General features: G+C 38.2%; 1 protein-coding gene across 1 annotated transcript; it reads right to left on the minus strand.

Annotated features, from left to right (window-relative positions):
• Nucleotides 1–14,100: 14,100 nt before the first annotated feature.
• Nucleotides 14,101–57,120, minus strand: LOC120516140 (serum paraoxonase/arylesterase 2-like). Its single transcript, XM_039737599.1, has 9 exons — nucleotides 56,928–57,120; nucleotides 55,584–55,654; nucleotides 55,319–55,374; nucleotides 42,932–43,100; nucleotides 30,519–30,651; nucleotides 29,246–29,446; nucleotides 26,291–26,372; nucleotides 14,901–15,029; nucleotides 14,101–14,763 (listed from the first exon to the last, which is right to left on the minus strand). Exons 1-9 carry the CDS (start codon nucleotides 57,002–57,004, stop codon nucleotides 14,602–14,604), a joined length of 1,080 nt encoding a protein of 359 aa, XP_039593533.1. The 5' UTR covers nucleotides 57,005–57,120; the 3' UTR covers nucleotides 14,101–14,601.
• Between the last annotated feature and the right edge of the window lie 14,969 nt (nucleotides 57,121–72,089).

Below are 72,089 nucleotides of genomic sequence, written 5' to 3' on the forward strand. Positions count from 1 at the left end.
TCACTGAGACTTGGATTTTAAATGGTGACTCTTCATGTTTTACTGACTTAGTTCCATCAGGTTATTCATTTTTAAACTCTCCTTGTTTGACTCGTCGTTTTCATTACCACTGTTTTTAAAAGTATGTTCATGTGTCGGAGCCTTACAAGGGGTCCGTTTAGCAGCTTTGAACTTCAACTTTTCGAAGTGTGCAGCTCCCCTTCTCTGCTGTTTGCCATGGTTTATAGACCTCCTGTAATTATTATTTTTTTTATTTTATTAATTTTATTGCAATCATTCCATACAAATCAATCAATTTTTACAAAAAGTAGGATTAAGAACAAGTCGACCCCGAGAGAGAGAGCAAGGCCAGTGGAGTAAAACTTAAGGCTTGTAAACATACCTAAATTGATGAGTTTGATAAGCCAACAGAGATGAATGGAGAGGAGAAAGAAATATAGAAATAATTGCTTCCTCTGTACTTTAAGAGCTTATTCTAAAATATTACTAATTATATCCTGCCATGTTTTGAAAAGAATCTGTACAAATCCTCTAACTGAGTATTTGATTTTTTCCAATTTCAAATAGTATAAAACATCGGTTTCCCACTGACTTAAAAGAGGAGAGTTTGGATTCTTCCAGTTTAGCAAAATATGTCTGCGTGCCAAAAGTGTAGTGAAGGCAATCACCATTTGTTTGTCCTTCTCCACTTTACACCCATCTGGAAGAACCTCAAACACAGCTGTTAATGGGTTAGGAGGGATTGTGACACCAAGGCTGTCTGAAAGGTAATTAAAAATGTTGGTCCAGAATGATATTAATTTGGTGGAGGACCAAAACATGTGACCCAGTGAGGCTGGGACTTGATTGCAGCGTTCGCTGGTTGGATCATGCCCTGGAAACATTTTGGAGAGTTTTAGGCGAGACAGATGTGCTCAATATATAATTTTGAGTTGAATAATTGTATGCTTTGCGCATATGGAGCTCGAGTGAATTCTCTGCATTGCTATTTTCCATTCCTTTTCTGATATATCAACTGAGAGATCTTTTTCCCAGTGTCCTCTTGGATCTTTGAAAAGGAGGGATTGTAAAATGATTTTATATATTGCAGAGATGGTGTCTAAGTCCTTGAAATTGAGCAATATTTTTTCCAGCATGGACGAGGGTGCAAGATGAGGAAAATCGGGCAGGTTCTGTTTAACAAAGTTCCTAATTTGAAGATAGTGAAAGAAATGTGTAGCTGGAATGTTAAATTTGGAATGTAATTGTTCATAGGATGCAAAGACGTTGTCTAAGATCTCTAAGCAAGTTAATCCAAAATTTTTTCCAGATATTAAAAACTGTACGTTTGCGAAGGTTGAAAGAGGTGGTTCTCTTGCAGAGGTGCCACAGATAGAAGCTTCTCCATCTTAAAATGCTTTCTACATTGGTTCCATATTCTGAGTGAGTGAAGCATAACTTGCATTTATTGGGGCACAGAGCAGGGAATATAAAGAAGTACTGCAGGATTTTACTTCTATTGCGGACCAGGCCTGTGTATTTTCATCTGTTTGTGTCCAGGTTTTTATAACTTGTATGTTTGCTGCCCAGTAATAAAATTGGAAGTTAGGCAGAGCCATGCCATCTTCTGCCTTTTGTCTTTGTAGGGTCGCTCTTTGGATACGTGGATGTTTTGAGTTCCAAATAAATGAGGTTATTGTTGAATCTAATTACTTAAAAAAGATTTATTGATGTATATTGGAATGTTTTGAAATAAAAAGGAGCTTTTAAGATGAAGGGTTGACCATCTATGCAAGTCTTGCTTAATTTTTTCCATGCAGATGGCAAAATTATGTTGACAAAGAGCTTTGAGTTTACTTGTGATGTTTATCCCTAGGTATTTAAACTGTTCTGCAATGATAAAAGGTAGGGTATCTAATCTAATATTATATGCTTGAGAATTCACTGGAAAGAGTACACTTTTATTCAGATTAATTCTGAGACCAGAGATCTTTTGAAATTCTGTGAGTGCTGTTAAGACTGCAGGCACAGAATTTTGTGGGTCTGATATATACAATACAATATCATCTGCATATAGAGAAATTTTTTGTTCCAGTCCTTCTGTAATTAATGATACTTTCATTTCTGAATTCTCTGATCTCCTGGCTGATATCACCCTCTCCCATTACAGAGTATTTATTGTTGGTGATTTCAACATTCACGTTTGTTGTCAATCGAAACCTTTGGTCAATGACTTTTTATCACTATTGGACTCATTTGATTTTATACAGCATATTAATACGCCAACTTTTTCTTTTTGTAAAAACTTGATTGATTTGTATGGATTGCAATAAAATTAATAAAAAATAAAAAAATAAAAAAAATAAATAATACGGCAACTCACTCTCTCGGTCACACCCTTGATGTCGTTCTTACTCGTGATATTTCAGTGAATAATTTTGATTTATGTGATGTTTCTTTCACTGATCACTTTTCTATAATGATGGATCTGAATATTACTGTTGATGTCCCGACGAATAGCTGTCCCCCACGCTGCTCGCGCTTTTTAAATTCTTCCATTATATCTGATTTTAAAACCATTTTTTCTAGTCTTTATGTGCATGACCAAAATAATGATATTGATGATTCTGTCGTAAAATTTAATTCCTCCTGTAAACTGGTTTTAGACATAATTGCTCCGCCCAAGATACGCTATAATAAGGTAAGATCTGCTCCCTGGCTAAATGAAAATGCACGATCACTGCACCGCGCCGGTTGAATTGCTAAACAGCGCTGGAAAAAAGATGGACTGACTGTCTCTAAATAGATTTTCAGGACTTCTCTTTTCAATTTCCAGACTGAAGTTAAGAAATCAAAACAAGACTTTTTTTGCCGATTTAGTATCCCGTCATTCAAAGAATCCTAGGCTGTTATTTAATTCAATTAATGCGGCCATTCGCCCTCATTCTGTGATGGGATTAAATAGCACTATTCATTCATGTGAGCAGTTTCTGTCAGCAAAATTGATACTATCCGCCGTGGTATTGTTCAAACTGAATATAAACTTCCTACTGTTAATCATGACATTGTCCTACAATCCTTTGATCAAGTCTCACTTTCACTGCTAAAAAAAACTGTTGACACCCTTAAACCAGCTTCCAGCCCCCTCGATATTGTTCCACCATGTCACTTAGTGGAAGCCATTGATGTGTTGAGCCCATCCTTACTAACGATTATAAATGATTCTATTAGTTCGGAGGTTGTGTCCTCATTTTTTAAACATGCTACAGTCCGTCCCCATCTAAAAAAGGCAGAAATAGATCCTGGAGTTTTAGCCAATTTCCCAACTGCCATTTCTGGCTAAAATTCTAGAAAGAATTATTGATAATCAATTGGTCGATCACCTTAACTCCAATAATTTATTTGAGATCTACCAGTCTGGCTTTAGGTGCTATCATGGTGTTGAAACGGCACTCCTGAAAGTGTTCAATGACATCTCTCTTGTTACTGACTCAAGTGATGAGGCAGTCCTTCTCCTACTTGACCTGTCCACTGCCTTTGACACCATTGATCATGAAATATTGCTGGTGCGGCTTGAATATCTTGTTGGGCTTAAAGGGGCTGCTCTTAACTGGTTCAGGTCATATTTAACTGGTACACACTTTTCAGTGACTTTTAATTCCTTTTTTTCATCTACTGCTCCTCTTAAATATGATGTTCCTCAGGGATCCATTTTGGGTCCTATTTTATTCTCTATATACCTTCACCCTATTGGAGCGATTTTAGGAAATTTAACATTTCTTTTCACTGCTATGCATATGATACTCAAGGTTTATATTCCTGTCTGCAACTCTGCAACAAATCAACTCCACAACTGTCTGTCTGAACTAAGATCCTGGATGGCAAATAATTTCCTTGATCTAACTCAAAATAAAACGGAGGTGCTTATACTGGGTCCATCAAGTAAAGCCCAAACTGGTCTTGGACTTCTCGGCTCTTTCTCTGCCTTTTCCAAACCTCAAGTCCGCAATCTTGGTGTTACCTTTGATAGTAACCTTTCTTTTGAGAAACAAGTAAATTCTGTAGTCAAGAGTTGCTTTTTCCATCTTCATCTATTAGGTAAGATCAAGTCTTTTTTATCTTCTGATCTTGAGAAAGCTACTCATGCTTTAATTTTTTCTCACCTCGATTACTGCAACTCATCGTATTCTGGGATTAACAAATCCCTGATACACAGGTTACAGCTGGTCCAAAAATGCTGCCGCTCGCCTTCTGGTTGGAGCAAGAAAGTATGACTCTGTTTCTCCAATATTAGTTTCTTTACACTGGCTGCATGTCAGTTTTCAAATTGATTTTAAAATCTTGTTGCTAGTTTTTAAATCTTTACATGGGATTGCTCCTGCCTATTTATCTGAATTGTGTGTTTTACACCAGCCATCTAGAGATCTTCTGCTCAGTTGTCTCTGGTTGTCCCTTGTACCAAGTGTAAAACTAAAGGGGACAGGGCCTTTGCAGCCGCTCCTCCTCACCTGTGGAACTCTTTACCTCATTACATAAAGGAGTCGTCTACAATTGAACTGTTCAAAACAAGATTAAAGACTCCTTTCTATTCACTTGCATTCCATGATCTTCAGTAATACTGATGCTTTCCTCATTGTGATTATATAACATTATTTCTATTTATTATGTATCATAATTTATGTTTAATATATTTTATTACTATTTATGATAATGTTAATTGTTTTTGTTTTTCTTTTATTCTATTATTGTGAAGCACTTTGGCCACAGCATTACTATATTGTTTTAAATGTGCTACAGTATATAAATAAATTGACATTTTTTTTATGTCCACACCCACGGTTTGCCAGTTAAGAGTTTCTAATTAAATTTAATCCACATTTTATTGCATTTGAGAAGTTAACTAGAGACCCAGAGCATAACCAATATAGACACAAGTAAAATGTGTTAAGTCAACACAGACAATGGCTTGGCTAGGATTTCAGCCGAGTCTGTTGGAGATGTGAGGTAAGAGCATTAAGGACTACACCACCACTACCTAATTTGTATTAATGTGTATATATAAGGATAGAAACGTTCTGCACAGAATGCTCTTTGATTCACTTCGTTTATGTTGCTCTTACAGCAGTCATAATGGGGATTTTTAGTGTAAACTGAGTAGAAAAAAAAACAGCACACCAGATTGTATGAAAAAAATAATTTTATTAATGTACAAATCTGACCACGCTTCCTCACAAACAAAAATACCAGTGCCACATTGGATGTGTTATGACATCAATTTAGCTGTTGATTCGCATTAAAACTAAAAATGTGGGGTATTGAGACTAATTTCTGTTAGAATATCTCTGGATATTGCTCACTGCCAAAGCCCAGTGACATAATGACTAGTGTTTCCCTCGGATGGCACTGAGTTGTGGAGCTAGTGAGCATACCTCCTAAAAATGGAAGGACTGGGACCATGCATTTGATGTTGGGTTCATGGGCTGGATTTTGGCAATGGAAAATGGCATGTAGGACTAGAAACATTGATAGGGAAAGAACTGGAACTGGTTTGGTAGTTTTATGTATATATTGGCTATGTAGTGTACCTGTTGTATTTAACACCAGACCCCACAGTCAATGCTGGTTTCTCTTCTACTTTGAACTTCCCTCACAAAAGAGACCCTGGAGGCATGTGGGAAAACTCATAACCTCAGCCTGTGTGATGTGCGTTTGGAGTTTGTTTCTGTAGCAGGTTTCTTCAATGCCAATTTGCATTAAACCAAGAAAAATGTTGCCTGTTTTTGCTGATAAATCTAATGAGCAAAAATACAAGTACTAAAACATATTACACACAATGAAAAAAATGAATTTGACAGTAGTGCAATGACTACAACAGTAGTACAAGTCTGTACTTAAGAAATATAGCAGAGAGCACCATGGCTGTTACTATAACGAGTGTGATACTATGACTTGGATGTCAAATGGGGAGACTTCTGTGCTTACTTGGGTAATAACGACAATTCCTTAATGGGAATATTTGCTGTAATGGAAGTGGTTCAATCAAATACTGAATTTGGAGGATGAAAACTTACAAATTATTGACATTTTAATTTTTTTAACTTAATTTTTGAAATATTTATAATTTTATTTCCCTTTTGGGTAGAATTCAGAAAAAAAAAATTCTGATTTAAAAATAAAACTTCCAAGTCAAACTGATCAAAGTCTTAGGTTGTGAATCTCATTTATGAGAAAAGAGTTGATTATTTTTTTCAAAGGCACTTTATATATGTGTATGTATATTTTATATATAAACAGGGAGTGCTAATGTAAAGTCAGAATTCCTGTGCAATGTTTATGAAATGGTAGTATATAAGATATGAAATAAAGAGTGCTGAAGCAGCTGCTCTACACAAGGATCTTATCCTGCTTCATATGTTTGACTTTCTGTATCCTGTGGAAGTTGGTAGCTTACACACGAGAGGATTAGTGATTAAAATACGGTTTAACATCCGATAGAATGGTAACAAATAAAAAGATCTTCATATCAGTCATGCACCTCAAAGAACTTTACATTAGCAGCGTTAATATCAATATCAAGCTATATTGTATATTTTGTAATGCTGGCTGGGATTGGCTCCAGCAAACCCCCATGACCCTGTGTTAGGATATAGCGGCTTGGAAAATGACTGACTGACTGGCTATAGCGGGCTTATACTTTTTCTTGGCTTCCCTACAGCTTAGCCTGAAACTGCTCATTTGTACATGAAAAGCCAACTCCTATAGCACCTGATGTATTCCTTAAATTAGATTAAACTTTATTAATCCATCCATCCATCCATTATCCAACCCGCTATATCCTTACTACAGGGTCACGGGGGTCTGCTGGAGCCAATCCCAGCCAACACAGGGCGCAAGACAGGAAACAAACCCCAGGCAGGGCACCAGCCCACCGCAGAACTTTATTAATCCCGTGGGGAAATTCAGATGCATACAGCAGCACAAACATTAAAAGGGCATGTATACAAACTCACAGGGCAGATAATGCAGGCAAATAAACCAATAAATCAATCAATAAATAAATAAAAATAAACTTAATGTATACATTAGGTTTTAGCATTAAATTGTCTGATAGCAGTAGGCAGAAAAGATCCGTAGAGGCACTTCTTAGCATACCATAATGGAATGAGCCTATGGCTAAAAGTGCTACAAGACAGTACCTCATGGAGGGGATTTTTCATGACAGCATCCAATTTTGCCATCATCCTCTTTTCCATAACAACTTCCATTGTGTCCAGGGTTAAGTTTATTCAGGCATTGTACTTCTTTTGAGGTCAGGTTGCTTCACCAGGAGACTGCAGCATAGCATAACACACTGACTATTTCCAGCAGCTTGCTCCATACATCAAGTAAGTACACTCTGCTCTGGCCTTTCTTTTACTGTGCCATTGTGTTGTCAGACCAGCCCAGTTTGTTGTTCATGTGAACCCCCAGGTACTCGTACCTTGGGGTATCATTGTGGCTTTTGAAAATTAAACACACAAAAACAATGTGAATTTCTTTGATACCAAGGGTTGCCTGTTTTAATAGCTTATGGGTAACCTCTAAGACTGGGGTGGGGAATGAAATATTAAGCAAAAAAATAGTGTAGGTTAATACCAATGTGGCTTTATGTAAATTGACCAGTAGATTTCAACAGCTTCCTGTCTGATGTGCATTTCTGTGATGCAGACCAAAAGTTTGCATTATGTGAGAGCTGCTAATCTTCTTAAGGATATGTGTCATCGTCTCTGACTGTAAAATAAAAAGGGAGTATGGAAGTGTTGCACCCAAATCCTTCCCCGTGCACCCTTCAAATTGGCTGTAGTGTGGCTCTTTCAGAAACAACCAACCAACAATCTATAACCATTTATCTATTAATTTTTTGAATATGCTTATTTCAATATGTAGTTGCAGTGAACTGGAGATTATTCATGAAAAGGTTTGTCACCTTGTAAAAATAAATGCATTCTGCACAGTCTCTATATTGTGCGTGGATTTTTTGATTTAATTATATTTATATGGTCATTATTAACATTTTATTTGTAAATTTTGATGGTGTAGTTTTATTTATTAGAGATTTTAAGTTTATTTTTTAACAGTTCTGTTTTTCTTAACTATTATTCATTTAAAATTATAGATCTTGTTTTCTTTGTTTTTTTTGTCATGTATGGTACAAAGGAGGTTTCCCTATTCTTTCTTATTCCTTCAACTTTTTGCATTGATCTGAGCTTAGATATTTCACTGGCACAAATTCAACACCACTAATCTCTACCCAGCCACCCCACCCAGTAGATATAACATCTTTTGCAGTTGGCCTGTGACTTTCTATGTACTTTAAAATAAAATAAATTATATGAATAATAATAATGGATTATATTCTATGTTGAACCTAAGGGTTTGGCTCCTTTCTGAACAAAGGACACATGAACCACCACATAAACCTTTACAATTTTTTCTTTATTAATGGAATGCCTGTACAAGTCTTTTAGTATATAGTGTGATTACCTGGGCTATAAAGTATTGCTGCATGCCACTGCAAACCTTTTCAGACTGATAAATGAATAATCTGTAGTAATAAACTGCAGTTAATATTATCTGTACTTAGAAGGGTGGTTCTAGCAATGTTTGTATTAAAAGCAGTGGGCATTGATTTTAGATTACACAAACCAATTGATAGTTAACCTGCAATAAAAAATATGCACTACTACATATTAGAATATAAATAATTCAAAAATAGAAATTAAAATTAATTAAAAAGTTGCACAATGGTACAAAATCAGTTCTTATGCCTCAAATGGATTTTTCCCTGGCCGTTCTGGTTGTCATTCTACAGACATTCATATTATAATGACTGAAATCTAAATTGATTGAGTGTGTTTTGTCATGGACTGGTACCATGTCTAGGATTGGTTAGTGTGTTATGCATGATCGAGCGGGTTTCAGCTTCACCAACCAATCCCTGCTTTGAAATACCTGGGTAGAGATACTGAATAAAAAACAAATGATTCAGAATGATTTTTTTTTGTAGACTACACTGGGCTAACACTCAATTTTGTTATTCACAGCAGTCTAGGAAGCAGCTACTCCGAGTATAACTCACCTTAATATTTTATAATATACAGAAAAGGAAAAATGTTTAATTTAACGTTTTCCAAAAGTAAAAATTGTGTCAGAGTATTAGGCCAAATACCCTTCCTTAACATTGACAACTGCCACAATTTAAAGTGTGATTTATGATCTGCAAACAAAGCAGGTCATAGTTCAGTCAGATGCCCTTTACATTATTTCCTGGGAACACCTACAGTATATCTGGGCTTCATTAAAGTTCGCAACTAATTACTTAATCAGAGGTTAATTCAAGTTGAATTTCACATCTATTCCCTATTTTATTTGAAATCAATGGTTGCTACCTGCTCTTGCACTAAACATATAAACTCTGAATTAACCTACACCAAGAAACCTCTCAAAAAGTTTCACAGTGGGTTGAAGCTTTTCCTACTAGAAGCATTTGACACACCAGACATACAATTATATTCACTCTCTATATGACACCTAATTTGTCTGCTACATTTTTCTTTTTTTGGGTTTTGAACATTACTATATTACAAGGCATGATGCAGCTCTTGGTAGGAAATAGTGGAGGGGCACATAAGAGGTCCGTGTTGAGGCAGCTTTTTTAAATAAAAACCATGTGGCTCATGCTCCGTGTATGTGGGTGTAGGTGTAGGTAGCTGCAAAAAACTGTGAGGCCCCGAAACTGGTTCCTCATTGACACTCCGCAGGTGGTTTGGCAGATCTGCAGTCACAGGAGGTAAAAGGGTTCTGACTGAAACAGAGGAATGGAAGTGAAAGAGCAGGATATATTGGATAGACCATTGCCATAGAGAGGAGAAAGTGTAATGGGGTGAGCGATGGTATCAGCACTTCCAGGGTGATCAACCATGCTGAACAGTTGGAGCATGGAAGATTGTGGGCTCCTAAGGATCCTGCAGACACCAAAAGAAATGTAAGGAAGACTAAATATTGTGAAATAAATGAGAAAAAAATACAGGGTTCAGTATGTTGAACTCTTGAGAGAATTTGTGTGTTGCTCGTTAACTATAAAAAAAATTAATCATCTTATTGAAATCTTACTCTCCTGACCTATTCTGTTAAAACCACAGAAACAGGTCATACCACTTTGTGTACCAAACACCACACATCAAAACCCAAACAGGTCTATTCAACTGATGGAAATATTCTACTATCAAATCATCTGCCTAGCATTGACCGTTACAGAATGCCTATGAGGGGGAATAGTGGCCAAATAAAAGCCTCCAGGACTGTGACTTTTTCTTTAACCTTTTCTGTTATAATTGACTGTGGACCCTTCAGAAGTTTATTTTCTCAAAGGATGCTGCAGACTGGAGTTTGTTTTCCTCTCCTCTGATGTGAACTGGCCATAGATCATCACATTTATGGACTGCCAGTGCTGGGTATGATTTGTTAATCAGTTTCAAACTATGTTGTGTATTAATGTACTCATTATGTAATTGGTAAAGTTTGTATTCACAATTTACCTGAAAACTTGCCACAGTACTCTGCTGCTGCACTCTGTGAACTATACAACATAGTGATCTGTCTCAAGTGTATATGACTTGAGTAGAATACAAACTCCACACAGACAGCACTGAAGACAGGAATTACGGTGTTAATTATCATGAACACATTTCTTTCAGGATTCATGCTACCACAAAGTACATGCAGGTGGTATGTGGTAAATTCAGTTCAGGACTGCAGGATTTCTTTTGTAATTTGTAATACTTCCAATTGTTACAAACTGCATAAACTTTAGGTATTCTACAGTTGTCAGAGTGCCATATAAGGTTGTTTACTTTTTGAAGGTTTTTATGTGTTTTTATTTTCAGTTTCAGTTCAGTCAATGTTTTTCTAAAGGCACACCTAACGCATAGGCAATACAGCACTATTGTTGTCAGGGATACAGAACAGAACTCCATGAATGGCTTTAAGTGCATTATGCTTTTAAGATGTGTTTGGACTAGACAGAACACATCCTCATTGATCAAACTGTTAAGCATATTGAACCTCACTCTTTACTTTTGACTAAATATGATTTACCATCCTCCATAGTATACTGGGCTTGTAGGAGGCAGCTCTAAAACATTTACTAAAACCTTCTGTGAAAAATGTTTTGAAAGTCCAGCATATACTGCTCCAATATTTGAAATTTCATTTACAAGGAAGAATTTAAATCCTAAGAACAAAAGATCCAAATAACTAGGATTGTTTTTGAATTCTTTACGACATTCTACTTTGTCATCTTCTCTGTCTTTTATTTCCAGCCCCGTGCATGGTTAAATCTCTTGGCACAAAGTCTCATCTCAAGAGACATGAAAGTGTCTCTCTGAGAAAAATCACGTCTCATCTCCTTCCAAGATTTTTTTTTTTTAATAATAGAGCAGGGGTCCACAATCACAGTCCTGGAGGGCTGCAGGTTTTTGTTCTAACCTGGTTGCTTAATTAGAAAGCAATTATTGCCAATAATTTAATTTCAGTGCTTATTAGTGCTTTAACTCTGCTATGGAAGGTAATTCTCATATCCTATATTTCTTCCCCCTTTCTAAGGTCTAAGGATATCATCCAAATAATCTGAAGGCTAAAATGGATAAGTAAATCTAGTCCTTTACTTTTTTCTCTTTGCTTTCCTGCCAAGTATTTAATTAAACCCAACAGTGTATGATAAATACACACAGGTGTAAATGGTAACAAGGAGAAATGCTGGTCTCTTTTGTCATTTTCATGTTATTGGTAATTAGGCACAATTAAAAACCAAAAACACAGCTATTTAAGACTAAAATAAGCAATAAGGGTTCAAAATCTTAATGAGCAAGACAAGTAAAGTGAAGCAGAAGTGTTACTTGAGCAATAAGAGCTTCTTATTAAGCAGTTGGGTTGGAGCAAAAACCTGCCGCTACTGCGGCCCTCCAGGACTGTGATTGAGGACCCCTGTAATAGAGGAAGTGAAATGAAGATAGGAGTTGGGGCGAGATCAAAATTAAGCAGATTTAGGTAACAATGCTGAATTTTCCCCCAACTCGAAAGGCTTTAATGTGAAATGTTCTAATGTGAAGCTCATAAATCTCACAACATGAAAACATTCCTTTATGACTAGTTTGCTACCTGACATATCCTTGCTAGTATTATAAATAGGTGTTTTCAACCTAATTGAAAATGGTCAGTATTTTGACAATGAGAAATTAAAATACAGCTATTGCCATATTTCATGAATCCAACAAGTACTGTAAGCTACCATCATGAGAGAAAACATAATTAAGTGTTTTCAAAAGCTAACATTACATTGTGAAATGCTTCAAACTTCCTAGAAATAAAGTGCCACTCAGAATACTCTTTTCAGCTTTAATTTAACACAGCTTTATTGTTGGCACCTTTTTTCCTTGCACTTTAACCAGTTTTTGGAAAACATGAAAATACATTTTCAATTAAGAATGCAGAAATATTTTCTAATGCGGCTGCACATTCCTATGACATTTTCTCTCCAATTTTTCCCCAGTAGTTTTCATAAAAAAATTCCAGGTTTTCTACAGACCCTAAAGCATTTCCTACACCCAAGAGATTTTAAATGCTTCTAAACTCAGTAGGTAAAATTGTATCTTCACTGCTCCACAAAGTTGGTGATGTAATCTGCTGTATGTGAGGCAGACACATCCCCAGAGTTCTTGATAATGTCCACATTATGCAACTAAATATGTTATTGTATTCTGCACACATGACAATGCAGCTGCCTCTACTACAACTACTGTGAATGAATTTCATTTCAAATAACATATCAGTGAAAACTGTAACAAGCTAGACATGGAGAAAAGAACAACAATTTGCAAATTGATATTGGATCGTCTTATCAATCTCAAATAGGAGGGTGACTTATCTGAACATTATATGTGGTGATATGTTTACTTATATTGTCCTCTACCTTGGAATTGATAGAATCTTAATCAGAACTGAAGAGCATGAATCATATCATTATCTTTATCATGGCAAATTAGGCGGAGGTCTTCTCCACAAAGTGGACAGACATTTTTAACCCAATTGTCGTGCTATCTTTGGCTGGGTGCTCATCTACACATCAGGTCTTGTGGAAACTGGAATCTGCTTCTGTACTGTTTACCAATAAATCATGCAACAATGGTGCTGAACTCTTGTGCAAGATAATGACATGTATCTGTAATTTTGCTTTTACTTTCTGTGTTCATTATGCTTTTGTTCTAGTGTGAATAAATTAATATTTCATAGCTGAAGTACTAGTCATCATTTAGCACCTGTCACAACAAATAGTAGGTAAAATGAAAACTCTCTTCAATGTACTTTATTCTTTAATGTACATTAGCGCTACATTAAAACACATATATCCTTGAATCAGGGTGGCACGGTGGCGCAGTGGTAGCGCTGCTGCCTCGCAGTTAGGAGACCCGGGTTCGCTTCCCGGGTCCTCCCTGCGTGGAGTTTGCATGTTCTCCCGTGTCTGCGTGGGTTTCCTCCGGGTGCTCCGGTTTCCTCCCACAATCCAAAGACATGCAGGTTAGGTGGATTGGCGATTCTACATTGACCCTAGTGTGTGCTTGGTGTGTGGGTGCGTTTGTGTGTTTCCTGCGGTGGGTTGGCACCCTGCCCAGGATTGGCTCCAGCAGACCCCCGTGACCCTATTCGGATTCAGCGGGTTATAAAATGGATGGATGGATCCTTGAATCAGTGTTGCATGAGCTGGATACAGTTTTGATATAAAAAAAATAAGCCATTTTTTCCATATAATGTAATCTACCATTACTTGGTCAGAGGTCAGAGATGTGTAAGAAACAGCTAAATGCACAATGTATTCATCATTAAATCTACACTCCAAAGTACAATCCTAGTTTGTTCAATAGTTAATTTCAAAACGAAAAGATTACATTTAACTGGTGTTACCAACAGTTTTAAAATGTACTAATGGAAACCATATGAACTCTTTTTAGAGAAAGGATTTTATTAGTTAAAAAAAAAAAATTTGGAAAAAACTGCTTTATAGAAATTATAAACAACGTTAACAGCTTACAGGCATTCACATATTTATTTAGGGAAATGTGCTTGGTACATTGGGGATTTTAGGTTGTAAATTAAATAGATTATTGAGGTTTGAAAAAAAAAATTCATGTAAAACACTTGTAAATAAATAATTATATACTTTGTAATACTGACTAAACAGGACAAAGTGTAATTTTAAAATGAACAGTGACATGAATGTAAGTGAAGGACATTGTTACTTACAGTTTTACAAATCTTACATAGAAAAGAAGGAACTGCAGGATCAAATTACATTCAGATGCACAAAGGGCAAAAAATGTCTTGCTTCGACTGCATTATTCTTCCATAATAATGTATACTACAATCTCTCAATTCAAAGAAATGGGATATGCAAAAATCTGAAAATTATATAGCCAATGAAGTTAAACTCTGTGATTCTCACTAACTGATAAGCTTTAAAACATGAATACTTACCCACCATCCCCAACCCTTCACATTGAAAAAGTATATTGTGTACTAATCATTTGACTAATGTAAATCACAGCATAGGGCTTTATGAAAGACTGTCCCAATGAGGACTTTTCCATCATAATTCACAGCAACTGATGATCCTTGAAGCACACTGCCATTGTCTGCATACTCCTGGATCACTACTGGCTTCTCAGAATGAATGTTCTTAATTCGCAAGATCTAGATATAAGGATTAGATATTTTAAGGTTTAAATGGTGTATTATAACAGAGCAGCAGCAATTATACAGGAAAAAATGAAATTCACTAACAGTGTTGATGGATATAAATGAACCATAGCACACACAAAACTGCTCACCTCAGAACCTGGAGGATCATCCTTATTATAAAAGGAAAATTTCCAACCATTGGGGTGGCATCCAATCCACAGGTCCCCAGTTTCATGATCTACATGAATATTATCAGGTAAACTGCCAACATTAATTACCTATAAATAAATAAACCAACAAGAAAACAGAGTGTCTTAAAGAGTAGACCACTTAATTTATAAACTTGATAAATACAGCAGAAAACTTAATAGATGCATACCATATATACAGTAAGTCACTGAATAATGTAAATAGTCAGTAAAGTACACCAAGTCATAAGAAGCACAGAATTTACTAAGAAAAGGAACACTTGTATTTGCTTAGTGGTTTCAACTGAAGTTGTATGCAAAACAATGATTATTTGTTCCAGGATTGCAGGACCGTTCATTTCCTAGTGAGCTCCGCCTGCATGCATAAAACATTTTCAGGAAATGGCATGCCTGACTAGAAGACTGGCACCTCTACTGAAGAGCCTGTCATTTTCACAGCACTCTTCTCTATTTTAATATTACCAACTTACAGTATGGTTTAAACTGGACCCTTAGCTATGCAGGTGCTTGTTCTGATGAAAGTGTCTTGGGCTAAAAACTGACATTGTAAAAATTAAATTTGAACAAATGTAATGTGATACTTTCTAAGCATCTGTTGCCATGTGGCAATGAAATGAAATCAATTTGAAATACCTTTACATGCAAAAATTAGTAATGCATGAGCTTAACTGATGTTAAAATATATGGAAAGAGAGTAATTTGCTGAAAGTACTTTAGGTACAATTTTATGTGTTGTGTTCTGTTGTAGTTTACACTCACCTAAAGGATCATTAGGAACACCATACTAATACGGTGTTTGACCCCCTTTCGCCTTCAGAACTGCCTTAATTCTACGTGGCATTGATTCAAGAAGGTGCTGAAAGCAATCTTTAGAAATGTTGGCCCATATTGATAGGATAGCATCTTGCAGTTGATGGAGATTTGTGGGATGCACATCCAGGGCACGAAGCTCCCGTTCCACCACATCCCAAAGATGCTCTATTGGGTTGAGATCTGGTGACTATGAGGGGCCATTTTAGTACAGTGAACTCAATTGTCACGTTCAAGAAACCAATTTGAAATGATTCGAGCTTTGTGACATGGTGCATTATCCTGCTGGAAGTAGCCATCAGAGGATGGGTACATGGTGGTCATGAAGGGATGGACATGGTCAGAAACAATGCTCAGGTAGCCGGTGGCATTTAAACGATGCCCAATTGGCACTAAGGGGCCTAAAGTGTGCCAAGAAAACATCTCCCACACCATTACACCACCAGCCTGCACAGTGGACATGATGGATCCATGTTCTCATTATGTTTACGCCAAATTCTGACTCTACCATTTGAATGTCTCAAAGGAAATCGAGACTCATCAGACCAGGCAACATTTTCCCAGTCTTCAACTGTCCAATTTTGGTGAGCTCGTGCAAATTGTAGCCTCTTTTTCCTATTTGTAGTGGAGATGAGTGGTACCCGGTGGGGTCTTCTGCTGTTGTAGCCCATCCGCCTCAAGGTTGTGCGTGTTGTGGCTTCACAAATGCTTTGCTGCATACCTCGGTTGTAACGAGTGGTTATTTCAGTCAAAGTTGCTCTTCTATCAGCTTGAATCAGTCGGTCCATTCTCCTCTGACCTCTAGCATCAACAAGGCATTTTCGCCCACAGGACTGCCGCATACTGGATGTTTTTCCCTTTTCACACCATTCTTTGTAAACCCTAGAAATGGTTGTGCGTGAAAATCCCAGTAACTCAGCAGATTGTGAAATACTCAGACCGGCCTGTCTGGCAACAACAACCATGCCACGCTCAAAATTGCTTAAATCACCTTTCTTTCCCATTCTGACATTCAGTTTGGAGTTCAGGAGATTGTCTTGACCAGGACCACACCCCTAAATGCATTGAAGCAACTGCCATGTGATTGGTTGATTAGATAATTGCATTAATGAGAAATTGAACAGGTGTTTCTAATAATCCTTTAGGTGAGTGTATTTTAGACTTTGGACAGTTAACCACAAGGCAGTGGGAGGAAGGTGAAACAGATGACAGGTACATTTTGCGAGTTGGGCTTTTGTTTTATTAAGTCTGGTGAACAAAAAGTCTCTTTTGAAAAGCAACTTTCAAGTGGGTGTTAATGCAACAAGCTGGATAAGGAGCTGAACTCTAACACACAAGGTTGAAAGTTGGATCAGGTTCTGCCTCACAGTGTGTGGCCCGGTGCAATGTCATTTATCTAACCTTTGCTCCAATAGTAGAACATGAATGGAAAATGTCTTAGAATGGGATTTTCTACAGAAATACTCATTTTTCTTTTATCAGTAGGCCTAGTAAGTCAGAGAATGCCTTGGAAACAAAAATGTGTCTACAATACAAATCTGCATCTTGAAAAATAAAAAAAATGCAATAAACAACGGTTTTAATTCATAAGGCTGGCTCTTTTTCAATGCTCCATTTTAAATGGAATTCAGACTTGTGTCTTACTCTCCATGTAAAGAGCAATCATAGCCATCTCAGCTTCTTGAAGTTTTGCGGTTTGCCTGTTCAAGCTATTGGCTGCAAGTGCTCATCTTGAAATAAGTTCACTTTATTTTAGCCTTGATACACCACATAAGACAAGTCAGATTTCCGCAATAAATATTTACGTTCATGGGACGTTTTAGCACAGCACGAGTTGTCACCTTAAGATTTCTGTCAGAAAGAGAAGAGCAGTTAGATCTTTTACTGTAATTATTGATAAAGTTTTCACAGATAAAAACTGCAAAGGACTCATAGAAGGAACTAAATATTTATGTTTTCAGTAATGATCTTTAGACTAACAAATTAAAATGTATTATACTGACCTGAACACATCTCAGAAATGCCAAACTGACATCAGGTAACTTCCGCTGTCTAGCTATGTCAGGCCTATACTTTATATTTTTTTTTACCTTTGCTTTAGTTGTTTGGATTTATTCTGTGAAATTTTAAAAAGGAATCAAAAAAAGTGTACAGAACAAGGATAAAATATAATTACTAACTGGCAATGTTCAATACGACTTAGAAATGGGCTACAACATGTAAGCCAATATCAAGTAAGGTGGCAGACACAGACTTCCTCTACAGTATCAACTCCTACAAGTAAGGAGTAAAAAGCAGTCAAAACAAAATTGGTTCTTCAGTAACTCCATATGTATCCCATATGTCAATAATGGACTTTTAATATTTGATGATGTTAACATGCAAATAACACCTCCTTATGATATTGCTGAAGATTATATTGCAAAAATACCTGATACATGAAAATAAGTGTCCAATATATAATCACCTACCTGATTTTAAAATAAAATTCTAAAAGCCATGCATAGGCAAACTTCTACTGAAAGCAGGTCCATAGAGAAGTATTAGTTATTGTGTAATTATTGGTTACTTAAAAGGATTACTTTTTTGTTAACTCAAGTTCATGCTTTTGGCTGACAAACTCTTGTATGCTTATCACTATTGTTGTTTGGGCACTGCTGTGCCTAAAGATTTCATATTTACACAGTGTCTTATGTGCCATGTGCTGCTATAAATATACATGAATTATCAAACTAGTTATTAATGAAGATGTAAAGTAGTTAACAATATACTGTATGTTTAAAAGGACACTATTAATTGCCTGTGCAGGGTACAGTGAAATTTTTACCTGTATGATTTTATATCTGATTCTTACCTATGTTGTTAGAATTCATAGTGAATTTAAATGATACAGGATTAAAAAACTGGATGATCATAGCTTGCAGTGTACTGTATGGCAGCAGTAGTACAGTGATAGGTAGGGTCTGGCGTGCAGTTCCCCCTTTGGCCTGACAGTTAACAGAGACTGACGGTTAATCGAGTGATGAATAATCAAGGTTTTACTGTATATAAATGAATGACCCCTTCCTGCATTTGCACAGGCAACACATCTCTTGGCATTATAAGATGGCTAAGCTTACTCAGACACAAAAACAGCAATGGGTCTTTGTAAATCTCAACAGTTCTGATGAATAGACTGCTAGGCCGTATACAAACAGACTTTAAAAACTGGTTATTTTTGTATGAATTTAGTCACTTGAATAGAAAAAACTATTCTTGGCAGCTGTAGTGCAGCACCTCTCTGCTAACCCACCCACATTTACACGTCAGCTGTTGATCAGCTCAGAAGGATATATGGATTTTGTTATTGTCAAATCAGCCAACACTCACAAGTGAAGTCATTAGCATGGGGTAGTAGATGAAAAGCATGAACAGAAGTTTCTGCACAGATACACTGCTCACATAAGTGGTCTGCTTCTAACTTCCTGAAAATGTTTTGCTTAATAAATGGCCAGCTTTATAGACACAGGTTGGGGACCATGCACTGGTACAGTGGGTTTCCGCACCCATCGTATGACATATCAGCTTGGGATCCTGGTTGGCAACCCTCCAGGCAGACACGCAGTCAAGTCCCACCCTCCGGAAATGACTTTCTATCTGCCGCAGCCATATGTTTTGTGGGCATCCCCTTGCCCTGGTCCAGCCACTCGGGTCCACAACAATGAGGATCCTGCGAGCTGGATCACCCTCAGGGAATTGCGCCACATGGCCATAGTGCCCTCACAATGCAGGTAAAGTGTCTCATTTGGGACTCCATGAGCAACCACTCAATTGACACAAAGTCAAACCAGTGGCACCCAAGGATTTTCTGAAGAGACACAGTATCGAAGTAGTCCAGTTCATAGACATAAAAACATGAATAAAAAGAACACGTTACATGTAGCCTACGATGCTAATAGGACATGTCTTGAATCACTGGCTGTAGTAGAACTTTATTATATGTAATCAGTGTTTTAAAAGAACTACATACAGAAAGAATTACATTTGTACAATAGCAAAAATGGAATAAAAACTGTACAGATAAACATAGCTTTAATTTGTCTTACAACAAAACAAAGCCAAGGATCTAATACCCAACTGCATCCAAGTTAGACATAAAGTTTGTGATAAATATACTAAGGCAACAAGAACATATTTCTTTTATTAAAAGACACTGAAGAGTTGTTGTGTGTGTATGGGGGTGAGTGTTATATGGAGGCTTAACATGTATAATTCAAATATTGTTTGCTTATATGACACATATTGAAAAGTCAGCCATTGTACAACACAGTGTGATGTTTTTCAATATTTTTAAAGCCTGCAAGATATTAAATATGCATGCAATGGTAATAAACACACAATCATTTAACAATGTGTGCAAGTTAAAAGGTTGCAAATATGTATATTCTTTTAGATGATGCTGTTAGAATAGTGCATTTTGCATATCATAATTACAGAGCACATAAAACCTGTTGGTTATACAATAGAGTACTTATTAAGCTAAATACATTGTACTTTTAATGAGGACAAATTGTGTGTGCACATCTTTTAAAAGAGAAATGTGTGGAAACTAAAGGTCTCTAGTAAATTATTTTGGAAACAGTAAATACTTTTATTATGACTGTGGCTCTATGACACTAAAGCCCAATAATACTATGAAAAATATCGTCAGCAATCCTGTTCCACTAATGTGAGCCATTTTAGTTAGGCTGATTTCTCTCATGGGAGGAGCAGTTGTAATGAACAAGGCAGAAAGGATGAAAGGTCCTACATTTAATGATAAACTTCTATATTTCTATGCTATCTGATTATACAGCAGTTTTCCTTTTATGAGTTTATTAGGAAATATTCCACTTCCATTCTCTGTATGGTCTGTGTTCGTTTTTCAGGGATTAAATATTTTTGCTTATTAATGCTGAAAATGCATGTAAAATGTAATTTCTGCTAAAAGAATACTTCCAACTAAAGAACATTTTGAGAGAGTGTAATGTTGCAGCCAGACATAGGAGGATGTGTGTGCATTTAGCATTTAACTGTGCTTATTGCTTGCTTACAGTGCATCCGGAAAGTATTCACAGCGCATCACTTTTTCCACATTTTGTTATGTTACAGCCTTATTCCAAAATGGATTAAATTCATTTTTTTCCTCAGAATTCTGCACACAACACCCCATAATGACAACGTAAAAAAAGTTTACTTGAGATTTTTGCAAATTTATTAAAAATAAAAAAACTGAGAAAGCACATGTACATAAGTATTCACAGCCTTTGCCATGAAGCTCAAAATTGAGCTCAGGTGCATCCCGTTTCCCCTGATCATCCTTGAGATGTTTCTGCAGCTTAATTGGAGTCCACCTGTGGTAAATTCAGTTGATTGGACATGATTTGGAAAGGCACACACCTGTCTATATAAGGTCCCACAGTTGACAGTTCAAGTCAGAGCACAAACCAAGCATGAAGTCAAAGGAATTGTCTGTAGACCTCCGAGATAGGATTGTCTCGAGGCACAAATCTGGGGAAGGTTACAGAAAAATTTCTGCTGCTTTGAAGGTCCCAATGAGCACAGTGGCCTCTGTCATTCGTAAGTAGAAGAAGTTTGAAACCACCAGGACTCTTCCTAGAGCTGGTCGGCCATCTAAACTGAGCAATCGGGGAAGAAGGGCCTTAGTCAGGGAGGTGACCAGGAACCCGATGGTCACTCTGTCAGAGCTCCAGAGGTCCTCTGTGGAGAGAGGAGAACCTTCCAGAAGGACAACCATCTCTGCAGCAATCCACCAATCAGGCCTGTATGGTAGAGTGGCCAAACGGAAGCCACTCCTTTGTAAAAGGCACATGGCAGCCTGCCTGGAGTTTGCCAAAAGGCACCTGAAGGACTCTCAGACCATGAGAAACAAAATTCTCTGGTCTGATGAGACAAAGATTGGACTCTTTGGTGTGAATGCCAGGCGTCACGTTTGGAGGAAACCAGGCACCGCTCACCACCAGGCCAATACCATCCCTACAGTGAAGCATGGTGGTGGCAGCATCATGCTGTGGGGATGTTTTTCAGTGGCAGGAACTGGGAGACTAGTCAGGATAAAGGGAAAGATGACTGCAGCAATGTACAGACACATCCTGGATGAAAACCTGCTCCAGAGCGCTCTTGACCTCAGACTGGGGTGACGATTCATCTTTCAGCAGAACAATGACCCTAAGCACACAGCCAAGATATCAAAGGAGTGGCTTCAGGACAACTCTGTGAATGTCCTTAAGTGGCCCAGCCAGAGCCCAGACTTGAATCCGATTGAACATCTCTGGAGAGATCTTAAAATGACTGTGCACTGACGCTTCCCATACAACCTGATGGAGCTTGAGAGGTGCTGCAAAGAGGAATGGGCGAAACTGGCCAAGGATGGGTGTGCCAAGCTTGTGGCATCTGTGGTCCCTGGCCGGGACGCCCAGGAGGACGAGAGGAGGGCTTGTGCCTCCTCCAGACCGCGAGGGGGCGTCCGTCCTGGTTATGTTGGAGGGCCTCAGGTAGGGGGCTTGGAAGCCCAGCCCTGTAGGGACCCGTGGCCACCGCCAGGCGGCGCCGATGCCGGTTTATCCCGTGTGGTCCTCAGCCGGGGCTGAAGCCCAGCCGGGGCGCCTTGGAGGACCAGAGGAGGGCGTGTGCCTCCTCCAGACCGGAGGGGGCGTCCGTCCTAGTTATGCAGGAGGCCTCGGGTAGGGGGCTTGGAAGCCCAGCCCTGTAGGGACCCGTGGCCACCGCCAGGCGGCGCCCCAGTGCCTATTTATCCCGGGAGCCCGGCACTTCCGCCACACCAGGAAGTGCCTGGGGGAAGACAGGGGACACCCGGACGGCTTCCGGGTGCGCAGCCGGCACTTCTGCCACACAGGGGTGTGGCCAAGTCTAATTGCCGGGAAGCAGCTGGAGCCCATCCGGGTTCCTATAAGAGGGGCCGCCTCCCTCCAATCATTGGTGGATGTCGGGAGGTAGCGAGACAGAGCTGGGGAGAGGATTGGAGGCGGCCAGGAAGAGAAGGCACAAAGACTGTGAGCCCTGGACTTTGGGGGAATCGGTGCAAGAGGCACTGGGGTTGATGCACGAATAATTGTAAATATTGTAAATAAACAGTGTGTTGGGTGAACTTATGATGTCCGTATGTGTGTGTCCGGGCCAACGTTCACACATTATATTCAAAAAGACTTGAGGCTGTAATTGCTGCCTCAAGTAAACTTTTTTCACATTGTCATTATGGAGTGTTGTGTGTAGAATTCTGAGGAAAAAAAGGAATTTAATCCATTTTGGAATAAGGCTGTAACATAACAAAATGTGGAAAAAGTGATGCGCTGTGAATACTTTCCGGATGCACTGTATACTTTTCAATGCTAAAACACAGCTGTTTTGGCCTGTTATAGCAGACATAAAATTATTGGTTCAAACCACATTTATAATGTGTGTATAATGATGCTTTTCTAACACATCACTGGATGAAGTAGCAGTATATGGAGAAATTGTATTGTTTTGCATACATATTATTGAACTCAAAATGTATTTTTACTGAGATTTACATTGTTGATCAAATTATCCTTTGGATATGCTATCATATGAAAAAGTTTAGGAACCCCTCTCAGCCTGCATAATAATTTACTCTACTTTCAAAAAAAAAAAAAAAAAGATAACGGTGGTATGTATTTCATTTCCTAGGAAACATCTGAGTACTGGGGTGTTTTCCGAACAAAGATTTTTTAGTGAAGCAGTATTTAGTTGTACGGAATTAAATCAAATGTGAAAAACTGGCTGTGCAAAAATGTGGGTACCCTTGGAATTTTGCTGATTTGAATGCATGTAACTGCTCAATACTGATTACTTGCAACATCAAATTGGTTGGATTAGCTCGTTAAGCCTTGAACTTCATAGACAGGTGTGTCCAATCATGAGATAAGGTATTTAAAGGTGGTCAATTGCAAGTTTCCTTTTGACTCTCCTCTGAAGAGTGACAGCATGAGATCCTGAAAGCAACTCTCAAAAGATCTGAAAACAATGATTGTTCAGTATCATGGTTTAGGGCACGGGTGGGCAGATTCAGTCCTGGAGGGCCTCAGTGGTTGCAGATTTTTGTTCCAACCCAGTTGCTTAATTAAAAAACAATCCTTGCCAATTAATTTCATGGCGTGTTAGTGCTTTAACTCTGCCATGTCAAGTCATTCTCATATAACTTAGATTTTTTTTTCCTTTCTAAGGATATCATCCAAATGATTTGAAGTCTAAAATAGACAAGTTATTCTAAGTGTATCACTTGTTTCTCTTCACTTTCTTTCTAAGTATTTAATTAAACCCAATAGTGCATGATAAACACACACAGGTGTAAATGGAAACAAGCTAAATGGAGAACTGCTGGTTTCTTTTGTCATTTACATCTTATTGCTAATAATGAGCAATTAAAAACCAAGAATGCAGCTGTCTAAGGCTAAAATAAGCAATAAGGGTTCAAAATCTTATCCAGCGAGACAACTAAAATGAAGCAGAAGTGTTACTTGAGCAATAAGTGCTTCTTATTAAGTAATTGGGTTGGAGCAAAAACCTGCAACCACTGTGGCCCTCCAGGACTGAATCTGCTCACCCCTGGTTTAGGGAAGGCTACAAAAACCTCTCTCAGAGGTTTAAACTGTCAGTTTCAACTGTAAGGAATGTAATCAGGAAATGGAAGGCCACAGGCACAGTTGCTGTTAAACCCAGGTCTGGCAAGCCAAGAAAAATACAGGAGCGGCATATGCGCAGGATTGTGAGAATGGTTACAGACAACCCACAGATCACCTCCAAAGACCTGCAAGAACATCTTGCTGCAGATGGTGTATCTGTACATCGTTCAACAATTCAGCACTATTTGCACAAAGAACATCTGTATGGCAGGGTGATGAGAAAGAAGCCCTTTCTGCACTCACGCCACAAACAGAGTCGCTTATTGTATGCAAGTGCTCATTTAGACAAGTCAGGTTCATCTTAGAACAAAGTGCTTTGGACTAATGAGACAAAAATTTAATTATTTGGTCATAATAAAAAGTGCTTTGCATGACGGAAAAACACTTGCTACCTACTGTCAAATTTGGTGGAGGTTCCATCATGCTGTGGGGCTGTGGGGCTAATTCAGGGACTGAGGCCCTTGTTAAAGTCAAGGGTCAGATGAATTCAACCCAATATCAACATATTCTTCAGGATAATGTTCAAGCATCAGTCACAAAGTTGAAGTTTTGCAGGGGTTGGATATTCCAACAAGACAATGACCCAAAACACAGTTCGAAATCTAGAAAGGCATTCATGTAGAGGGAGAACTACAATGTTCTGGAATGGCCATCAAAGTCCCCTAACTTGAATATCATCGAAAATCTATTTGATGATTTGAAGCGAGCTGTCCGTGCTCGGCAGCCATCAAATTTAATTGAACTGGAGAGATTTTATATGGAAGACTGGTCAAAAATACCTCCATCCAGAATCCAGACACTCATCAAAGGCTATAGGAGGCATCTAGAGGCTGTTATATTTGCAGGACGATGCTCAACTAAGTATTGATGTAACATCTCTGTTGGGGTGCCCAAATTTATGCACCTGTCTAATTTTGTTATGATGAATATTGCATATCTTCTGTTAATCCAATAAACTTAATGTCACTGCTGAAATACTACTGTTTCCATAAGGCATGTCATATACTAAAAGGAAGTTACTACTTTGAAAGCTCAGCCAATGATAAACAAAAATCCAAAGAATTGAGAGGGGTTCCCAAACTTTTTCATATGACTGCATGAAACATTTAATTTATAGCATGTTAAACTGCAACCAGTTTCTTTTGTTGCTCTCACGTAGAGACTAGTTTCTCTAATTGTTTTGTTTTATTTGCGTAACATTTTTTTTTCTGTCTTAAATTATCGTGTACCGAACTCTTATTATTGAAAGTGAAATATTTAATTTTAGCCACTCACCCTGCAAGTCGTGGTTGTAGGGTTAACAAGGTATTACAGATATTTTCTGTGCAGTAATGTGTCGTTTAATTACATTTTTCATGTTTACACCTAATTTTATTATTGAACTTTGTTTTAATGTACGAACAATAGAGTGGTTTGATATGGAATAAAAATTTGAAAACCTATAATTTCTGTACTTAATTTACAGAAAATAAACAGTTCAGAGATTGAATTTAATATGTGGCAGAGAAGTTTATAAACAATTAGATGATAACAACTTGTCTGTCTCTCTCTCTCTGTGTAACCCACCGACCCCATTCTACATTTACTCATACATGGCTTTTTGGTTTTGTGTTCACTTAAGTGTTACCCTGTAACTTCTTATGTACCACAGGTTCAAAACCACTAGCCTACAGAATGCAGCTATGGAAACTGAGAAAATCCTGAACCTGTGGTCATTACATATAAATATATTTTAAGGTTTTTTTTAATAAACTTTATGCAAGATTAATTAATAATTTTTATTGAAAAGCCAAGAGGACAATGGACAGTCAAACTTACCTTCACACGTGTCAAAGTCTTATTGTCTTGAATCTCCAATACATGCACAATACTATCAAGAAGGTCAGCAACATAAATATATCTGAAAGAAAATTCAATAAGAAATATTAAAAGTTAAATATTTTTGAAGAAGGGTTCTTAATTTCTCCCAAATTAGTGGCAAGCGCTCATTTACCCTGGACATTGATTCATGCCTTATTTTTAGGAATAAACACTGCCCCATAAAAACCCAAAACAATACTGAAAAACAATGACTGAAAGCAATACCAAGCCCTGGTAAAAGACATACACAAAGGCTACCTTTTTTAAAAAAAAAAAAAAAAAAGGAATCTCTTCTCCAAAATTCGTTATTAACTTGAGTTAAATAATAGTTTTTAAAAATTAAACGACAAATGCTATTCACAGGTAGATAATAGCAGTTCTTCCTTAAAGCTGTGTATGACTAGTCTTAAATAAGTTAGGGAAACAGAGTGACATTTTCTCTAGTCTTTGTCAGCTTTTTATGATTAAAAAGTTGCAAGTGTATAGCTAGTTCATTTCAAAACACATTAGGAGGCTGGTGATGGATGACAACTTAACAGTTTCACAAGAACACAATATGCAGCTCATATTTGCTTTGTTGATTTACTACCATTCCCATATCTTTGGACATACTTCTTTTAACTGTCTAATAATTCTGTGGTACACTTCTTGACTAACATATCACCTCTAACCATATTTCTGTTACCATATACCGTAGATTTGAGTGTATGCCAAAACATAGGCCAAATAGTAGCAATCTTCTTGAGAAAAGAAAAAAAAAGTCTACCTCTAAATCATCCCATATTTATAAGCACATACATACATACATACCAGGTGTATACACTACTACCTCAGCATATCTGTATTCTTAAGGTTCCAAGCCTAAATAAAACTAGCGTGGGATGTCGAGCCTAGCTCCTCTCTGAACATTTCAGATTTAATTACATCTGTCTTGTAGTTCACCACTTCCACATTATACATAGCATTAACACATCTGCATTTGTACCAAATTGATTTCATTACAAAATGCTACAATAGCTGATTAGACTATAAGCTGAGATGACGACCTGCTTCTAAACTGAGCGATAATTCCTACCAGATAAGAAGAGAAAGCAAATAAATTGGTAAATGTCCAGACAGGAGAGACTGATATCTTGGTAAATCCTGAGCCCTAAAACCAGAATAATTTGTAAATGGTGACTTTACTGCTTTTGGGCAGCAATATTATTCTACCCTCTCTGCCAGATTTGTCACTTCTCATTTAGAGTTACATCAAGGCAGTATCTTGGGTAACTTGGAGCATGACAATTGGACGAGTCCTATTACACCACTATGAAAGGCATCAATATCGTTAAAGCCATGGGCACTAAAACAATCTTAGAAAGTATCTACCTCCTTTCTCAATGCTCATTGGTCAATGATACAGCTTCTTTTTATTTATTTTTTTCCTTACACCATGCAGGCATTCGTCTAACAACTGTACTGGGAATAAGATGTTTAAAAAGCATCCCACCAATAAGAAATTCTTGGTATGTTCTTTTTTCAAATGTGAATCAAATGTGTAAACTAACAAAAAACACAACACATATACTAGTACTAGGCTGACCCGCCTTCTAAGGCGACCGACTTTTAAGTTGACCACTTCTTAAGGCAATTCAATATGTACATCAATTTGATATTTTATACAAACTCATTAATTTGGTTATATTGCATTTGAGCAGTATTACTTTAATACTCGTAGTTTGTTATTTTTGTGATGAAATTTAAACTTTTTTTCTATATTGAGGTCGCCCTTTTGAACCCCCCTGATATTTACTACGTGGTGAGGCATTTGTAGTCCATCAACATTAATTATTTCCAGAGACATAATTTTGTCTATTTTTCCAGCACATCGCGCACAAAATCAAGGGAACGATGGGAGCACCAGAACTCTGCTCACATCATGTCGCTTCGTACCGCAAGCTGCAAGTAGTAAGTCTGTGATAAGTGGAATACCGCTACACTTTCCACTCACGGGACGGAAGGACAATCCCGGCTGCTTTTATATAGTAAGAAAGAAGAAGATATCGCACAGTCTGGAGCAGAAAATCATCTTTTACCTGGAAAAACGAAACTACAAATCCCATCGTGCATTGCAAAATGGATGGGGCGTGTGTGAAACTCCGCGCCTGCGTAGCACTCACGGGACGGAAGGACACCCGACAGCTTTTATATAGAAGGATAGGAGGGGGATTACTAGGATACAATACAGGAAAACATCCAGTTTGTGGGCATCAGGATTAATTTTATATGTTCAATCACAGGGCTATTTGTTTTGTAAACAAAATCAAGACTGTTTCCCTTGTTAACCAAGACTTATCTAAGCTGGTTGTTACATTTTACAGTATAAAGGAATACCTTTTGTAAGTTACATATTTAAGAGATTTTATTTTGTTATATGGCTAGGATGAAAAAAAAGTTACAACCTTTTACAAAAAAAAAAAAATTCAAGTATCCTCCGAGAGGAAAGGCCTTCACCTTAATAACCAAAACTGATAACACATACATATTCCCTTGTTAAGCACATGACAGCATGGGCCCATTAACATGCTGTTTTCTCAACAAACTATTATAACTACATATATTATAATTGTAATGGTACTAAACAAAACATGTTAAAAATGCTTTGGTTTATGCTAATTCACCATTGAGAAACAGGTAAAACATTGTTTGTTGCTTCTTGGATAATGCAGGAGTACACTTTGGTTTTGAGCGTGGGAAAGATGCTATATAAATAAAATGTATTATTAATCAAAACTACTGAACAAAGCATCTACAATAATACATGTCAATACTGCAACCCCCAGATTAACTTCAGGAGACATTTGATTATTGTGAATCATAAAATAATAATCAAATGTGGAATTACTTTTTTTAAAAACAAAGTAAACATACCTTCCATCAGGAGAGATGTTAATTCCATTTGCAAACCCAAAGTCTGCTGCAGCACTTATCACTTCTCCTGGACTGTAGTAGATAATATTACACCATGCCAAACCAACAAATTTTTCAAAAATACGTAAAATTGTATCTGTAAAGTAGTGATCACTAGAAGCATAGAAAGTCTCTGGTCCAATTGCTACTATATCATTCACACTGCAATCAAATGAACAAAATGGAAAATTTAGAATTAGATATTGCAAGATAGGAAAAATGTACTGTATACATTCATCAGTAAAGCACTAACTGACAAAAACAACTACTAACACCTTACATTAAATACAGAAAAAATTATCATTTTAAAGTTGCCACATTAAAGACTGGGGGATATGTATTTTCATTCTTTTAATTTAATAACAATTTAATGAAAGAGAATACAAATACATAGCTGCAGTAAGCAATGCTGCATAAAACGAAACTACAAATTTAGAATTCTGAAGCTGGCAGCATCTCCAGTGGACCTTTAGAATCTTCTCCTGATTTAACTATTTTTAACGGAAATTTTGTAAATGTATTTGCAAATACAATGGTAAAAACAATGAAACAGCTGGAAAGCGCTTACTTTAGGAAAAATATGGGTTGGAGACGGTGCCACTGACCAGAAAGCAGGAGACAGAGCTGGAGGTAGCAGAGTTAAAGATGCTAAGATTTACACTGGGTGTGACGAGGTTGAAATGAGTAAATTAGAGGATCAGCTCAAGTTGGACGTTTGGGAGATAAAGTCAGAGTGGTGAGATTGCATTGGTTTGGACATGTGCAGAGGAGAGATGCTGGGTATACTGGGAGAAGGATGCTAAGGATAGAGCTGCCAGGGAAGAGGAAGGCCTAAGAGAAGGTTTATGGATGTGGTGAGAGAGGACATGCAGGTGATGGGTGTAACAGAACAAGATGCAGAGGACAGAAAGATATAAAGAATTCATTGAATGCCTTTGGAAAGAACAAAAGCAATTCCCTACTGCTTGCTTTATTACTGTTAAAGGAAAGAAACAAAAACAAAAAAAATCCACACTTTATTCTAATGTGAGCACGGGACTCAAATAATATTGCCCTCAAATATTCAAAATTACTAGAGGTGGTGTCAGGTTATGTGAAAAGATTGAGTCTCACCCCAAAAGATGCCCAGGACCATGAAAAATTCAGGGAAAAAGGGGGGTTTACACTGGCTAATCATAGGAAATTTGTATACACTCACACACACACACACACATTATTTATGACAAGAACCTACTTAAGCAGCAATTCATGCTTTATAGTTTTCAGGTGAATTAGTGTGTTGTCCTCATCAAGGAATTTGAATAGTTCAATCTGACTTGTAAAATGAGGGTGAAGATGATTGACAACAAACAGGTACACAGTGTCATCTGAAAATTAAAAAATACACAGCATTAGGGAAAACTAGCAACTGGAAAGTAGTACTCAGAATGTCTAGTGTAATGGATAACCAGTATTTCAAAATAGTACCTTTATTCAAATTTAGAATTGAAGGTTTATCAAATGCAAATTTAGTAAGATGAATTCATACAAAGTCATTATATGATAAAAAAAATCATTTAATGTTCATAATGCACTATATGCTTTTACTCTTTAAAATAAGTAATAGTAAACACTTTTGCTATGTGTATAATGTTTTTAAATACAGAAGAAAATCTGTTAAATTGAAAGCAACTGATAAATCAAAAGAGTTTAGGGAACAGTAGACTTGCCTCCGTCCAGTATTAAATCTTTCCAGCAGGATTTGGTCCTAATGAGATCACTTAAATTCATGTGATTCAGGGTAAAGTAATTAGACTAATCCAGACATGAAAAATCACTAACTCATCTCAGATATTTGAAGGTAAGCAAAAAAAAGAAAGATCTCCAAATGCATTTCGTAACTTGCTGCAGCATAAACACAGTTCATTCGCATGCATGAGAGATGCAATTTATTTTATAACTGATTACAGCAATATGAATTATTAGTTTACTTGTTGAAATATATTATGTCTAGCATACATGGACTTTTTCTTTTTTTTGGCTAGTTCCAGTTTCCTTTAACTATCACAACTTACTCCACGAAAACTAGGTAAGAACTCTGCTCTTTACAGACAGGATTAGTGTTCCAGAGAGTGATTACAGCTTTATGTTGGAGTAAAGGCTACAAATCATGTACTACTTTACATAATACGCACATGATCTCACAGGAAGCCAGGTGCACTACCACAGGCTTTAACAAATTACACTGAATCTGGTATAATTTAAGGACAGGCCAATACCAAAACCTAAAAGCAAACCACTCACTGCTATTTTCTTCCTAAACGTCTGTTAAAGAAGTTAAAAAAAACAAAAACATTAAAGGGAAAATAAGAAATAGGGCGTATGTTGTATTATAAAGCTAAGACAAAAAACAATGATGAAAACCAAATACAGTATTGTAAACAACAGAGCAGCAAAATCACTCTCAAAGCAAATTACATAGATGGGCATGTTGAGGAGATGTTGAGTTTCATTTGAATAAGATGTAGCATGGCTCACTCATTTGTACCTCATTCATTGTAATGAATAAGTTTTGGATATGATATTAAACTTCTTTCTGCTCTCCGCGGAAGTAGCTCTGCTGCGGCCACCCTTAGGAAGGCTACTCACATTATGAAGGGGACTGGGAAAAGCCCTCTGGGAGTCTCATCCCAGAGGAGTCAAAATTGTCAGAGAGTCAATGGGGTCAGGCACCTGTTGGGTATCAGAACTGGTGTGGTACTGAGGCATTGCCCGCTGCACAGCAGCATTCGGGTCCCAATTTGAGGCAGCCCATACAGGTAGGCAAGTGGAACATCTTTTCTCTCTGGCATGATGATCATCTGCCTCTGTTGGAAGAGCTTTGTAAACTTTACTGTGGTGGTACTCTCTGAAGTGCGCAGAGCTGAGACTGGCCAGAACTCAAGTTAAGGCATTCTCTTGGTGTCTTGTCTGTTGTCTAAGTGTATGCTCTTTCCATGGTGAGTGATGTCTCGGTGGAGAGACATTTTATTAACAACTTCACTCGGTGGTTTATAAGTGTCCACGAGGTGACACTCCTCTGATAATGGGTGACTTCAATGTGACCACTAGCACTGACAGGGTTGGCTAGGATGATTGTGTTGGTCCCCATGGGTCCAATGGTGAAAGTGGTGCCAATGTCCTTGACTTTGCAAAAGGTCAGGGGCTACAGATCACTGGATCCAGGTTCCAGTGCCCTGAGCTGCATCATTGAACTTGATACTCATATATTGGTGGTGCAGTAAAGGTGATCGATCACATCCTCGTGGGCAGATGCTCTGCACAGCTTTAGGGACTACAGAAGTGCCCAGTTTGTGAATTCTGACCACAGACTTGTTCCTGCTCTGAAGATCCAGCTTAGGTCCAGTAGGCTACCACCTACTATGAGAATAAAGCTAGACCTGGCTAAACTCCAACATCAGGCTGTTTCTAATGAGTTTGCACGCAGTCTGTCTGAGGAACTTGCAGACAGGTGCAACTGCTAATCCTAATGTGATGTGGGAGAGCTTCCGTGACAAGTCTCTGAAAGTTGTGGAGGGTTGTTTTGGTGTTGCTGGTGGTCCCAGAAGGAGTGTTTCATCTCAGAGCACCCTGGATATCCTTGAGCGGATTCGCAGCACACTGTGCTTGATGGCACTCCAATCTGTACTGGGAACTATGAAGGACTGCTACGAGGGCGTGGAGGACAGATAAGGAGGCATTTGTTAGAGAAATCTGTGGGCAAGTAATTCACCATCTATGGTCTAGTGACCCACGTCTCGCTTACAGAGGAATCGTGGCATTACGCACATCCAAATCTGTTCCTCAGAAAGTCGTATTCAGGGCGAGTGATGGAGCGGTACTTATGGATGACAATGCAATTGTGACCCGCTGAGGCTGGCTACTCTCAGCAGCTGCTTAAAGCTGATCCTCCATTTAGGGCATTGGAAATCTCTGGGTCCATGGATCTTGAGACCGACCCTCCAATTACCTGTGAACCACCCAGTCTCACTAAGATTGCCCAGGTGGTGAACCAGCTGAGAGAGGGGAAGGCTGTCGGATCTGTGCTGTCCGGGGTGAACTTCTCTAGGCTGGTGGTATGGCGGTCCTCCTTGCATTGCAAGCAATCTTTGTTTCCATTTGAGATACAGATATCACCCCAACTGACTGGAAAACAGGGCTTGTTGTCCCTATCTGGAAAGAGAAGGGTGATCACCTGGATTCAGGTAACTACGGGGGAACAAACAAAGCTCTCTTTGCCAGGTAAGGTCCTTGCTAAGGTCATCCTCAATAGGGTCTGTGATTACCTGCTCATCTACCAGCGACCAGAGCAGTTTGGTTTTATGCCTAAGAAGTCTACAATCGACCGCATCCTTGCACTGAGGGCTCTCATGGAGAGTAAACGCAATTATCACTAGTGTTTCTTTGAAACTTTTCTCGATTTTTGTAAAGCATTTGACACAGTTGATCAAGCTGCCCTGTGGAACATACTGAGACTTCTCAGGATCCCCCCCAAAATTGCTGGATGACATGGCAGACATGTACACTGGTACTGTGTGAGCTGTGCAGAGTGGAGGCAGAAATCCTGTGTTTTTCCCATTTGATTCTGGGGTTCGTCATGAGTTTGTTCTTGCCCTTACTCTGTTCAGTGCTTGCAGGGTCCTGTGCTCCGGCAGCTGTGGGGTATCTGTTGGTGAAGAAAGATTCACGGATCTTGACTGTGCCGGCAATGCTGTGATCTTCGCCGAGTCAGTAGAGGCCCTGATCAGGGCTATTAAGAGACTAAGAGAGGAGTCAGAGTCAGAGTGTCTTATAAGTGCCCTGGATAAAAACCAAGACCAAGGCCTTTAATGATCTCTTGGGAACAGCCATCAGTCAAGTGTCTGTCTGTGGAGAGAATGTTGACCTTGTTGTACCTACCTCGGCAGAAAATTTCATGTCTCTCGTGACTCTTCCTATAAAGTCAGTTGACGGACTGAGATAGCATGGGGGAGGGGTGAGTCATGAGATCGCCGGAAAGGAGTGTGTGGCACTCCCGATCTTTTTACAAAAGGACGAAGGTCCAAATCTTTAGAGTCCTGGTGCTTCCTGTCTTGCTGGTTGTGAGACATGGATGCTATCCAGTGACCTAAGACAACGACTATACTTCTGTGCCGTGTCTCTTCATAGAATCCTTGGTTAGTGATGGTTTGACTTTGTCTCAAAAAAGAGGTTGCACAGAATCCCAAATGAGGCACATTACCTGCATTGTGAGGGAGCGTCTGTCACAGCACTATAGCTATGTGGCACAATTCCACAGGGTGATCCGGCTCACAGGATCCTCACTATGGAGGACCTGAGTGGGTAGATCAGGCCATGAGGACACCAACGTTAACACCTGGTTGCAGCAGATAGATGGTCATTTCCAGGGGGTGGGACTGCACCACACAATTGTCTGGGGGGTTGCCAACCGGGATCCCAAGCTGTTTCATCATGTGGTGAGTGCGGCAATGCGCTGTACCAGTGCATGCTTCCTGACCTAACATTATAATCTTTAAAACCAAAACAATGAATTTCAAATCAATTTCTGTCACTACATGGTCATACTGCATATGGGAGGAGTTGTACTTCAATAATTTGGAATGTATCATATTTAATGTTTGAGGCTATTTTGGTAAAGTATAGCACTGCAATAAATGTGCAAAATAGCACATCAAGATTGCTTAAGTGAAGGTAGATTCCTTGAAACTCACAATAAATTTAAACCTCACACGAGTACAAAATGTGGCTGGCCAGGGCAGGATGCACACAAAAGCATGACATGTTTAATTAAATTAAAGTTATAACCTGAAGGGAAAACAATCACTGCAGCTCTGGTGTAAGTACTAAACACGAAAATTTAATGCATGGTAATATTTTTATAAATTGCCTTTGATAAAGGCACTTTCTAAATAATCATGAATTGCATACTGACAAATATTATTTCGTTCATAAAATATATAAAAGGTAATTCTCCAGTTTATATGGATGAGTGCTTATCAGTGGTGTTAATTGTTTTTACCTCTGGCAGCACACACAAAGTATTAGTGTACCCAAAAAAAACTTTTTGTGTTTGACCTTTTAAACCCCAGCTCTGAAGTACTTTTAGTTCAGATCAGTACTATACATCATGTATTGTACATCAAAAATAACACGTACATATTACTTAACCTTGTTTGTATAAGATATCCTCAAGAGAAAGTTTCTCTAGGCCATATGGTCTGGCTTTTTTGTCTGCCTACACCACTGCACTATTACTGTCTTCTTAAGTCTGATATTTTGTCTAATTGTATTCAAAATAATCTCTCTGCTATGCTAGCAGCTTACCACCTAAATTAAAAGAATTCCATTTTTGCCTGCTTTACTATTACAAATGTGAACTGCTTGACATCGGAATAGATTTCCCCACAGAACGTTTTCTTTGAGGGTATTAAAGTATTACTTTGATAAATTTGGTTCTGCAAAATATTACAATTTATTCCTTTTTTGACAGAAGCTTAAAGTTGCAGTTATTTCCCTATGAGTAAAAATGTACAGTGTGCCATGTGAAGACTGATCTATTCTTATGCACAACATGCTGCTCTAACTGTGGACACAGTCAGCTGCAGGATACAGTTAATGCAATGAATCACACTGACACGTGATTGTATGTGCATGATTAAAGGTTTCATGTGTACATGCAACAGCATGTCATCTCTTGCACTTATAAGAATAATAACTACTAGCCGAAGCCCGCCAGCATACGGCGGTGTAAGAATAGGAACGGAAAACGGTAAGAAAGGAATTCATTATAACAAAGGCTTAGGAAACCACCATCGCAGTATAACGAAAATAGAAAGGAGCGAAACCAATGCCAGTGGTCGAGAGAGTACCTTCCTGTAGCATGCTACGGAAAACATACACATATATAGATTGACGCCACATTCACTGCGTTGCCCAGTTGACACAAAAAGTCAGAGCATCTGCCCTATTGCGAGTGGTAAAATGGCGAGTGGCCATTTAAACTAATACAGGTAGACGTGGAAACTGGGTTTTCTGATGAAAAAACAAGAACGTTTTAAACAGTATCGTTTACATACAACAGATTTTGGCGAATCGTTTACATGCAATTATTTATATCCATTTATACACTAAATGAGTGCGTATCCCATGATCTTAGAGTTGGTGGAATGGGGCTCTCTGTCTTGCGTGCGTGCTCTGTCTTGCTTGCCCTTAGTTAAGTTGGCGGGTGGCTCTCTGTCTTGCATGCGGTGTAAAGTCAACGTGGCTCAGAGGTGCATGTGGACTTTTGCACAGACAAAAGCGACTGAGGCTGTGTTTGGTGAGTTGTTGCGTGCCTCGAGTGCAACGCTGGACTCGGGAGGACGGTTACAGTTGGCGTGCGTGGCTCTGTCATGCGTATCCCATGACGCAGTAGGAAGGTCAGAGTTGGCGAGCGGGGCTCCGTTTTGCTTGCGCTCACTGTCTTGCGTGCCCTTAGTGAATTATATATATATAGATGCCCATCTTTTACTGTAAAATGTACACCTCCCCATATAATATGAGTTGAAGGTCACATGAAAGAGTGAAGTTTTCAGATATCACATTAGGATTTTGGAATAAAAAATAATCTAAAATATCCATTCTTGTGTTTACGCTTTTTACTCCTGTAGCATTATTCTGAGGCTTATGACCTAAGCCCATAGCAGTATTCAACCTCAAATATATAAGTTCAAACTGATCTGGAACACAGATAAATCCAAACTCCGAGATGGTTATGGCCTAAAGGAGTTTGGATAAAGCTTGAAATGCTTTTCTTCCTCACTAGCATCAGGTAATGCAATAAAATATTACTATTGTTGGGAAATTGTTAACAAGAATTGAACAAAACACCTCTACTGAGAAGTCATGTGAAAAGATACTGCAGCAAGGAGAGTAAACACCAATTGTCAGGTTATGGAGAGTTGGGAAACTGCATATACTGTTGATCATTCTAGGCTATAATACAGAAGTTATGATAAGTCATAACTTTTTCAGTAAAATTGATAAAATTTGCTGTGGTATTGTTCCAACTTGCTATGAACTTCCTACCGTTAATCATGGTATTGTCTTGGAATCTTTTTATCTTGTCTCACTTTCACACTTAAAAAGAACTATTGACACCCTTAAACCAGCTCTCATTCCTCTTGATATTGTACCACCACGCCTCGTAGTGGAAGCCTTTGATGTTTGGGGTCCATCTTTACTGCCATTATGAACGGTTCTATTAGTGAGGGAGTTGTGCCCTCATTTTTTAAATTAGATCCTGGAGTTTTAGCCAATTTTCGGCCGATTTCCCAGACACATGGAATAAATTATTAGGCCATGTGATGGAGACCAGGGGCTTCATGCATAACAACGTGCGTAGAATTCACACTAAAACATAGCATACGGACAAAAGTCAAAATGTGCATACACACAAAAAAATTTAGATGCAGAAAACCGTACATAAGCCAACTTCCAAGCACTTCCGCTACATAAATCCCAGTCAGCGTAAAATGTAACACTCGTGCACGTGCCTGCTGCCCCTCCTACGATCCTCCCAGTATTATACCTCTTTGAATATGCATATCAATATAAATATTCCCTTAAATTCAGCGTTCTGTGAAAAGACAATGGCAAAAGCACAGGGAAAAAAAAAGAATTTCAGCGAATGCCAAATGGAGGCAATGAAAAACATACTATTTGTTGGTTTAAGCAGTTGTATAAACAACAAAAGGAAGTTGATCGAAAGTTCAAGTTCAGAAACTCGCACAGTGCCCGAAATAAAAAAAAAAGTGGTCAGATATCAAAGTCGCAGTGAAAAGGTGAGTTGTAGCCCACTGTCGGAGTGTCATATGGAAGCTTATTAGGATACAGAGAAAAGAAGAAAAAAAATAGGGACACAGTGGAAAAAAAAAAAGCTTGAACTGTCAACTTTAATCTTGAAATTTATACTTTATTCATGTTTATTTTGTCATTAAAGTAGAATGTAATAAACCAACTTAAATTCGTTTAATTTACTAGTTTCTCAAATCCAATTGTAATTAAAGTAGCATGTTAAATGCTCCGTATTCTATGCGTTTTTCTATGTACTCTATGTTTGTGAATCACTACGTGCTTCTTAAATGAGCTTTCTCTTACGCTGACAGGACACAATACATTACATTCATGATATTACAGCTCTCTGAACAAATTAAATACTAAGATCTATACTTGATATAATTTTCACGATAATAGGAATTAAAGCATGTATTAAACATGAGGGCACGGTGGCGCAGTGTTAGCGACAAGCAGGCGCCCTGTGCAGAGATTGTTCCTATCTCTTGCATGATGCTTGCTGTGCATGACCCTCGATGAAATAATTTATTGCAGCAGTACTGTCTCTTTCAAAATGTACTAATTCCCAATTACTGTCATTCCTTTTCTTTTACCAAGTAACCAATTGCCACACAATTAGTTCTTTAATAAATGTAAAACCATCTCTAAGCTTAGAATGTTGATTCTTCAAAACTTTTAAGGAACATTGAAATATCTTCATAGTACGTGTTTAATTACTCCATCCAACTATTAATCTAGGGTCACGCCATTCCCAGCAAGCATACAGCACAAGGCAGGAAGAATCCCTGAATGGAGCACCAGCTCATCACTACCGCTGTCCACAGTATCCACACATGTAATTATTAACAGTATACATTATGTAAATGAAGTTAAAAATGTATCTGTATAATGTAATATGGGCGGCACGGTGGCGCAGTGGTAGCGCTGCTGCTTCCCAGTTAGGAGACCCTGGTTCGCTTCCTGGGTCCTCCCTGCGTGTAGTTTGCATGTTCTCCCCGTGTCTGCGTGGGTTTCCTCCGGGCACTCCGGTTTCCTCCCACAATCCAAAGACATGCAGGCTAGGTGGATTGGCGATTCTAAATTGGCCCTAGTGTGTGCTTGGTGTGTGGGTGTGTTTGTGTGTGTCCTGTGGTGGGTTGGCACCCTGCCCAGGATTGGTTCCTGACTTGTGCCCTGTGTTGGCTGGGATTGGCTCCAGCAGACCCCCGTGACCCTGTATTCGGATTCAGCGGGTTAGAAAATGGATGGATAATGTAATATACATACTTTACCGCATTTCATCTTAAAAATTATATCAAGAGCTTCAAGAAGATAGTGCTTGGAAATGTAAATCAACTTAGAAGCTAATCGTCATCTATTGAAATGAATTGAATTCCTTTATTGTTGTATGGTACAATGAGATTCAATATGTAAATCCTCCATAAACTTATTTTCCTATAAAATAATAAACAGTAATAATAATAACAATAATACAATGAAAAATATATAATATGAAAAAATCATGATAAATGTGTTTATTTACACAACATGCCTGGTGTCAGCGCATGTCAACATCCATTAAAAATTTGTTCTGACTTGTATATGTTTCATATCTGTGTGAATTAAAAATCAATAAATTCTGTGTGAATATCTATATTTCCAGAGTGAAGGATACCAGTCAAATGGGAGTCTATGTACAAAGAAAGTCTTGATCTTTTGGCAAACAGGTGACCGGAGACTGCTTTCTGCACCCCAGACACTCCTACATTTATTGGCAGCGAATTACAGTAGTATTGTTTTAGTTTTTTTTAATCTAATGTGATTGGCCAATTGTCAACACACTGTTGTGTTGATGTTAATGGTTCACAGTTCACACCCGCCCTTAACGTTACAAAACTACTGATGAGCGAGTGCGACTTTAAGAAGATGGCAACAAACAGAACTTCGGAAGTCAAAGAAATTTTTTTTTTTTTTAAATTAAATACTTTTTCATAAATCATTCACTTGGACCAACCTGACGTAAGAATGTAGCAGAAGGCAAGTGATCAAGGACAAACTTACACACAGACTTTTTCCAGCTTGTTATGACAAATGGTAAGCTAACTATGAATACAGAAAGGGCAGACCTTTGTGTGTGTATTATTTGCAAGGAGATCAGTTCCTGACATTATTAAATTCCAGAGTTTTAATGCTTTGAGGGTTACTTTATATAAGTGATCACTTCTCCAAACCATGCATTAAAACGTTGCCTAGATATCAAAGGGCCTTCTTTTACTAGGAATTCTACAGCTCCTGCTGCTATAAGCATTCAAAATATCTACAACAAGTAATCACAGAAGCAATTTAATGCTGTCCTAAGTAATGTTATTTATTTCATAAAACTAGGGGCACCGCCCCCTGCTTGCTTTGCTCGCCCACCCCCAGGTTTGGTTTACCGGACATACAATTTAAAGAGATTGTTATTTTTATGGAAATTGTTACATATCCATTATTTACACTTTTGTAAGAACAATACTGTACTTGTTCTTCATTTCCGGCCCCAGGCATGGTTAAATCTCTCTCACAGGACATATAAGGCTGCTCGTGTTGTGAAGGGGGGACGGCTGAGGAGAAGCGGTTGAATCATCTGCTGGCTTGTTGCTGCTGCTGGTGAGCTGCGTATTCTACTTGTCGCGCTGCGCGTCGATCATTTAAGAGCCTGTATAGCAGCTGTCCTTTTGCCACTTCACGTCTCTGTCACTCGCGTTGTGAAGGGGGGGTTTGGCTGAGCGCATGCTAAGGAGTACTTGTTTTAAATGTTGTTCCGCTGCCTTGTCTTGTGGGATGTCAAATTGTCTTCCAAGAAGATCACGTCTCGTCTCCCTAGTCTCCCTTCCAAGACTTTTTTTTTTATAATAGAGAGATAGAAACTAAGTATGAATAAATACAAACAAGCAAAATTACTTGCATACAACCTGACAATAGCCTTGGGATATTGTGATTCAGGTGGTTTGTTATTCTTGAAAGCATATCAAACTCCCTTTTCTTTTTATACATCACTAGGGGTTTTCGCTCACCATGTCCCCGGCCTGCGCTACGCGCCAGCCACTTTGCGTGTCTGCCACTCACATATGTGGATTTCACTTTCACTAAGCAACAAATCTTTTAATTCTCGTGGATACACCTCTTCATTGGGAAGAAACACTACTTTTCCCTGATGGCAACACGAATTAGACGATCTACAAGTCACCAACTTAAAGTTTAAATCCGAACAATATCTACATACTTCTGTCATTTCACCTATGTCCATATATTCAATCGCTTTTCACTGTTCCGTTATTTCACCGAGTTAATAATTTCCGTATGTTTGCGCTAATGCCATCTTTACTATCATTTTTTTGAGTCTTACAAATTTTAGTACTTTCATTATCTCTAACCTGCTCTGCATGTGTTTCATGCGAACGTTTTTGAACCTCTTTACAAAGTTGTACATTGCCATCTACTCTTAGTCTTTTATTTCCAGCCCCGGGCATAGTTAAATCTCTTGGCACAAAGAGTCCCAGACTAAAAATTCTCGTCTCGTCCCAGGATTTTTTAATATAATTTTTATTATATTATATTGTTATATAATATTATGTTTTATTCCCTTAGTTTGCTTTAGTAATAGACCACCTGTTTGTTAAGGTCATTCAGGTTAAGAAGGTTGAATTGAGTGAGAGATTGAGAGAAAGAAAAACATTCACTTAGCATTGTTTTTACTGTAGGCCATTATAGGTGTCTATAGTTTGGGTGATATCATGCCAATTAAATTTTTTTTTTCTGTATCATCGTAAGGCCATACCCAGAATGGCTGGATCTTTGAATTTGTGTGTGTGCATCTTCCAGCATTGTGTGCATTACTAAGCTGGGTTTTATTAGAGGATGCCTCTCATTCAGCTGCTGATGGTGTAGTTCTATAAACCGTCTTATCTGGGTGAAATTTTATTTGCCGACCTAGTTTCACATATACCCACCCACCAACACATTTATGGCTACATTATTACTACTAATAATAATCATTCTTTACATTTATATAGCTTTTTTCTTTATTTCATTTCTGTTTAGGTGCCATTTATGGAAAGAAATGAAGCAAATCAGAGGAATGATGAAGAAATTCAGGGGAGCAAATCTTAAAAAAGCAATTCAATTAGAAATGAATTAACAAGAAGTTAATTAGCAGCACAAACAGGGCGCTCACTAAAAAAAAAAAAAAAAAAAAAAAAAAGGGTTAGAATGAAAACCTGCAGCCACGGTGGTCCTCCAGGACTAGAGCTGCTGCAGATTTTGAAAAAAGTAGAGAGATAAATTAGCAGTGTTGTATCAAAATTGAAATGAGCACACCTTGAAAGCTTTATCTGTCCTCCTAAATCTATGGTGCCGCCAAGAACTTGCAACGAGCAAACTTGTGTTCTTTAAAAATACACATGCAAGATAATGGCAAAGAAGGCATAATCAATTTTAAGAGATGAATAAAACCAGAGCCTCTCCCAATTTAGTATATGTTGTTACGAAAGATGTTTGGCATGTTTACCTGGGACATACTATGCTAAATGTATTAAATTTTTTTGTGAATAAAGTTAGGAAGCATTAAAGCCTGAGTCTGGATTTACTTATCGCAGGAATCAATAATTCATGCCTTCTTTCTGGGAAGACTCAACCCCAAACACATTTGTGCTTAAGTCATTCAAGTCAAGGTAGTGTTAGGGTTAGTGACATAGAAAAACAAAAAATGAATGAATATATGAGGTAAAGGATTTAAATTCAATAATACTATATTATACGGTCACACCATAGTACCTGTATGATCAATATAGGCGCTGATTCCATGTGGGTTAAATGACTGCAAGTCAAATCCATGGCTGATTCTGAGTTCAACTGGTTTTAGGACATCCTCCTCCAAATCCAGAACCAATATTTTGCCTGGTACATCAGGAGCAAAGTTTTGCGTTAAAGGATATTTCAGCCCCTATAAAAGTTGAAACAGATCAGTTATTTAATGAATTAAGTGTACACGCATACACATAAATGCTTGTGTTGCCAACTACATGTGGAACTCTAATGTGGACCCAGCATCATCTTGTGAAAGATGCCCCAGACACAGACGCCACATGTCCCAAAACACACACGTTTAATTCCTTCTGCACCTACTCACACAATACAGTGCACAAATCACCACCAATAAAGTCCGCGCAGCCCTTTCTTCTGCCACCTCTACTCCACTCCTTGTAAGCTCCGTCCTCTTCCACCCGATCTGGCTTCCCAAGTGGAGTGAGGCGGCCTCCTTTATACTACACCCAGAAATGTTCCAGGTGCTGCTTAATTAACATCCAGCAGCACTTCCGGGTGTGGCAGAAGTTCTGCATGCGAGTTCAGCTCCTCTTCTGGCAGCACTTCCGGGTGTGGCGAAAGTGCTGTATGCCAAGGCTCAGGTGCTGTCCTGGCACCCCCTGGCGGTGGCCACGGACCCCCACAGGGTTGAGCTTCCAGGGGTGCTGCCCTCTTGTGCCCCAGGGAAGATATTGCTACTCTCCCGGTCCTTCCCTTCTTCAGGCGTCCCGATGGGGTAAGGTCCCTGGTTGTCTGCCACAATCTTTATTAACCAAAATCAGAATTAACTACTGTTTTCTTTACGCATGTGTTGAATATGGTTACTACCCGTTTCCAGCTCCCTCCAAATGTGGCCTGAATGATCCGGTCATATGTGCAATCACACGTGTTTTATATGGCAAAGTATACTACCCAATTATGATCATGCACGTTAACGCCAGGTGTAAAGGGGGTCACATACATTACAGCCTCAGGAACTAGATGACCAGATGATCTTTGAGAGAATATTAAAATTACCTGATTCTGTTAGCAAATGTGTTGACAGATGTCATAGGATCTGTTCATGAGCTGAAGCTTTATAGTGCAAAAATGATGCTAAACACACAACATAAAAGACAGTGGCTAAAGTAAAAGAAATGTAGTGTTTTGGGGTTGCCAAATAGAATCCAAAGACTTTTTTTCAAATAAAATATTGCAGAAGGATACTATATGAAATGAGCAGTTCAGCCTTGATTCCCTAAATATATCAAACAGTTATTGCCACTGAAACAGAAATAGAAGAATACCTTAAAGTATATGTTTGGGACAAAACAACAACTACTGGTGAATTGAAGTAATGGCTTTAAAAGAGAAAATACTGCCAGTTACTAAGTCTACAAGATCAGAACATGTCGTCCCCCAATTAAAAAGTCATACATTCCAATCTTTTCAATGAAGGCATGGCAAAAGTACATTTTTAAAAGTGTTTTTATCACCAGATTATGTTTATTAAAGGATTTAGCTGAATATCAGAATATGACATTCATTCTCTAAATTGTAGCTCCAAATCATAGTCAAAGACTGCCAGAAACTATCCATCCTGACAGCACAGGAGAAAGAGATTATTGTAAATGGCTGACAGAATTTCCTTGTTATACAGTAGGTCTTAAATGAGCTGGACTCCTAATATCCATAGGTGTTGTAAATCTTATTCATTACTAAATGTTCATACCTCAAGTTAACCCAGTTTATCTGAAGTAGGGATGTTAATGACCAACTGCTGTTCAATTAACCTATGTTAATAGTTTAATTGAATAATCTTATTGATTGCATGATTCATTTTAATTTGCACCGCAAAACATAATTGCCTTGTTGCATGGAAGTACCTGATGCAGACTTGCTTAGAGACATGTTACTCATTTAAACAGGTTGGAGAGCAGTATTTAAGATACCAGTCAGGCTTAGTTCAGCACACACTGTTATACTGTGATGAAGTACAAAACGTGGTACATCTAAGCAGTATTGCTACATACAGAACAAGCATGCTACCTGTGAGTTCAGTCTTGGTCAGCCTAACCTATCAATAGCAAAGAAAAAAGCTACATCACATTGAAGGTGTGCACAACAATAGAACAAAACATGGTACCAAGCAATGTTGCCGATACAAAGGTACTCTGGAGCTAACCAATTTATCTTCAGCTAGAGAAAAATATTTTTTTTACTGACACTTTCTGTAGCACCAAAATTTCAGTTAACTATAATCAACTAACTCCTGGACTGCAAGAATAACTGAGAATTGCTGTTAAGTTAGGCATATGTAGTAGCTGACAGCCTTGCTGAGAAGCTAGGCCTAGTGGTTATGAGTACTGTATTGGAGTATATATAGAGTACACTGTTCAAGCATAATTAAATTCTTATTTGAGTGTCTGCCTCAGTGAATACAACCATAGACTAACAATTAATAGTACAGTTAAAACAGTACAATAATGCAACAATATAGAACAATTAATACTAAATTATGGAGTAAAAAAATACTGTGCAATAGCTAATATACAGCTTGTAGTAGTAAAGATGAGGTTGAACAGGTTGGTGGACTAAAGTGACAAGTGCTGAAGATTTGCAATCACTGTAGCAGTTTAGGAATCCACCTTAAAATGGCAAGTGTCTGTATGTATCTACGTATATCAATCTGGTTATGTCTCTGCCATTCCAAAAGATTGCGCATCACAAACTTTTCAGCCATGAAATGCACTGCATTTGCCATTCTAGTAGATGACATATCACAAACACCAATACTGCTTTTATGAATCCCATTCCAAATGGCATATATTAGATGGGTAGCGAAGCTAGTTTAGCAATAAACTGACAGTTCCGAGATTCAGTAATAATAATAAAGTGCAGTAAAATAAGTGTAGTGAAAATAAACTAAAACAGTGCATACAGTATATAGATCACAGTAAACTGCTCTCAAATAACTGACAGCTCTTGAACTTGGCAGCACAGTATGTGACACTGCAAGATACCAAAGTGCAAAATAGGTATGTAAATCGCATGTTAAGCAATATATGACAAGTTCTGACAATATGAAAGTACAAAATAATGTGATATGAATACACAAATCACTATAGAGTACAAAATTGGTACAATGAAAGAAAATCTAGAATTTTTAAGTGTATATTGTTGGATAACTGTTTTAGTATTCCAAATAGTGCTTGTTCAGCAATCTTATTACCTAGGAGTGAAAACTGTTTCCGTACCATGTTGTGTGTGTTTGGATGGTCCCGTGTTTTTTTTCCAGATGGAAGGGAAGAGAAAAAGGTCCTCTGCAGGATGGCTAGAGTCCTTCATGATATGGTCCTACTTTCTGAGGTAACAAAGTGTAGATGACCTGGATTTCTGGTAGCTGTGAGACTGTCATTTTCTGTGCTGTCCTTATAACCTTTTTTAGGGATTCACAGGCTGGTGCAGAGCAGCTGCTAAGCCAGGCTGCAGTACATCCTACAAGGGCTGACTCCATCACACACCTGAAGAAACAAGCGAGTAGTGAAGGTGACAACTGGGCCTTTCTCAGATGTCTGAGGAACTGCAGGCATTTGTCAGCTTATTAATGACAACAGCTGTGCACTCTTTCCACCTGAGGTCAGTAACAAGAGTGACCCCAAAACATTTGAAGCTCTTGACCCGTTCCACAGTATCACCTCCAATTACTATGGGGGAAATGTGCTACTCCCCGTTTCCTAAAGTCAATGATCATTTTGTTTAAATATTCAGATGTTGGGAGGAAGGTTGTTGTCTTGACACCTTTCTGCCAGCAGTCTCACTTTGTGAGGGTATACAGTCTCTGCCTGTCACAAGGACCATAACTTTAGTTTTGCTGGCAGTCTTGATAACTGAATTAGAGTGGTGTCTGGCTACACAGTCCTGTAAGAATACAGAGTGCAAGGGGCTAAGCCTGCTGCCCCATGGAATGCTTCTGTTAAGAGTTAGGGTGGAAGAGTTATTTTTGCCAATCTAAATATGCTAGGGTCTGCTAGTCAGGAAGTCCAGAATCCAGTTACAGAGGGCAAACCCAAGTCCTAGATTTAACAGTTCACAAATGAGTTGGATGGTTTGACAATGTTAAATGCAGAGCTGTTATCTATATGCTACAGCCTGACATAACAGTTTTGATTTTCAGGTGAGAGGATAGAATGAAGTGCAATGGATGGAACGTTCTCTGTGGATCTGTTAAGATGGTAGACATATTACAGAGGGTCCAAATGATCTGGAATGAGGTCTCTGAAGTGTCCTAGTACCAGCCACTCAAAATACTTCTTTGCAAATGAAATAAGTGCCACTGGGCAGTAATCATTAAGGCACTTCACTTTGATTTTCTGGGGCACTAAACCAATGGTTGTTTCCTTGAAGCACATTAAAACTGCTGATTTTTTAGAAAGAGACTTGAAATGTACATGTATACACCTGGTAGATGGACACTGCAGGTTTTCAGTGCACACCCAGAAATTCCATCTGGTCTGGCTGCTTTGCAGATGTTAATACAATTAAAAGTCTTTCTCGCACCATACACATGATGTCCTGGAGTTGTGTTGTAATACTCTCTGTGTTCATAATAATGAACAAAACATTGTGGCTACTAATTCACCTACTCCTGTTAACAGGAGTCTCAGTAGCAGTGGTTTTGCTCATATGCAACAAATCACAGCCAATCACAGATACAACATGCATGTTAACAAAGGCAAAAGACTACTTGAGTATACACCAAGCACTGATGCCATAAGGGTGGCTTTTCAGCTGCTAGACTAACAGTTAACTGCACACCAAATTCAGTCCTGAGCATGTGAGCGTGATCCTGTCTCTAAACAAAGATGCCTTAAATGCCTTTCAGTAATATAATAGTTAATCTAATCTAAAATAGTAGAGAGAGAGAGAGAGAGAGAGAGAGAGAGTCCATCACTTTGTGTTCTAAATCAGAATGTCCCTTTTAAACAATTAGTGATTAAGCAGCAACATGGGTCTGTTCGTTATGAAATGTGGCCTAAACATGCATTCCTAGTTTCACAAGGAATTAAAAAAAGGTAATGGGGAATACAACACAAAATTAACCCAACACAGATTATTTTTCGGATCAAAACAAAGAACAAAATACACCATACAGCTTAACTCACCCACATGAGCAAACGAATGGCCTTGACACCTATCCTGTCCTAATCAGTGTTACTATTTATACAGTTGTTACAGAGATACCAATTTACTGATATGTTCTGAATGCAAAAAAAAAGAAAAAGCTTCTGGCATTTACAACTTGGTACTGATAATTCCAGCTCTGCTGATGTGGACATGGCTCTCTTGGAAGTTGTTGGAAAGGTAGTACAGGGGCATGTTTCACCAGAGTTTTCTCCAATGTAATCTTCATTATATTTAATATCTTCTTCTTTCAGCTGCTCCCGTAAGGGGTCGCCACAGCGGATCTTAATATAGGGGACTTTTTCTATGCATTACCCTTTATTACTAGTACACTTGTGGAGCATTTCTGGTAAAAGATCAAGAAATCCTAAACTATGCCCATGTGCTATATGGAAAGGTTGATGGGCTTTGAAGGAGTCATTGACCCAATTCAAGAAGTACATTTATGATCTTATTGAATCTCTGCTTTGTTAACACTAGTGTTGGATGGATGTTCAATTTTTTGACAAAGCAAATGACCGATAAGTTTGTATTATTCACAAAATAAAATACAAATTAAGGTATTGTAAACATTACAACAGGCTATTGACAATTCTCTATGCATGTTTCAAAAAAATAAGCAAAATACAGTTGGAAAATTTCTTAAATCTGGAACAAAATACTCTTCAAAATGTCCTTGGGGGCAAATAAATGTCCTCAGTTAAACACAAATTGTTGTATGATGTTTTGCATCACAATTAAAAATCATAATGACTACCTTAAACAAATTTATGTTTGGCCCTGTTCATTGACCAAGTTCAGTAAAGCTTTATGAACTCATGCTTTGTGAAAATGCTGCACTTGTTAACCCATCGAAATAAGTTTCTTAATTTTTCTTATTTTTGTTGTAAATACCATTTCACACCTGCCATCTGGATGAGCACTGGTCACAAAGACGCAGCACTGCTATGGAGTTGGATTTCTGCTAAAAGTCCATCCAAGAACACCATACATTTTGTAAGCATCTAACCCTCTATACCCCTTGCAGAAAATGAGCACACCTGGTTTTTGCTCTCCATGCCTGCTTTTAAGAACACAGAGCTTACTTGTCAAAGACATTGTAAAGCAATTTATCACATTTTTCCGTAATAAAATCACAAAATTTTGCATAATGTTTGTAAAGTACTACTACACTAAAACTTTGGTGGTTTAGTACTGGTATTCTGCAAAACACTATACTATACAATAAGTTAACTCATAGAAGAGGGAATATGTGTAAAGTTATGTCCACAAGCCCACTAACATGCCTAAATCATAGTTAAGTCCTGTTTTAATTAAAAATACTTAATAATGCAGTCTAAAAAGAGAACCCAGTCAACAGGTCTTATTTAGATTATGTTCTAACTCTCCTACTTTAGGACATTAATAACATTTTACGTAGGGTGCATGGATCAATGTTGTGCATCTTCTCTTTTCTATTTTTCAATCCACCATTCTCTCCTAATCATGAGTTTGCAGTCAGAAACACCGGTGTACTTAGTTGAGCTTCTTACTGCTAACTACAACTATGAGCTTGTCATATTAGGCAGCAGACTCTCGCTGTCTCTTTAGCCTTATTGCACCACACTTCACCTAATCTTTCCCTGAACTAACACCACTACGCCTGAAGATGTTACCCGTCTGAAACTGCTCACTCCGGTTACACAATAGGAGGCTAAATGCGTTGTGAAAGTGCACTGAAGTCAGTTTTCTCTGTTTTAATAAAACAAGTTACACAATGTACGCATGGTTCAAGATTCAGGTGTGTTTGGTGACCAAATTAACTGATCTGAAAATTGGAACATTTCACTTTTTTTTTTTTTTACTTGATCCAAGAATTAGTTATTACATTTTTGGTTTATTAAATAGTTTTGTAGTAATAACAATAATAGAATGCAATGAAATTACATGTGTTAGTAGACCTCATTAAATATGTGCTTTTTACCAGAACATTAAAATGGATATAAAGTGGAGTACAAATATGCTTGTGGTGGCTCAACAGCTTTCATACACAGCAACTGCAATTATTGCAGTTGATGTGAAAATGACATCAATCAATGTGTATTAGTGGTGGTGGAGGTTCTGTGACTAACTGTTGTTCAATTTTCTTAGAAATTACACTTTTAAAAGTATACCCAATAGAGTAGAATCCAATACTATAGTCACTAAAAATATCTATTAATACAAAATGATAAATATTAGCATAAAATCAGCATGAATATTACACTATTGAAGGGGGAAAACAACTGAAATATGTTCCCCATCTAGCTATTACTATTAGTTAAAATTATTAAAAATTGTATAAATAAATGAGAACTTGGAAAGGAACTGATTTATTGTATGATGGGAATTCAAATGGTACACGATGGGCAAGAAGATCAGGGGCTTGACATGATTGTTCATGTATATCTAGTACTGAAGGATCATGGGCTGGGTGCCAGAGATCATGAGCTAGCCACTGAAACCTACCACCTCCAGACTCCATTGTCCACTGTTTTAAAACTAACCTATGTTTACATCAGTTAAGGCAGCCATACCTTTCCAGTGTTAACTAATTCATACAGGTTGATAATGTGTTTCTTCTTTACCACATTTTCTGCAGATAATACTGTTTAATCAATACAGCCTTATGTATCCTCTTATATAATACGCTACCGTGGCTGTTCGTTTGTCTGTCCAGGATTTTAAATCACCTGTAGCTCGCAAACAGTTTGAACTATCCATCCATCCATTTTCCAACCCGCGGAATCCGAACACAGGGTCACGGGGGGTCTGCTGGAGCCAATCCCAGCCAACACAAGGCAGGAACCAATCCTTGGCAGGGTGCCAACCCACCGCAGGACACACACACTAGGGCCAATTTAGAATTGCAAATCCACCTAACCTGCATGTCTTTGGACTGTGGGAGGAAACTGGAGTGCCCGGAGGAAACCTACGCAGACACGGGGAGAACATGCAAACTCCACGCAGGGAGGACCCAGGAAGCGAACCCAGGTCTCCTAACTGCGAGGCAGCAGTGCTACCACTGCGCCACCGTGCCGCCCCCGTTTGAACTATTGACCTGAAATTTGGTACACATATACTACGTGATATCTACTATCCGCTTTCAATGTGATGATTGATTTCCAAGGTCATTCATCTTTTTATTTTTTGTTTTATTGTAGAATCAACTCTCGGCAGCAGACAGCAGGGCGGCAATGCGGCGCATGCGTACGGGCACCATTCTCATCCCTTCGGCGTCACTTCCCCTACCTCTTCATATCTTAAGTCTTCAACCTACCTCAAGAATGATTTAAGTGCCAGCTTAAGTGAAAAATTAAAGAAAAAGTACTACATAATTGCAACACAAAACACTACCTTAATCAGTTTTAATGTGAAGAGACACCGACAAAAGAAAAGAAGAAAAGAAGCAGGTCGCTAGGGAGGAGAAAACAAGAGCTGCTCAGAAGGCAGCAAGCGCATCAACCTCTGAGCAAACGAATGCTAAACGTACAGAAAAAAAAAAAAGAGTATGAAAACTATGAATGCTCAAGTCAAGTGTATTCACTGCACGTTATTGTGCAGTGCGCCACTACTAGTACTTCCATAATCGCTATCTCCTTTCATTTATGTCCACAAAAGTAACTTTTTTGTGCTCTATTATTTAACTTACCTAAAGCAGCAGCAGAAGGTGCTACTGTGTGAGCTGTTTGTGCACGCGCCCTGCCTGACATTTGGCTCACTTGCACTGGGCATCTGAGCGGCTGTCAGATGAGTAAAAGAGGAAAATATATAAGGTTTAGCAACTGCTCTCACGGTAATATTGAAACAGTAAACTAATTCCTACTGTAGTCGCATAGAACATTTGAGTTTTAAGATGACCATATTTGTAAATTTTCCAATGCTTTTCAATGAGATATTTTGAAATTTTAAAATTTCATACAGTATGACCTGTTTGAGATATCTGAACAAAAATTGAACTGTCTTTTGACAAGTTTCTTTCATGAATACATCTGGCTAGCACATCTCAACATGACTGGTCCACAGGGGCCCGAGTTGTTTCATGCAAAGAGACAGACCAACATGGATCTTTGCAATAGGTCCATCATGCATTAAATGCAAACGCACCTAAAAACAACTGTATCAGAAATGTTAAGAATCACAAGTTAGATATAGTGCACTTCATACAATACAAATCAATAACTTTTATGAAGCCATGTAATGCACTTGTGGGGTTATGTTAGGAATGTCTTTGTGGGTATGGCCTCTATATTTGAAGGAACCCTTAACCATTTTAGGGAAAGTTCAATGAAGAGAACCTACTCTAAATCTAATACTGCAGATTATTAGCTGTGGATTTTAACTATTATTTTAAAACATTAAATGATTAAAGCAATAACTAAAATTATGAAAAAGAATTCCAGCTATAACTTTAGAGTCAGTCCTTAAACAAGAATACAGTATTGTTGGCACAGATACAACTTGGTTAATAGAAATTTAAACATACCTTTCAGGAAGCATTTTTTTCACACAGTTAACTGCAGATACAGTAAAATTCCAGTAGTGGAATTGAATCTGACAGACATTATGTAATTTAAAAAATGGCAATTTATAATACTGGATTATGTTTAAAAGAGAATACGTTTCTTTTTTGAGGTCACTTATAGCAGTTACTTGATCATTTCATCATATTCCAAAAAACTTTCAGAAATTATCTACATTGGTTCATTCATTGCTCCATGAAATTCTGAAATGTTATCTTGATGTGACACTTTAGTGGACTGAGACCACTCCTGAACATGACTAATTTAAAAGATGCAAATGAGAAAATTTGTCTTTTAATTGCAAATAAAAGCAAAAATTATTCAGGAAATGACTGTGTTACTATTTTTGATTTGATTTTGTGTTACTAAATGAGAGATCAGGGTCATATCTGAACTCCTCTTGTAAGAAAGTTTTCACAGAATAATCACATTGGTAGCTACTAACTGGAAGGTTGTTCAAAGTGAAATCTTTATAGTTTAGGAATTTTTAATAATCTATTTCTCTCCTTTATTTTACAAAATAAAAACACTAATAATAAATAATTGCAGAGTGGTTTGTGAGTTTGAAAACTGGTTATTGTTTAATATAATAAAATAAGCAGTCACTTTTATAGCAGTTTCCTGGGCTAAAATCTGTTACTTGGACTTTGAATAATTCACACTTCTCTTTCAATTTGCTCCATTTCCAAATTACCTAAACCCTGCTAGGAATCATACTGAATTTATGGTTATTAGTAGTGTACTGAATGTTATTATTTACAAAAATATTTTAATGTAAACTGTTAAAAAAATACCACACACAAATTTCCAGAGCATGTTATCCATTTGTTCTTCTCTGGTGCTCAATCATGTTCATAGAAAATGGGGACGAAACAGCATGGTGTTACTACAGGTCTTTACCATAAGATGAGCTTTGACATTTAACCCTAACATCTGTGAGTAACTTAGGCTTATTAAAGTATATATACATACTGTATATTTGTTTTTTGGATAGGCAATGGGACAAATCAGTTTATGGTGTTGACACAGACCATATTATTTGCTATAATTAGCAAACATTAAAAAAAAAATAATCTTTGGTCCTCTGTATTTGGATATTGCACTAAATTACTAGAAAAAGCATTCTGTAAATCTAGTGACTACTGAAATGATTTCCTTGATGGTAATATTTAGGTGATTAATAATTCTACAAGGGACATTCAAAAAGTTTCCGGACTTTTTTAAAACTATATTTATTAAGAATTTCAAAAACAAATTATATCACTTTTCTACATAGTCACCTTCCGTTTGTGATGCAATTTTCCCAGTGCCGTGCCAACCTTTTAAAGCCATCAGCAAAAAATATATGTTTTTGGCTGAGCACGTAGCCACTGATGCACTGCTGCTTTCTTACCTCATTCCTCGTGGTCACGGCAGTAGCTAGACATCTGGAGTGTTCTGCATCCGTAACACTAGTACAGCCATTTTCAAACATTTCAACCCACTCAGACTCTAAGAGAGAGAACTTTATCCACATAATGAGCATACATGTAGAGATGAATTTGTGCTCCTGGGACCTTCTGTCCACAAAAAGGGTACGACAGAATGCTGTTTCTCTTTGGTGCAATTTATAAGTTTCATAGCCATCTTCACCAAAGGGTGACAACTCTTATACTAAACTGCAAGGGCTGCTGGCTTGCCATACAGAACTAGTCACATGACACTTTCGGACACAACCAGTTACTATTCCTCCCACCTTCACTGTTTCCAACGAAAACATAAAAGTGCAGAAACATTTTGAATGACCCTCGTAATATCATCCGCTTTCTCCATAATATATTTCCTTTGGAATCAAGCATTTCATTGTCTGTTTATTTCAGTATTTTTTTCAAAATATCACTGAGATTATCAAAAGAGCCAATTGATGCAAGTATTTTAAGGTTTGTATATTTTTATTAGTGTTTCTACCAATCTACCATTAAAATGAAAAAAATGGTATAGCAATATACACAAACTATTTCACACTGCATATTTAACAATTGTTACAACCTCAGACTGAATCTACTCTAGCAATACATTCTCTTCAGTCCAAATGTATTTCCAAAATACTATTCACATTTTATTGGTGGCACTCTCATGTGTACTTAGGTTTTTAACCAAAATCCCTACTGATAATGCAGGCTGAGTTAACAGGGAAACCAAAAATGGTACTTCCTGTGAATAAATGTGAAAAAAAATCACTGCAAAGCATTGATGCCCTTTCCTGTCATACATTCAGTGCTGCAGGAATAAGATCAGTCTTTCTGTGACCCTGAATTGGATTAAACATACTGTATTTGAGAATGTTATAGGTATATTACTTTACAATGGTGACAATTTAAAATAAGCTAGAAAACTTACCATGTGTTTATAATAGGCAAGTGATGGAAAGAACAAACATTAAATATGTGCAGATTAGGACCCGAATAACCACTTGCAGTCTGGATATGGATCGGCACTTTATTTGCAATAACCATCCTAAATTTAGGGTACCATTTGATGCAACAAAGTGCATGTAATAACATTCCCAAAACAGGAGGAAAAGGTTACCGAGAATTACTTTGACATTTTTTTTTTAAAGATTGTTTTTTTTTTCTTTTCAGAAAAGTTGCACCTAAAAATAAAATATACTTACCGAACTGATCAGTGCCAGTCCATTTGGTAGAATGGCAATATCTTCTGACCCATATGCTGAAAAAAAGAAATACATTAAAATTCATCTCCAAAAAATGCCCTCAGGTATGCAAATGGTTATACCACAGAAAGCACAAGTGAACTTTAGCACTATTTATTCACAAGCTCTCCAAAACTGTATCAAGTGTAACTGCAGTTTTTTGTGTTTAACAACATGCATAAAAACTCTCTTGCTATTGATATAAAATGATGGTTTAAATACCTACCAATTCCTTTAAGGTACTGACAGTTGGGAAGATGATTTTGTTTTAATTCCCTAGTAGCCAAGATTCTACTCCTGTGAGATAAAATACATAACCAAGCAAAATGAGAACACAATAATAAAACAGTAAAACAGGAATGCATTTTATTTATTGGATTCATTTTGCACACTGTCACATGAATGATCTATTCACTTTGAAACTCACTTAATCCAAGACAGGATTTCTCCTGTAACATTTGGGTAAAGCTACACATGGCACACTTAAACTCCACGCCAATATAATGTTAATGTAACATGTGCTTTAGTAACATATTAAAAGAAACAGCATTTTACAGAAGGGATTAAAATCGCGTTAAGACATTGTTCCGTTGGAGCAGTTATTTTACTTAAAAGAACTGCATTCATAAGTTCGAGTTCTGTGCTAATTTAAAACTATTATTAGCACAGTAGTAAGACTTTGAAATTCAGATCCTGAGGTTGTGGGCGCAAACCCAGCTACTTGACACTATATGAGCACAAGCAAATCACTTCACTTGCGCAAAAAAAAAAAAAAAAAAGTTAAAAATTGTTTTTCGAATGTTGTAACCCTTCTTTGATAACGGCAGCAGCCAAAAAAGTAAATGTTAGCACTTCTAATTGAGGGGATTCAAGGAATAACAACAAAATTAATTCATTTAAATATGTGATACTGTGCATTATATACAACAGCATACCAGGGAACAAATGATGAGACAGAGTTAAACAAATAACCAGAACTGTAATGCTATAACATACACACAAACTAGATTTCTAAAGCTACTGGGTGCAGGGAACGGTCGAACATTTTATTTCAAGCAACACGCCTTAATATACCCCTGGAGCTACTCTATGCATGTGGAGTGGCGATAGTAACGAATGTGTAGCTTATGACAGAGCAAACTTGATTCCACACCCCAACCGTGGCTTGAATTGGGCGTGCTCGAAACAAATTCAAGGCTGAGATAACGCTCAAGTCGAGATAAATTCTTAGAAGGAAGGCAACAACTTGTGTCCTCCACCTTTTAAGCCGAATAAAATTAAAAGATCTACCAAAAAAAATGTCCACTAAAAATGTAAGATTATTCTCGCGTTTTGTTGCAGAAACTTAACATTGGTGATCAACATTTTAAAACACTGTGCAAAAAGTACAAATGTTAGTAACATTAATACTATGCCATAGAAGCATTTAATAGCACGGCCGGTGATGGGGGAGTGGTGCCGGAGAAAACGGGAGAAACTATCTTTCTATATAGGTCAAGTTTACCATCTACTAAGTCTGCTAGTCTCATTCAAACGAAGCATGTCATATTTTCTGCTTATGTATACATACCTGAAAGTGATAAATCTCTCTGCAAACAGTGCAAGTAAAATACCTAAAAAAGCGACTAAAACAATCACTCTGCCCATTTTCCTCCAACAATGTCTCACAACTTCTGCAAACTTTTTTGTTGCTTCTACGGTCGCGCACGCGCACTAGACAATAAGGCCCGCCCTTGAGGGGAGCTGGGCAGGACGCGAATAGACAAGAAGGAATAGACGCCAATACTATGCTTCTCCAATAGACGAGGGTACGGACGACCATAGACATATATAGGTAGACGCCGCATTCACTGTGTTGTCCAGTCGACACGATACGTCAGCGCGCCCGCCCTATTTCGAGTGGCAAAAGTGCTATTTAAACTAATACAGGTAGACGTGGAAACCGGGTTTTCTGATGAAAAAACAAAAACGTTTTAAACAGTATCGTTTACATACAACAGATTTTGGCGAATCGTTTATTGCAATTATTTATATCCATTTATACACTAATAATGGCAATTATTAAATAATAATAATAATTTTTATTGTTATTATTAAATAATTCCTCCCATATAAGTAACATTTCGCGGGCTGCCTTCTTCCATGTCCGAAACATTTCTAGACTTCGCCCAGTTCTTGCGCAACACAGTACTGAAGTATTGGTTAATGCCCAAGTCACCTCACGTATAATTACTGTAATGCTATTCAATCTGGCATCCCACAAAAACTTATGCATCGCTTACAACTTCTTCAAAATTCTGCTGCCAAGATAATAACCTGCTGTTCTAAATCCACTGAACATATTACACCTATTCTCTCTCAACTTCACTGGCTCCCTGTTCACTACTGACTATAATACAAAATACGCTCTTAACATTTAAAGCTCTCCACAACCTTGCTCCCCTCTACCTCACTGATCTCCTACAGACTTACACTCCCTCTCGCTCACTCACTCAATGACAAAAATAAACAATTTTATTGTGTACAAATTGGCTTAATAATTTCTGAAAACATTTCACTCATTCCTCTCTCAATTTCTCTCTCACACACACACACGCACACACACAATATGGTTACTTAAATATATACAGGATAGGATCTAAAATCCTTGAAACAGAACTGTCTTACGGAGCTTTTTCCGTGTGTTGCCACTCCGTAATTTGAGAGTATTCAGTCTGGCAATATGGTACAGCCTTAGTTTGTGTAAGACAGGAGCATAAAATGATGGTTGTCAATTTCAGACTGTGTTTCCTCAATGTGCTCCTTGAGAAAAAACATCATCTGAACCAATCTCTGCCCAAACAAACTGATTGATCAAAGAAACACTGACAGCTTGCCCTAATGTCGACTGTCGGATAACACGCTCAGCTACTTTGACCACCTTGACTGTACCCTCAAAAGGAATCATCAAACCTGCTTTGTTTTTTAATGTGAGCAAGTGGTAGCTTTGATCTTATGATGCCTGTAGATCATCTGTTACCAAACTAACACGGCACACATCACAGGACAGCTTTCTCAAAATCCCATCTAAGGGCTACCTCCCACTCCTTCCTGAGGTGGATTTCTTTAGAAACCTTCAAAGTTTGAGAAATGTTAACAGCTAACAACAATCTACATAGTTAGTGAATAAATACATTTAGCCAAAACGTTGTTTGGAGGCTCACTTGAGCACATAAATGCATCGCTTTGCTAGCTTAGCCTGGCGTAGCTAAAGTTAAGATTATAAAATGGGATTTTCTAATGGCCAAATATAACCAAAACAATTGTTCAACCTTACCTGTGAAATGTAATCCCCCGGGAACTGGTTTGGCGCACACAGCGGTTTGTACAATCCCAAGCAGCACATGCGTGAGGCATCTTTATCCATTACTTCACTCCACAGCAGTGCCATTTGCAATATGGTGGTGACGTTGACGTGCTATGCTGCTGGTCATGCAGCATCTAGTAATTCTATGTCTATGCGCACGACTGCCTGCAGCGAGAAAGGGGTAAATGATGTGTGAAGTGCAACAACACTTTTTATGCAGAGCTTTATCCGCCTCTGCTTTTTCTAACACTGTTTAGGTAAAGCATCCAAAAAAAGGCCAGGTTTTAAAGGGCACTGTAGCATCTAATTGAACATGGGATACTAGACCGTTGCAAACCTGTGCACATGTTGCTACTCATTTAAAATACAGTTCACAAATAGAAGTAACATGTATTTTTATGGCCTTGTAAGTGGTGCTGAGTAGTGATGCATTTTGTTGATCTTATCAACTGAGCAAAAATCTTTAGTTGTCAATGTTCAGCTTGTGAAAATATGTAAGAAACTGTATTGTGCAAAAGTAATCCTTGCACTGTTTTGGATAGGTGAATAAAGTAAAGGCAGGCATAGTGGTCAAGACTTTGGACTGCAAACCCTGAGGTTGTCGGATCACAATCCAGGCATGCACCTAGGAAATTCTGGGCCCCAGGCAGCTGACAGAGTTCGGGTCCCTTTCGTGTTTCAAATATGTGCGTTAATAATGGACCTTTCAAGAAAAAAAAAAACTCAAAAAAGGGCAGGCCCCTGATAAGTGTCATGGTTGTCCCTCCCCTAGGTACGGGCCTGCACAACCCACTGCTGATGATGTGTGACCTCGAGCAAGTCACTTCACTTGCCTGTACTCCAACTGCAAAAACGCAAGAAATGTAACTAATTGTATCTCTCAAATACTGTAAGTTGTCTTGGATAAGGGTCTCAGTCAAGTTATAAGTATGACTATATATATATTTCCCATAATTTAGGTAAAACCATTGATTAGCAACTGAATAAAAAAGTAGATTACTTAAAAAATAGATCTCACAATGTTCCCCTGGAATGTCTTACGCACAGCCTTGTCTTGGATATCCTAATGGACTCCAAAACATTGAAGATTGTAAATTGTTTTATGTATTTATTTTGATTCATGGCCAATTTTTGCTTTTTTCATTGTTACAGCTTATCAAATCTGAAAACTGTTTATGCCATTGCGGGTAACTGGTAAAGTTAACTAATAGAGAACACAGATACAAATTTAATATTAGGGTGTTATATCTCAGGATCTCCTATGTTAATAGTCTATATCAGGTTTGTAGAAGAAGATTAGATTCTGTGTAAATTAGTCTTAATATTTTTTACTAGCATGGAAACCTACATAGTCTTCAGGAGTCTTAAGTGACTGTCTAGTGAGTGTTTGGCAAAAACATAAAGGTTATTACCATTTTTAAAAAAATAGAAAAGAAGGTTAGGGACACAATGTAGTAGTATTGTCATTTGTACACACTAGACTAAAATTCATACTTGCATGTCCAACTATCAATGTCAATGTCTTAACTGCATAGCCTTCACTAGATGTGTCTCGTATATTACTCAACAGTATTTGGTGTCAATTTCAGTATCATGTTGTTCTACCAGAAAATAGAACTTGGCAGGCTACTAGGGCAGAAATAATGGACCAGAAGATGATTGTGACCTACAAAATCCAAAAGCAGGTCAAACCTGGAAAGTAAAAAAAATAAAAAAAAACTAGCATCTTAACGAAAATATAAGCATCATAGTCAAAAAGTCTTTCTTAAGTTTGATGCTAGGATTTTTCTTTACTATTAACTTGCACAAGAATTAAATAAGTATCCACAATGTTGAATTCACCCTATTAAAGCTATCTTTAATTGTGGACATTTAAAAAATGATGCAACAGTATTTGGCAATTTCAATTGCCCATCCCTTTTTCTGTCATAGTAGTTTTGGGCTAAAAGGATTGTAATACTGACCATGACCTGTGTAGAATTTACAAATTTTTCTTCAGGTATTCGTATTTTTTTCACATCCAAAAAGCATGCATATTAGGTTTAAATTCATCTGGTTTATGAATGTGGGTGATCGTGCCCTGCAAATATCCTTGAATGTTATAAGTAGTCTATGTGTTTATCTTGTGCCCTTGTAACCCGAACAGTTTCTAGAACCACACAGCCCTGTGATTGTTCAGCTAGGAGGGGAAAATAGCAATGAGTGAAAAGTAAGAATCAGGAGAAAATTGCAGTTGGCAAGTAAAGATTTTATTTGAGAAGTCAAAAATATATCCATTTAAACCTTTAGATGAGTATCAAAAATTGAAGTCTAAAGGATGTGCCAAAAATTAGTTAACTAGCAACTCAAAAAACAACTGTTTAGAAATGATGTAATATCAATATGCCAAAGAAGAGTCCAAACAAAAAATCATTGTAATAATCAAAATCCTTATGATCAAAAACCTTAAAAAGGTGAGAAAATACTAAGAAAAAAAACACACAAAAAGCAATAATAAATTAAATACAGAGATAATCAAAACAGTAATAAAATAAATGTTTGAAGGTTTCTGTTAAATAACAAGTTTGGGTGATATACAGTTAGGTCCATAAATATTTGGACAGAGACAACTTTTTTCTAATTTTAGTTCTGTACATTACCACAATGAATTTAAAATGAAACAACTCAGATGCAATTGAAGTGCAGACTTTCAGCTTTAATTCAGTGGGTTGAACAAAAAGATTGCATAAAAATGTGAGGCAACTAAAGCATTTTTTTAACACAATCCCTTTATTGCAGGGACTCAAAAGTAATTGAACAAATTAAATAACTGGAAATAAAATGTTCATTTCTAATACTTGGTTGAAAACCCTTTGCTGGCAATGACAACCTGAAGGCTTGAACTCATGGACATCACCAGATGCTGGGTTTCCTCCTTTTTAATGCTCTGCCAGGCCTTTAGTGCAGCGGCTTTCAGTTGCTGTTTGTTTGTGGGCCTTTCTGTCCGAAGTTTAGTCTTCAACAAGTAAAATGCATGCTCAACTGGGTTAAGATCAGGTGACTGACTTGGCCATTCAAGAATTTTCCACTTCTTTGCTTTAATAAACTCCTGGGTTGCTTTGGCTGTATGTTTTGGGTCATTGTCCATCTGTATCATGAAACACCGCCCAATCAATTTGACTGCATTTAGCTGGATTTGAGCAGACAGTATGTCTCTGAACACCTCAGAATTCATTCAGCTGCTTCTGTCCTGTGTCACATCATCAATAAACACTAGTGTCCCAGTGCCACTGGCAGCCATGCACGCCCAAGCCATCACACTGCCTCCACCGTGTTTTACAGATGATGTGGTATGCTTTGGATAATGAGCTGTTCCACACTTCTCCATACTTTTTCCTTGCCATCATTCTGGTAGAGGTTGATCTTGGTTTCATCTGTCCAAAGAATGTTTTTCCAGAACTGTGCTGGCTTTTTTAGATGTTCTTTAGCAAAGTCCAATCTAGCCTTTCTATTCTTAAGGCTTATGAGTGGCTTGCACCTTGCAGTGCACCCTCTGTATTTACTTTCATGCATTCTTCTCTTTATGGTAGACTTGAATATCGATACGCCTACCCCCAGGAGAGTGTTGTTCACTTATTTGGCCGTTGTGAAGGGGTTTCTCTTCACCATGGAAATAATTCTGTAATCATCCACCACTGTTGTCTTCCGTAGACGTCCAGGTGTTTTTGCATTGCTGAGTTCACCAGTGCTTGCTTTCTTTCTCAGGATGTACCAAACTGTAGATTTTGCCACTCGTAATATTGTAGCAATTTCTCAGATGGGTTTTTTCTGTTTTCGCAGCTTAAGGATGGCTTCTTTAACCTGCATGGAGAGCTACTTTGACCGCATGTAGTCTGTTCACAGCAAAATCTTCCACATGCAAGCACCACACCTCACATTAACTCCAGGCCTTTTATCTGCTTAATTGATAATGACATAAGGATAGACTTGCCCACACCTACCCATGAAATAGCCTTTGAGTTAATTGTCCAGTTACTTTTGAGCCCCTGAAATGAAGGGATTGTGTTAAAAAAATGCTTTAGTTGCCTCACATTTTATACAATCTTTTTGTTCAACCCACTGAATTAAAGCTGAAAGTCTGCACTTCAACTGCATCTGAGTTGTTTCATTTAAAATTCATTGTGGTAATGTACAGAACCAAAATTAGATAAAAGTTGTCTCTGTCCAAATATTTATGGACCTAATTGTAAGTAATGCTTTACCCAAATGACTAAAGGTATTTTTTAAATAAATGTATAAAGTCATTTCAGAGTAAAAACAATTTTTTTTGGTCTGAAAATTGCTATTGTAATTATACTGTATATGTTGTTTGCTGAATTAATAAAATTGCATTTTTAACAATTACAAATATTCAGGGAAATTTAAAAATTTCTCTTGTTAAATTGCACTAGAAATCTATGACACAAATACAAATATTCACTTTTAAAAGCACTTTCTTGTGCACTGTACAGTACAAATATGTTTTCAATAGGAGTTAAGGAGAGGTGGGTTAGGTCTGCATATATAGGCTACATCATAATGTAAACAGCAATATCAGCTGACAGAAAACAATGGAAACCAAAATTACCTTTCTTTTGTTTATTGTTAAAATACACAAAGAAATCTATAACAAAATACAAATATTAACTGTAGAAATAGCTGTACATGTACATATTTTCTTTAGGAGTTGAGGATTGGGGTTTGCATTGTGTTCGATGGGTACCTAGGCTAACTTTTCCTGGACTTGCAAACACACTCTCAGAATGGAACTTGTTCATATGTAGGGGACTTACTGTAATCTGTTTCTTAAAAATGAGTGTGATTCAGGGTATTGCAGTTGTACTCTTATTTCTTACAACATATCTTTTGCAAAAAATTTTTTCAACTCTATCCATCCATCCATCCATTTTCTAACCCGCTGAATTCGAACACAGGGTCACAAGGGTCTGCTGGAGCCAGTCCCAGCCAACACAGGGCACAAGGCAGGAACCAATCCTGGGCTGGGTGCCAACCCACCGCAGGACACACACAAACACACCCACGGGCCAAATTAGAATCGCCAATCCACCTAACCTGCATGTCTTTGGACTGTGGGAGGAAACCAGAGCACCCGGAGGAAACCCACACAGGGAGGACCCGGGGAGCAAACCCAGGTCTCCTAACTGCGAGGAAGCAGCGCTACCACTGAGCCACCCTGCTCGAAGGACCTTGACCAAGAATTTCAAGTTGTTCTGTCAAATATCTTGCCAAATATACAACTATTATGTTTGTTAAAACAACAACGTCTATCAAATTAATTAAAGTTAAAAGATAATATCAACTTTTAACTTTAATTTTAAAAAAGTTAGTTAATATTAGGGGGTTGAATTCTGGTTTGTTAAATTTGACTTAATTGTATGTAATGTTATTTTCTTCAAATAAAATCAATAATCCATCCATCCATTATCCAACCCACTATTTCCTAACTACAGGGTCATATGGGTCTGCTGGAGCCAATCCCAGCCAACACAGGGTGCAAGGCTGGAAACAAACCCCGGACAGGGTGCCAGCCCACCACAGTAAAATCAATAATTAAAAAAGTTAACATAAGTTAAAAATGCTAGCTGTGATGTTAAATTTATCAAATAAAAAACAATACATAAATACCCATCCATCTATTATCCAGCCCGCTATATCCCAACCACAGTGTCATGGGGGTCTGCCGGAGCCAATCCCAGCCAACACAGGGCGCAAAGGCAGGAAACAAACCCCGGGCAGGGCACCAGCCCACCGCAGATACATAAATATATAAATATAAAATATTTCTTCATATGCACTTTGTAACTCCTGTATATATTTTTTGTATATTTTTGCTTGTGGTGTGCTGTGTAATTCTGGGAAGGGCTTAGGTGTGCTGAGGGCAAGAAAAATTTGCAGAGCACTGCTTTACTGTACCAGAATGCAGAGGAGGTCTCATTATATGCTAACGGTATGGCTGCTGACTGCGCTCTGTCCTGTGCTCATCTCTGCTGTTGCATGAGATATTGTGCAAGCTTTAGTCATAGCAACTCACTTTGCCCTTGATATCAACACAGGCAAGTGACATGACATTCATATCCATAACAGTAGAACATAAAAGTATATAATTTATGTAAAAATGTGTGAAAGATGGCTTGGTGACATTTTATACAACAGTGATGATACTCTGTACGTAGGGTTTCCGTTAAAAATAACCTCACGGCTGCTGTAAAACAAGAGACAAAAAGCAGAGAAAGAGTTGGGGATCCACCCTATATGTTGTGTACAACAGCACAAGAAAACAAAATAGCTCCAGAGTAGTATCTGGGTCAATGTCCAATACAGGACAGTGGTAAGGGAAGGTGCTTGGCTTTTATAGTTGTATGGGAGAAATAGGCGTGTCTTTGAGGGTTCAAGCCAGAAATGAGGTCAGAAGGAGGGCGTGGTTAGGAAGGGAATGCAGGAATTGGTCCCAGATTAAGCGGGATTCTGTTCAGGTGATCTGTAGGAGAGGGAGAAGAGAGGTTAGTGCACTTCATCAATCTCTCCCTTCATGTTTTGTCCTCAGTTAAGACCTTAGCCTGCCTCCCAAGCACACGTGTGTGACACTGGATTTTCTAAAGATTATAATGATTCAGTATTTTTCTGACACTATAATTTATCAGCAAAACACTACAATGATCCCCAGTCTGTCTCATTCAGATAGGGCCAACAAGTTTAGCTTGAGAGTTCCTGAGAAATATTAAATCTGCATCAGGCACTTCATTTAAACATGTTGTGTTTAAGAAATTTGAACTATGATTAGCCACAGACCCTGCACATCCAACAACTAACAACAACTCAAGCCAGGAAAAAAAAACAGGATAGGGCAATAGTCCATTGCAGTCATTGAAAAATGTTAAAAACATTTTATACACACTAGTAATGCATACAAATACTTTATCTAATATCTTTGATGAAGTAATTTTAAAATGCTTCAACTTTAAAACCAGCTAAGCGAGTCTCTGACTGCACCTGGATGTTACGCCATGCATAAATTTCCTTATTTGTTTTGTCGATGTTATTGCATAGATTTGAAAGTTATAGGATGTGCCTAAACTTGCAGTTCCACTGCTGTTGGGACTTTACCTGATATTTACTCTGGCACCTAGAGTGCCCTTGCCATTCATTCTTTTAGAGCTTAAAGCTTCTGACAAACACTGGTACACTAATGTCGCAGTACACAGCAGGAGAGCTTAATTTCCTCAGTTGTCCGTGCCAATTAAAAAGATGGGAAAGATGCAAAAATATCTATTTGTTCCAATACTGTACCCTATCAAAATCAACCTACAGTAAATGGAGTTTTGTAGATGCAGTTTTCTAAATGAAAATTACACAGTATTTGTTATCACATTTGAGCTTCCTGCTTTTACTTTTCTTTTTGATTATCTGTGGTATATTGCCATGTCCTTATAAAAACAAACTCTGACTACTTTGAAGTAGATTTCATGTCTGAACACAAGTTTACTTACAAAAGTCCTTGCTCACATAACACCTAGCATGTATTACACTACCATATGTGGTAGTGGGACATGAGCATGATTAATTATTAGGCATACAAAGTGCTACATCACTCTCTGCAATGGCGCTCACACCACTGTTTGTAATTTGTTACCTTCTTTAGAGCTGTAAGAAACTGTCGTCCTCTTTTCTTCAGAACTCAAGCACATTCATTCTCACATATTGCAGTTTTCCCTGTCAATTTGGTGTAGTACAGCGCATCCGGAAAGTATTCACAGCGCATCACTTTTTCCACATTTTGTCATGTTACAGCCTTATTCCAAAATGGATTAAATTCATTTTTTTCCTCAGAATTCTACACACAACACCCCATAATGACAACATGAAAAAAGATTACTTGAGATTTTTGCAAATTTATTAAAAATAACACAATTGAGAAAGCACATGTACATAAGTATTCACAGCCTTTGCCATGAAGCTCAAAGTTGAGCACAGGTGCATCCTGTTTCCCCTGATCATCCTTGAGATGTTTCTGCAGCTTAATTGGAGTCCAGCTGTGGTAAATTCAGTTGATTGGACATGATTTGGAAAGACACACACCTGTCTATATGAGGTCCCACAGTTGACAGTTTATGTCAGAGCACAAGCGAAGCATGAAGTCTGTAGTTCGAAAACCACCAGGACTCTTCCCAGAGCTAGCCGGCCACCTAAACTGAGCGATCGGGGGAGATGGGCCTTAGTCATGGAGGTGACCAAGAACCCGATGGTCACTCTGTCAGAGCTCCAGAGGTCCTCTGTGGAGAGAGGAGAACCTTCCAGAAGGACAACCATCTCTGCAGCAATCCACCAATCAGGCCTGTATGGTAGAGTGGCCAGACGGAAGCCACTCCTTAGTAAAAGGCACATGGCAGCCTGCCTGGAGTTTGCCAAAAGGCACCTGAAGGACTCTCAGACCATGAGAAACAAAATTCTCTGGTCTGATGAGACAAAGATTGAACTGTCTGGTGTGAATGCCAGGTGTCACGTTTGGAGGAAACCAGGCACTGCTCATCACCAGGCCAATATCATCCCTACAGTGAAGCATGGTGGTGGCAGCGTCATGCTGTGAGGATGGAACTGCGAGACTAGTCAGGATAAAGGGAAAGATGACTGCAGTAATGTACAGAGACATCCTAGATGAAAACCTGCTCCAGAGCGCTCTTGACCTCAGACTGGGGCGACAGTTCATCTTTCAGCAGGACAACGACCCTAAGCACACAGCCAAGATATCAAAGGAGTGGCTTCAGGACAACTCTGTGAATGCCCTTGAGTGGCCCAGCCAGAGCCCAGACTTGAATCTGATTGAACATCTCTGGAGAGATCTTAAAATGGCTGTGCACCGACGCTTCCCATCCAACCTGATGGAGCTTGAGAGGTGCTGCAAAGAGGAATGGGCGAATCTGGCCAAGGATAGGTGTGCCAAGCTTGTGGCATCATATTCAAAAAGACTTGAGGCTGTAATTGCTGCCAAAGGTGCATCGATAAAGTATTGAGCAAAGGCTGTGAATACTTATGTACATGTGATTTCTCAGTTTTTTTATTTTTAATAAATATGCAAAAACCTCAAGTAAACTTTTTTCACGTTGTCATTATGTGGTGCTGTGTGTAGAATTCTGAGGAAAAAAATGAATTTAATCCATTTTGGAATAAGGCAGTAACATAACAAAATGTGGAAAAAGTGATGCTCTGTGAATACTTTCTGGATGCACTGTAGATGGCCAGTGTCTATTATTTTCAGTTATAGACTCAGAGTGTGCATAATTGCTAAAAACCATCTACATGTGTGGTAGTTGTTTTTTTTTTTCTTGTGTCAAGACTGATTGTTCAGACTGGACATACAACAACAGCATTCTTTTGTCTCAATTCCAGTGTGGGTATGGTCTTTAAAAATTCTTTTCAAAAGAATTGGCTCACAAACTGCTGAAGTACATTCAGATGCCTATGGCTGAATTAACTGTGTTTGCCCTTACCCTTTACATAAAGGGAATGCCTATAATCATGGCTACTACATAGAACATCAAATGTTTCCAGTCCTTACATTTACATCATGGTACAGAGAATTGAAAGCCACAAAAACCCCATCAGTCTATATTTCTTACAGTTTTACAGATAATCTTTTCACTAACAAAACTGGACAAGAAACAGATCCTAATCCAAGCATCTTGGAATTTGTATTGGATTGTTTTCTTTTTTAATATTTTTATTGATTTTAATTAAAAGCAGACAGCATTCCATACAGTCAAGTTAAAATTTAACAAATCAAAAGAAAACAAAATTCAACTCCCACCCAAAGAATCTGCATTTGATGTTAAATCTTTCTACATGACACATTGTTCTTATCCTGTAAACCAGCATGCCCCAAAACTTTATTTCTCAGTCTGTAACTATTGCTTATTTGTAATCAATGAAGCATCTTCCCATTTTCTTTCAGTCAGGTAGATATGAATATTCAGCAGTCAGCATTAGGCCTGTCCCCCTCTTTGACTACATATCTGATGCTGTCTGATGCAAAGAAGATGATAACAGCATTTATTATTACCTTCTTTCTCACCATTAGTCATTGCTATAATCATACATCTGAGGATAGTATGTCTTTCATTGATACTAGAACAGAAATTTATGATTCACATTAGGGTCAAATGTTTTTGCACTTTAGAGCAGAAAAGCATTCTAACACTTTAACACTTGCTACTGGCTTCCCTTTCACATCCCAAAGAACTGATAGTTAGGGTTACTAGTGATTTTAAATTAGCATTTTAATGCCAAGTGCACCTTGTGATTGACAGGTGTCCTGAACAGGGGTTTTTCCTGTCTTGGTCCCAGTGCAACAAAAATACACAGCAATACTCTGTGACCCTGTAGGGTAAAACACCGGGTGAATAGGTGGAGATTAAGAAAACTACACAATCAATTAATAATTTATATACAGTATTAAATAATCAGCAAAAAAAGAAACGTCCTCTGACTTTCAACTGTTTTTACTTTCAGTAAACTTAATGTGTAAATATTTGTATGAACACTAAAAGAGTCAACACCATAAGACATAAACTAAAAATGTTTCACAATGTGTCCCTGAATGAAGGGAGGCTCAAAATCAAAAGTACCAGTCAGTATCTGGTGTGGCCACCAGCTGCTTGAAGTACTGCAGTGCATCTCCTCCTCATGGACTGGACCAGATTTGTCAGTTCTTGCTGTGAGATGTTACCCCACTCTTCCACCAAGACACCTGCAAGTTCCTGGACATTTCTGGGGGGAATGGTCCTAGCCCTCACCCTGCGATCCAACAGGTCCTAGACATGCTCAATTCCTTCGACGATAAACACAAATCCGTCCATCACCCCTGGTGAGACAAAACCGTGACTCATCAATGAAGAGCACTTTTTGTCACTCCTGTCTGGTGCAGCGAAGGTGGGTTTGTGCCCATAGGAGGCGTTGTTGCTGGTGATGTCTGGTAAGGACCTGCCTTACAACAGGCCAACAAGCCCTCAGTCCAGCCTCTCTCAGCCTATTGTGGACAGTTTGAGCACTGATGGAGGGATTGTGTGTTCCTGGTGTGACTCGAGCAGTTGTTGTGGCCATCCTGTACCTGTCATGCAGGTGTGATATTCGGATGTACCGATCCTGTGCAGGTGTTGTTACACGTGGTCTTCCACTGCGAGGATGATCAGCTGTCCTTCCTGTCTCCCTGTAGCGCTGTCTTAGGCGTCTCACAGTGCGGACATGGCAATTTATTGCCCTAGCCACATCAGCAGTCCTCATGAATCCCTGCAGCATGCCTAATGCACGTTCACGCAGATGAGCAGGGACCCTGGGCATCTTTCTTTGGGTGTTTTTCACAGTCGGTAGACAAGTCTCTTTAGTGTCCTGCGTTTTCAGAACTGTGACCTTAAATGCCTACTTTCTGTAAGCTGTTAAGGTCTTAACGACCATTCCACAGGTGCATGTTAATTAATTGATTATGGTTAATTGAACATGCATGGAAAACATTGTTTAAACCCTTTACAATGAAGATCTGTAAAGTTATTTGGATTTTTAAAACATTATTGTTGAAATACACAGTCCTGAAAAAGGGAAGTTTCTTTTTTTGCTGAGTATATATACAGTTTGATGACTGGTTGAAGTCTCATTTCTACTGTGTTTAAATAGAAAGCACAAAATGGCACATTCGAGCAAATGAGGCAAATGTTTCATCTTCCTTGTATTGACTCGGGAAATATGCCACTCTCAGATTTCCTATACTTGTGTAACAATGAAGGATTAATTTTTCCATTTTTTATCCACAACCTGCAGAGTTGGCAAACATTCAATACCTTGCTCTGTTATAGGGGTCCACGGTTAGGAAATTAGTGGACAATTTTAAATAAATACTCACAAAGATGCAGGCTCCAGTCGGTGCAGGTGTGTGTGAGTGCAATTCACACCACAGTTAATTGGGGAACTGGCTGGCTGCGCCACATACACATGAAGAGGTGGGTGGATCAGTCAGGCACCTCAGTGATACTATGGAGGGAGCGGCTCCTCGCACCTGCACCCAAATAGTCAGCATAGGAAAAAGGAGCCTGCACAGGACAGAAGGAGTAGGAGTAGAGAGAAAGAAAATGAAAAAAAAAATACACCACCAACAACAGCCACCCACCACAACACCACCCACACGCCAGATCGGAAGAAAGACAAAAAGAAAGGAGGTTAAATGAAGGAGAGATAAGGTAGGAGGCAGAGAAAACCAGTGCATGTGTGAGAGTGAAGGCAGACAGACAGGAAGAAGTCCTGAGGGGGAGCATCCAGCCGATGCTCAGGAGCCGAAGACGGTTACTCTAGCTGAGTGAGCTGAAGTGACTGATGCACTGCTCGGTTGCAGCAGCTCTGTTTAAGGCAGGGAGAAAGGTAACCGGAGCTGCAGGAGTATTGGAAGGCTCAGTGAGGCATCCTGCTGCTGGAACCATGGGCTGCAAGGTCACGAGCCTGGCAGTGGGAGTCAGTGGCAGGGTGTGGTGCCTTGCTGGGGCCACAGACAGCTGCAAGGGCCCAAGCCTAGCAGCAGTGCAGAAGATTGAATGGACTGTCGATTAGGCACCTTCTTGGCTACAAGCCCCATTTGGGGTTAAGCTTAGGAGACTTCCATTTTATGGGGTTGCACCGGGGACTGAATTTTAAGGACAGCTTCCTGCACAGTGTTTTAACCTTGTTTTAATGAATTATTTGATTTTAACCTCCACAATCATTTTAATGGATTATTTATAACGGATGATCGCTATGCACTGTTTTAGATTGTTTTAATAAAAACATCGAATCACTTTCACACCTACCCCTTGCTGCTGCATGTGTGTCCTCATTTGCTAGGCTCATCCCTTGGGCACATTATTAGCGATAATGGGTTCAAGATGCTCCAGGAAGGACCCAGTAGCATGAAGCTAACCCGCACCATCACACTTGCCACTACATAGGGGTGAAAGGCAGAAGGTATGACCATAGACTACACCAAAAACAAGTGAGAACATTATCTAAGTCAGTGATCATATCTATAAAAATTACATATTTGAACAAGCAGAGTTGCAACAATGACAGCTGTTTGGTTTCAGTAGTGTTTGTTTGATTTTACAAATCTCTGTAAACAGAGCGCTGTATTAGACCATCTGAAAAAAAGGTTGTAATAATAAATTTGTGCTTAAGATTGGTTCAACTGACTATTTCAACAATTATGAAACAAGTTGTAGGGTTAGATAAGGCTGTGTGTAGTTTGTATTATACTGTCAAACAATGAAATAATAGACAACTACAAAGCCCAGATTAAATGCAAAAAACACTTCATTAACTTGTAAATAGTATTCAGTT

The sequence above is a fragment of the Polypterus senegalus genome, chromosome 15 (genome assembly GCF_016835505.1).
Source record: "Polypterus senegalus isolate Bchr_013 chromosome 15, ASM1683550v1, whole genome shotgun sequence".
NCBI classification, from domain to species: domain Eukaryota; kingdom Metazoa; phylum Chordata; class Cladistia; order Polypteriformes; family Polypteridae; genus Polypterus; species Polypterus senegalus.

Bases quoted from the DNA above. Each gene is read 5' to 3' on its own strand.
- LOC120516140 (XM_039737599.1), bottom strand. From the start codon at position 57,004: ATGGGCAGAGTGATTGTTTTAGTCGCTTTTTTAGGTATTTTACTTGCA. The intron at 55,375-55,583 runs GTAGGTATTTAA...TCTTTTTTTCAG, and splicing joins TCAGTACCTTAAAGGAATTG to CATATGGGTCAGAAGATATT. The intron at 15,030-26,290 runs GTAAGTTTGACT...ATTTATTTATAG, and splicing joins AGACTTTGACACGTGTGAAG to GTAATTAATGTTGGCAGTTT.